General features: G+C 47.6%; 3 protein-coding genes across 5 annotated transcripts; 2 read left to right on the top strand and 1 right to left on the bottom strand.

The window, feature by feature from the left end:
• Positions 1-19,759: 19,759 nt before the first annotated feature.
• On the bottom strand, positions 19,760-38,690 carry CIAPIN1 (cytokine induced apoptosis inhibitor 1). Its single transcript, XM_077830682.1, has 9 exons — positions 38,581-38,690; positions 27,134-27,300; positions 26,137-26,289; positions 25,058-25,134; positions 24,447-24,615; positions 23,537-23,610; positions 23,140-23,255; positions 22,006-22,078; positions 19,760-21,208 (listed from the first exon to the last, which is right to left on the bottom strand). The coding sequence occupies exons 2-9, from the start codon at positions 27,288-27,290 to the stop codon at positions 21,098-21,100; spliced, it is 930 nt and encodes a 309-aa protein (XP_077686808.1). The 5' UTR covers positions 27,291-27,300; positions 38,581-38,690; the 3' UTR covers positions 19,760-21,097.
• On the top strand, positions 38,649-52,153 carry COQ9 (coenzyme Q9). Of its 3 annotated transcripts, XM_077830679.1 has the most exons (10): positions 38,670-38,781; positions 39,853-39,960; positions 42,423-42,594; positions 43,203-43,338; positions 43,719-43,861; positions 44,158-44,242; positions 45,173-45,277; positions 48,497-48,652; positions 49,471-49,524; positions 51,325-52,153. In XM_077830679.1, the coding sequence occupies exons 1-10, from the start codon at positions 38,712-38,714 to the stop codon at positions 51,358-51,360; spliced, it is 1,065 nt and encodes a 354-aa protein (XP_077686805.1). In that variant the 5' UTR covers positions 38,670-38,711; the 3' UTR covers positions 51,361-52,153. The 3 variants fall into 3 exon arrangements, with proteins under 3 accessions (XP_077686806.1, XP_077686807.1, XP_077686805.1); XM_077830680.1 differs by lacking the exon at positions 39,853-39,960 and having other exon boundaries at positions 38,649-38,781; XM_077830681.1 differs by lacking the exons at positions 48,497-48,652; positions 49,471-49,524; positions 51,325-52,153 and adding an exon at positions 47,107-48,479 and having other exon boundaries at positions 38,668-38,781.
• Positions 52,154-52,524: 371 nt separating this feature from the next.
• On the top strand, positions 52,525-67,856 carry POLR2C (RNA polymerase II subunit C). Its single transcript, XM_077830938.1, has 9 exons — positions 52,525-52,655; positions 57,015-57,064; positions 57,688-57,756; positions 59,236-59,288; positions 59,423-59,551; positions 60,742-60,793; positions 61,363-61,531; positions 65,793-65,867; positions 67,214-67,856. The coding sequence occupies exons 1-9, from the start codon at positions 52,570-52,572 to the stop codon at positions 67,356-67,358; spliced, it is 828 nt and encodes a 275-aa protein (XP_077687064.1). The 5' UTR covers positions 52,525-52,569; the 3' UTR covers positions 67,359-67,856.
• The last annotated feature ends 2,686 nt before the right edge of the window (positions 67,857-70,542 follow it).

The following is a 70,542-nucleotide window of genomic DNA, read 5'->3' as shown; positions in this document are numbered from 1 at the left end:
TATTAGGCCCTGTGATGGTGTCCCCTGAATAGATATGTGGGCGCAGTTGGCAACAGGCTTTGTTGCAAGGATAAGTTCCTGGGTTAGTGGCTCTGTTGTGTGGTATGTGGTTGTTGGTGAGTATTTGCTTCAGGTTGCAGGGCTGTCTATAGGCAAGGACTGGCCTGTCTCCCAAGATTTGTGAGAGTGTTGGGTCATCCTTTAGGATAGGTTGTAGATCCTTAATAATGCGTTGGAGGGGTTTTAGTTGGGGGCTGAAGGTGACGGCTAGTGGCGTTCTGTTATTTTTTTTGTTAGGCCTGTCCTGTAGTAGGTGACTTCTGGGAACTCTTCTTGCTCTATCAATCCGTTTCTTCACTTCCGCAGGTGGGTATTGTAGTTGTAAGAAAGCTTGACAGAGATCTTGTAGGTGTTTGTCTCTGTCTGAGGGGTTGGAGCAAATGCGGTTGTATCGCAGAGCTTGGCTGTAGACGATGGATCGTGTGGTGTGGTCAGGGTGAAAGCTGGAGGCATGTAGGTAGGAATAGCAGTCAGTAGGTTTCCGGTATAGGGTGGTGTTTATGTGACCATTGTTTATTAGCACTGTAGTGTCCAGGAAGTGGATCTCTTGTGTGGACTGGACCAGGCTGAGGTTGATGGTGGGATGGAAGTTGTTGAAATCATGATGGAATTCCTCAAGGGCTTCTTTTCCATGGGTCCAGATGATGAAGATGTCATCAATATAGCGCAAGTAGAGTAGGGGCATTAGGGGATGAGAGCTGAGGAAGCGTTGTTCTAAATCAGCCATAAAAATGTTGGCATACTGTGGGGCCATGCGGGTACCCATAGCAGTGCTGCTGATCTGAAGGTATACATTGTCCCCAAATGTAAAATAGTTATGGGTAAGGACAAAGTCACAAAGTTCAGCCACCAGGTTGGCCGTGACATTATCGGGGATAGTGTTCTTGACGGCTTGTAGTCCATCTTTGTGTGGAATGTTGGTGTAGAGGGCTTCTACATCCATAGTGGCCAGGATGGTGTTATCAGGAAGATCACCGATGGATTGAAGTTTCCTCAGGAAGTCAGTGGTGTCTCGAAGGTAGCTGGGAGTGCTGGTAGCGTAGGGCCTGAGGAGGGAGTCTACATAACCAGACAATCCTGCTGTCAGGGTGCCAATGCCTGAGATGATGGGGCGCCCAGGATTTCCAGGTTTATGGCCGATCCATCGTCTACAGCCAAGCTCTGCGATACAACCGCATTTGCTCCAACCCCTCAGACAGAGACAAACACCTACAAGATCTCTGTCAAGCTTTCTTACAACTACAATACCCACCTGCAGAAGTGAAGAAACAGATTGATAGAGCCAGAAGAGTTCCCAGAAGTCACCTACTACAGGACAGGCCTAACAAAGAAAATAACAGAACGCCACTAGCCGTCACCTTCAGCCCCCAACTAAAACCCCTCCAATGCATTATTAAGGATCTACAACCTATCCTAAAGGATGACCCAACACTCTCACAAATCTTGGGAGACAGGCCAGTCCTTGCCTACAGACAGCCCCGCAACCTGAAGCAAATACTCACCAACAACCACATACCACACAACAGAACCACTAACCCAGGAACCTATCCTTGCAACAAAGTCCGATGCCAACTGTGCCCACATATCTATTCAGAGGACACCATCACAGGGCCTAATAACATCAGCCACACTATCAGAGGCTCGTTCACCTGCACATCCACCAATGTGATATATGCCATCATGTGCCAGCAATGCCCCTCTGCCATGTACATTGGTCAAACTGGACAGTCTCTACGTAAAAGAATAAATGGACAAATCAGATGTCAAGAATTATAACATTCATAAACCAGTCGGAGAACACTTCAATCTCTCTGGTCACGCAATCACAGACATGAAGGTCACTATCTTAAAACAAAAAAACTTCAAATCCAGACTCCAGTGAGAAACTGCTGAATTGGAATTCATTTGCAAATTGGATACTATTAATTTAGGCTTAAATAGAGACTGGGAGTGGCTAAGTCATTATGCAAGGTAGCCTATTTCCCCTTGTTTTTTCCTCCCTCCCCCCGCCCCCCCGCAGACGTTCTGGTTAAACTTGGATTTAAACTTGGAGAGTGGTCAGTTTGGATGAGCTATTGCCAGCAGGAGAGTGAGTGTGTGTGTGTGTGTGTCCCTGGGAAAAAAAAAAAGGGGGTGGGGGGTGGGCTGAGAAAGCCTGGATTTGTGCTGGACGTGGCCCACCTTGATTACCATGCACATTGTAGGGAGAGTGGTCACTTTGGATGAGCTATTACCAGCAGGAGAGTGAGTTTGTGTGTGTGGTTTTTGGAGGGGGGTGAGGGGGTGAGAGAACCTGGATTTGTGCAGGAAACGGCCCACCTTGATTATCATGCACATTGTGAAGAGAGTTGTCACTTTGGATGGGCTATTACCAGCAGGAGAGTGAGTTTGTGTGTGTGGTTTTTGGAGGGGGGTGAGGGGGTGAGAGAACCTGGATTTTTGCAGGAAACGGCCCACCTTGATTATCATACACATTGTGAAGAGAGTTGTCACTTTGGATGGGCTATTACCAGCAGGAGAGTGAGTTTGTGTGTGCAGGGGTGGAGGGTGAGAAAACCTGGATTTGTGCTGGAAATGGCCCAACTTGATGATCACTTTAGATAAGCTATTACCAGCAGGACAGTGGGGTGGGAGGAGGTATTGTTTCATGATCTCTGTGTGTATATAATGTCTGCTGCAGTTTCCACGGTATGCATCCAATGAAGTGAGCTGTAGCTCACGAAAGCTCATGCTCAAATAAATTGGTTAGTCTCTAAGGTGCCACAAGTACTCCTTTTCTTTTTGCAATGATAAGTAAGTGACTCAAGATCCACATGAAAGCTAAAACCAGCTCTTAATTCTTGTCAGAGCCCCCGGCAGACTGCAGACTGCCAGACATGAAACTGCCTGACTTCTGGCTCAGCCTTTCTCTCCTGGCTTTGGTGGTCTTTCACAAACCAAAGACCCAAAGTTATGTTGATTCCCTCGCACATCTCTTCTGCTAAGAGTCCATTGTAAACAAACCTTATTAAAAAGTCTCCTGCAGGGCTTGGAGTGTATCAGTGAAGCAGAGCTTGGTTCTTTGCTCTTGAGAGTGATCTCAAGGGGTTATCGATGATGACAAAGGCAGAGCGAGAGCTATGTTGGCCTAGATGATTCCCACATTCCCACAGTGATTTAAAGCTGATCTCAGAGATAATGCAGGTTTCAGAGTAACAGCCGTGTTAGTCTGTATTCGCAAAAAGAAAAGGAGGACTTGTGGCACCTTAGAGACTAACCAATTTATTTGAGCATGAGCTTTCGTGAGCTCAAATAAATTGGTTAGTCTCTAAGGTGCCACAAGTACTCCTTTTCTTTTTTAGAGATAATGCAGTGGGCTTTGTGTTCTGCCCCAAGAGCTGGGAAGGAGCCTCTAATTCAGACATTATGGCTCAGTCCTGAAGGAAAGAACCATCAGCTTTACTGAAACATATCCATCGCAGATGGCCACCTCCCTAGTGCTGGGCTGGATTCTTCCAGAGATGCTTCTGCTTCATGAAATCTGATCTCGGGGTTCCGGATCAGGAATTTGGAATGAATGGAGTCTTAACTCATTGGGGCTGGAGGAGAAGGGGTGGATAAAAAAAGCAGGTCTCAGTTATTCTTTCCTGGTTCTATAATAGTGAAGACCACCATTATCCCACCCTGTTATTCTGAGCTGCCATTTTCCTCTCCTTTATTTCTCCAGCTCCTCCCTGCTAAAATTGAGCCATCTTCATTTCAGGGCCCCATCCTGAAAAGTGCTGAGCGCCTCCTGCAAGGTGTGGAGCATCCTCAGCTCCCATTGAGGTCAATGGGTGTTCAGTGCCTCTCAAGAGGCTTTGATTTCAATTGATTCCTATTGACTTCCCTGGGAGTCAGGTGTCTAAATACCTTTCAGGAGCTGGGCCTGAGCGCGCCGCAGTACTGGGCTCTCCACGTCCAACCTGCTTTGGGGCTCAGCTCTTTTTTAAAAGGCCAAGTCCCGAGAAACTGCTTTGATCTTTCTAATGCAATACCTAGCCTTTTAAAAAGCCATGGCCTGCTTTTGTGTTGAAGACAGCGTCACAAAACTACACACGCAGGCATGCTGCTTTAGGCACCAGGTAAACCAGCATCTGCAGGGACAAAGCATCCTCTTATCGCAGCTCCTTCTCTGCGGTAGAAGCAAAGGAAAATTTGCTAAGGGGCAGATTATAAACTCAAACAGCCCTTCATCCAGGACCACAGCCTCTAACAAATCTCATGAGAAAAAGCGTTTCAAGAAGGCTTTTCCTAATGAGATCTGAGGAGACTTTGTCTGATCAGCAGCCCTTTCTAACTGACCTTTGCTTAAAGAACATTGGTGGAAGATAGACTCAGAGGCAAAGGCCAGTTCTGTATTTGGTGTCTTCATTCAATGAGATCCTCAGACCACGGTCATGTATGTGTTTTGTTCTGAATGTCCCAGACTCCCGAGAACCCAATCGAAGACGGCCTGAATTATAGCTCTCTGTACTTCAGCCAGGAATATCCAGAGGCTGCACACATGGATGAAGAGAGAACAGAACTGTATGCACCAGTGAAGAAAAAGGAAAGGTCAACCTCTGATGCAGTGTATGCCCTGTCATTAGACTAATCAGCGTGGTCCGAGTCACGCTGGATGGCTTATCCCATTGGCAGACAAGCCCCAGTTTTGTCCGGTCCGCGCTTCAGATCTCACTTGAAATAAAAGTGCTCTGCCTTCCATTAGACCCAGTCGCAATCCTCTGAGCAGAAACACGGGTTGCAACGGGACAGTTGCCTTTCTCGCTCCGATAATTCGTTGACACAGAAGCGTACCCACAGTCTAATGACTTTTGAATCTCTGTCCGTAGATGCATAACTATTTTCAAGCTTAATGTTCCTACTGTCTGAGGCTGAAGACGTGTGTGCAAGTTTTTTTATACTCGTCACAGCCACCAATAAAAAACAAGTGCCAAGATTTCACTTTAATTGGTGAGTGAAGTCCAGCTGTGTTCATATTCCATTCGCAGAACTATTAGTAGGAGGAGTGGAATTATAAGAACACCCACAGGCACTGCTGATATCAGGGCCTCATTGTGCTAGGGGCTGTACATGCACATAATTAGAGATACTCCTTGCCCCAAAGACCTTACCAGCTAAGGGGAGCAGGAAGCAAGCCATGGAAAGATTAAGGAATCTGCTCAAGCTCACAGATGTTAAGGGGACATTCGCTCACCAAACACCAAAAGGACACTGCCCAACGCACTGTGGGGTCAGGTTTGCTTATGGTCACATGCTTTTGAATAGCGTTGTGGTGTTTTCCCAGATTAATGCTGGGTTCCCTTTCCCCTTTTTGATAAAGGTCCTCTTTTGCTATACACTGACTCAGTGCTTGTGAGTGGGGGAAGTACGGCCCCCTAGAGGTGCCCAGGGGGGTGTTGGGTTTTCCCAGGTTACTGGATGGGGGCCTGAGCCGATTCTGTTTTATATTGTTAATAGGAACCCCTAAATACTGAGCCCAGCCCTTGTTGCTGCCAACTCCACCTGGCAGAAGGGTTACATTTTGGGGTTCACGGAGGTGTGTTCACCTCCCACCTTAGGGAGGGGTAGGGAGAGGCATCGAGAAATGCCTCTGCAACTAGCTCATAGCTGCCATCGCTTCTCTGCCATCTCTCTTCCACTGCTGCTTCTCTGCCGCCACCACTGGCCACCGTCTCTCTTCTACCGCTCCTCTGCCCCGGCTGGCCACTGCTGCGGCTGCTTCTGTGCAGCCACTAGCCCCTGCTGCCACCGGCCACTGTCTCTGCTGCCACCATGTCATGTTCTGCAGTTCCACTACTTCACCCAGCTTGTAACGATCTGAGCTCTGTGATTTCAGCAGGGAGTGGGGAACCTCACCGCCAGTGCAATCTCTAGGTTGTCTTTCACTGTCCCCACGCAAGGTCAAAGGCTTCGCTACTAGACCAGCTCAGCAGTGCAGTCAGCACTAGGAATCACGAACCGGAAACAATTGACTCTAATCTGCTCTGACATTGAACACTGGAGAGGGGCAAGTCAAATGGTGTCTAGGCAGAGTCCACCCCACCAGGTAAGAAGCAAAACTTACCCGTGACATCTACTTTCTGAGCAAACGCAAGAAAACAAAACATCGTGCCCAGAGCTCCGACCATCTATAACCCTCTGACCACTACATATAATTCCCAATATGCTGAAGAGCTCTGCAGAAGGACTTCAGAAAAACTGAGGAACCACTTACTGCACCTCACATACTCCAGGAGGGACCCTCTCCAACAAGAAATTATCACATGCTCCCACACACTGAAAGAAAAAAAAATAACCAGAAAAGTTACCTGGAAATCATGGAAGAAATCCAAACCAATGATAAAACATAAATCCTACTGACAGACATCCACCCCAAAAATAAAAAGGGGAACCAACTACAACTTCTTCACAACCCAGAGACCACCACCTCCAGGAGAAACCATGGCTCCTGTACCCACCACATGGTGACAACACAACACCTCATCATCATCAATTCATTAAAACTAACTGGAGATGAATTATCTGTACTCGCTAAGGGACCGTGTGACAGGATCCCTGGGGTGCAACCAGGGACTGTGGGACCACTGTGCCCCCTTAACTCGCTAATCTGGGCTGTCTCTCACAATGCCATCGGGTGAAAAGCAGCAAACCCCTCCAGACGCTGTTACCACTCGGTACAGATGCATATGGAGCCTCACACCCAGTTAGATTGTACGAATGCTCCCAGAGGCACTCACAAATCACACAGAGCAAGGCGCCAGCCAAATCCCCCTTGCTCCCAGCCTTGTACCTCAGGAATATACTGTCTTGCACTGCTCAAGACCCTTTCTTGAGCAATGCACGTTTATTAATTGGTTCAGCACTTCAGCAATGGAAAATGGACATGCCCCGGCCTTTGTGACGTGATCAGATTTACCAAGCACTTCAGTCAAACTTACCGGTAAAGATAAACCATAAAACAAGTTTATGGATTACAAAAAATAGATTTTAAGTGATTATAACTGCTAGGCAAAAAGTCAGAGTGGTTACCGAAAAAAGTAAAATATAAGCACACAGTCTAAACTCTCAACCTATAGACTGGGCAATATCTAGATTAAGCAGTTTTTCTCACCCCATGGGATATTAGTCTTTCATATGCTGGCTTTCCCTCTTAGCCTCAGGATCAGTCTCTTCAGCTCCAGCATTCTTGTTGCCTTCAGCGTAGGTGGGGGGAAGAGAAAGGACCAAGCATGGGGCCACTGGGTTCTGTTTTATACCCTTAGTCCATGTGCTTGGAGAACATAAGTCCAGGCATATCTGGTGGGCATTGCTGAGTCACCAGGTAAGCTTGAGCAATTCCCCTAGTGTGGCCTTGTCCAAGAGGTCATTTAATTGTAACTCCCTTGCTGGACAATGGCTGTTGATGGTTGTTCGACACCCGCCCAGGCATTGGTTACTTTCCTTGTTCTCGTCTCTGGGAATCGAATATCTGTGTGATTCCCCAATTCACAACATGTATTAATGACAACTATACCACACAATCTCATAACTTCATATGCACTAATGATATACACATTTAGATAAAACAATGGCTTTCGGTAGATCATAACTTTTCCCATAATACCTTACATGGCATGCTTTATATGAAATATCACAATTATATATAAATAATGAATATGGGGGTTACAGGGCCCTCCCTGAGGTATAGAGTGTCACAGACTCAACTTCTGCCCACCACAGAGCCAGGCACCATACTAACTCGTGAAGAGCTAGAAGAATTCTTCCACCAACTTTGCCTCACGTAATTATTTCACAACAAAGATGACACCACTCACAATTACCACCGAGAATCATAAAAAAGAAGAATCATCTAATTCAGGGGTGGGAAAACTACAGCCCATGGGCCACATCCGGCTCACCAGCCGATTTAATCCAGCCCTCGAGCTCCCGCTGCGGAGTGGGGTCTGGGGCTTGCTCCGCCCCCGTGTTCCAGCTGAGGAGCGGGGTCAGGGGCTGCTCTGCGTGGCTCCCGGAAGCAGCGGCATGTCCCCACTCCAGCTCCTACGTTTAGGGCCAGCCAGGGGGCTCCGTGCACTGACCCTGCCCCAAGCGCTGCCCCCGCAGCTCCCATTGGCCGGGAACCACGGCCAGTGAGAGCTGCAGGGGTGGCACCTGTGGACGGGGCAGTGCACAGAGCCGCCTGGCCATACCTCTGCACAGGAGCTGAAGGGGGACATGCCATTGCTTCTGAGAGCTGCTTGAGGTAAGCGCCGCCCAGAGCCGATACCCCTGAGCCCCTCCCATGCCCCAACCCCCTGCTCCAGCCCTGATCCCCCTCCTAACCTCCAAACCCCTCAGTCCCAGCCTGGAGCACCCTCCTGAACCCCCAGCCCCTCATCCCCAGAGCCTGCACCCCAAGCCGGAGTCCCCAATCCCCCCTCACACACACCCCAACCCCCTGCCTCAGCCTGGAGCCCCCTCGTGCACCCTGAACTTCCTATTTCTGGCCCTACCCCAGAGCCTGCACCCCCAGCCAGAGCCCTCACCCCCCCTGTGACCCAGCCCTGATCCCCCTCCTGCCCTCCAAACCCCTCGATCCCAGCCTGGAGCACCCTCCTACATCCCAAACCCCTCATCCCCAACCCACCCCAGAGCCCGCACACCTCCAGCTGGAGACCTCCGCGCCACACTCCAACCGCCCGTGAGCATTCATGGCCCACCATACAATTTCCATACCCAGATGTGGCCCTCGGGCCACAAAGTTTGACCACCCCTGATCTAATCAGACACCAAAATGAAGATGAAACCACACTCTTGAACATTACATTGATTGCTTGAGGGGAAAAAATTGACTGTGAAATCCTCAACAACAACAAAAATCACATCACCACAATCTCTCCACCGCCAAAAGGATGGTGGTACAGTCCCTGAAATCTAACCACCAGATAGTGATCAAACCAACAGACATATGGGGCACTATGATATCAACCACGATACATACGTTAACGAGGCCAATCAACAATTCTCTGACACCACCTACTATAAAGAACTCCAGTTTGTCCAAGAATTGAAGGATATCATCAAATCCTTCCCCAAACCACTCCAAGAGAAACTCTACAAACTAATCCCACACAAACCTCCCCCAGGATCTTCTACATGTTTCTCAAGCTACAAAAACAAGGGAACCCAAGGGAGACACATCATATCTGTCCACAGCACTCTTACAGAAGGAATATTGGGATTCATAGAAACCATCCTCAAACCACTCACCACACCAAGGGCCAGGTGCCTCCAGGACACAAATGACTTCCTCCACAAACTCTGCAATATTAACAGCCTCCCTCAAAACACCATCTCGCCACCATGGATGTCACGTCCCTATACACCAACATCCCTCAAAATGACAGCATTGCTGTCTGCCTCAAATATTTACATGACAATGAACAACCCTCAGATATCCACCCCAAACACATTTCTGAACTCATCCATTTCATCCTCACCCGTAACAATTTTACATTCAAACACTTTGTCCAAACCATGGGAACAACCATGGGTACTAGGATGGCTCCCCAATATGCCAGCCTCTTCATGGGCCACCTTGAAGAAGAATTTCTGGGCAAATGTACCACAAAAACAATGATATACCTGAGATACATCAATGATATTTTCATCCTCTGGACAGACGACAATCTCTCTCAGATTTTTCACCACAACTTCAACCACCATCACCAGTCCACTACATTCTCTCTGGAACACTCTCACACTAGCATCAACTTCCTGGACACCATCATCAGCTTCAGACAACCCTACAGACAACCCTAGACAACAAACCCACAGATCACCACACCTACCTTCGTAAACCCAGTAACCACCCCAAACAACCAAAGAAAATCTGTTATCTACTGTCAGGCACTCAGATACCACAGAATATGCTCTGAGGACAAAGTCCGGAATATACACCATAATACACCCAAAACCACCTTCACAAGCAAGGACACTCCACCAGAGAGGTAGCTCACATCATGGAATGGGACTCCCAAATACCCAGAGAGAACATGTTTGAATACAGAAATGAACCCCCCTGTGACAGCACACCACTAGTTGTCACCTACCACCCCACACTGGAACCCGTACAGGGTATCTTCAAACTACAACCCATACTCGACAGGGACCCCATTCTGAAAAAAATCCTTCCTAAACCCACTTCTGACCTTCAAACAAGCCCCCAACCTCTCCAAGCTCATCATCCAAAGTAATCTCCCCATAGACCAGGACACACCAATTCAAAAAGGCACCAGACCCTGCCATAACAAATGCAAAACCTGCATCCACTTCTGGACACCACACTTTAGGAAAGGTTGGACAAATGGGAGAGAGTATGGGGGAGAGCAACAACACAGATAAAAGGTTTAGAAAACTTGACCTATGAGGAAAGGTTAGAAAAACAGGGATGTTTAGCCTTGATAGAAGACTGAGGGGGAACCTGATAACTAGAGTCTATAACAGGATTCGCTCACCATTCTGATGCCTCCTGCTAGCCGTCCTGGGGATTAGCTCTGCATGTTAGCGTGCCCTCTTTGGGTGGTGCCTGGCCGCCGAAACTCCTGCTCTAGGACCCACTTCTCTCCAAGGACCGCAGCGTCCTCTTCAGCAACACAGCTCTCTGGCCATGCTCACTCTGTGCTCCCCTCTTCCAGGGGACCTGCAGTCCGCTGTTCAGCCACTTCCCTTAGTGGCTACTGCACAGAATTGTCTGGCCACTTCCTCATGTCCCCAGCATCCTCTTTGCCCTTGCCTAAGGGCCTCAGCCTGCAAATCCCAGCAGCCAGCCTGGAGCTGTCTCTTACTCCCCTGGTCCCTGCTAGCAGCACTGCTCTGTCCAGCATACTGGTAGTTCTCTCAGCCCTGCAGAGAGACAGTCCTTCATCCCTGAGCTCCCAGCAGAGAACTGAACTCCTCTGTCCTGCAGCTCCCTTTTTATATGGCTGATTGGCTGCCTCCTGAGCAGCCTCCCTAGGGCTCTATTAACTGCTTAGAGCCCAGGGTGGGGCAGGTGCTCCATCAGAGGGTCCTACCAAATTCACAGTCCATTCTGATCCATTTCATGGCCAGAGGGTTTTTTAATTGGTCAATTTCACATTTTCAGATGTTTACATCTGAAATTTCAGGATGTTGTAACCATCGGGGTCCCAACTGAAAAGGTACCCGGAGGTGGGTCTGATCTTCCCCCTGAGAGCAGCCGGGCAGGTAAAGAGGAAGTCCTGTCCCTCCCCAGCCCAGCTGGGACTAGCAGCTAGGAGCCCCCTGCTGGGGAGCTCCCAGCAGCACAGGGGAGATCAGACCCATCTTCACCCCCAACAACCTCCTCCAGCTGTAGGAAGCTCCATGCTGCTGCCTTCAGAGTCCCTTAGTCATCTCTTTTCCAAGCTGAATAGTCCCAGTCTCTTTAACCTTTCCCCATATGCTGTTCCATACCCTTAATCATTTTTGTTGCCCGTCTCTGTACCTTTTCCAATTCAAATATATCTTTTTTGAGATGGGGAACCAGACCTGCCCACAGTATGCAAGGTGTGGGCGTACCATGGATTTATATGGTGGCACTGTGATATTTATGGTCTTATTATCTATCTCTTTCCTAATGGTTCCTAACATTGTTAGCTTTGACTGCCGCTACATATTGAGCAGATGTTTTCAGAGAACTATCCACAATGACTCCAAGATCTCTTTCTTGAGTGTAGCAGCTAATTTAGATCGCATCATTCTGTATGTAGAGTTGGGATGTTTTCCAAAGTGTATTACCTTGCATTTATCAACATTGAATTTCCTCTGCCATTTTGTTGCCCAGTCACCCAGTTTGCAAGCTCCTGTTACTACTCTTCAGAGTCTGCTTTGGACTTAACTATCTTGAGAGACAAGGTGGGTGAGGTAATATCTTTCTTTGTACCAACTTTTGGTGGTGAGACATACAAGCTTTTAAGCTTACACAAAGCTCTTCTTCAGGTTGAAAGCTTCTCTCTCTCACCAACAGAAGTCGGTCCAACAAAAGATGTTACCTCACCCACCGTGTCTCTCTAAGGTCCTGGGAGCAACAGAGCTACAACACTGCATTAACTATCTTGAGTAATTTTGTACCACCTGCAAACTTTGCCACCTTACTATTTACCTCTTTTTCCAAATCATTTAACACCCCTCGAGATCCCTTCCAGCCCTACATTTCTATGATTATTGTCATCACAAAGGCATAAATGTGCTTTTGCCACTATAATTTATATCACTGGGGGAACAGATATAACCTATACCACAGCACAAAAGCACTCTTTCGGCAGAGTAAGCTGTGTCTATCCTGGCAAACCGTACTAGTGTAAACCTGGCTCAAGTCACTTTTGAAAACAACACAAGTTTCAACACAGAGGCATTTGAAAATTTTACTCCAGACCAGAAAATGCCATCAGTGCAAACAAACAATCTAGTTTGTTGTTTCTTTCTGTTTATTTACCACCCCTCTGAGCCCCATCACAATTTATTGATTTTTACCTCTCAAACTATCAACATAAATATTATTGTACACAGCTACAGATATCCTCATTCTATTAGAAAATTCAAGCCTGTTACAAACCTGTCTTCGGTCTATAGCTGAAGCCGGATGTAACCTTTTTAAAACCAGAACACATGCACAGCATGCCATTAACCAGCACATAAAAAAACCCTAGAGAGTTTTATTTGTAAACACAAGGTTTTATTTACACCAGCTTCGTCTATGTGCATTTCAGCTTTTGCTGTAGAACAGTTTAAAAAAACCAAACCAAACACACCATGACAGGGCTCTTACTCTCTCTTCAGCCCTCCAAAACCAGCTTTATTTAAATATTGCACAGACATCGTAACACGCAAACACTTGACCTGTTACTATTCACACCAGTTGCCTTTAACCAAGTATCGTTTTTTGATCATCAAGCATTCTTCCACATAAATATTTTACATGCAGCCAGTCTCCATTTTATTTCTCTGTAAGGCCCCGTTCTTGCACACACAGGCTCATGCATTGCAGCGTTGGGGTCTAACTTTGTACAGGCTCTTCGTGCCGTAGGGAGGGTGCGCATCATTTAAACAATGGCTGGGATACCATCAGTATATCAGGACATGTCCTGCCACGGGATGTTCACGTGACATGGGGTCCTGGCAGCGCATCTATACAAAATAAACCTACCATGCCCAAAATAAACCTACAGCCATTTTCAACTAATATTTGAACACCAGCTTTTACTTTTCACCTGCACCTTGGTCCTTTATCAGCCTCTAACTCAGTGATTCTCAACCTATTTACCATTGTGGGTCTCATCTGCAGCTCTCTCTTTGTTATGTGGGCCACATCCACACAATATATATACTACCTTATATATACTACCTGTGTGGCCCTGAGGATGTCACATGGGCCTTAGCTATGTGCTGATTGGGCTGCGGGTTGGGAACCACTGCTCTAGCCGAATCCTTTCAATTCTCTTACAAAACAGTGCTTTTCTGGAAGAAGGTTTAGTAATTTACTAGCAATGAAGATGGACAACATGCAGCATCGAGCATTTACATGGATTCAGTTCTTGAGTTAAACGCTTGAGTTAAACACAAACTCTGAAACGCACGTCCTATAAGGAGCAGCTGCTGTTGTGTTAGAATGTAGCATGTGACCGCGAACAAAAGGTTGTCCTCCATCGTGGAAGGTGGAGCTCCAGCCTCTAGGGGGCAGATCAGACAATGGCAGGCTCTGATTACAGTATTACTTGAATAAAAAGAATTGTTAAATACAAGTTGCCCTTGCCTCAGTAAGAACTTATACCTCAGTGCAATAAACACTGTTAAAACACTCTCTGTGCAAAACACTTGGCACAGATATTCCTGACATCATGACAGGTTTCAGAGTAACAGCCATGTTAGTTTGTATTCACAAAAAGAAAAGGAGTACTTGTGGCACCTTAGAGACTAACCAATTTATTTGAGCATAAGCTTTCGTGAGCTACAGCTCACTTCATCGGATGCTGATTCACATCATCTGAAGTCCAGCTGACAGAGTTATGGCCTGTCAATCATCAGTCCTCAATCATCTTCCCCTTTTCTCATTGTTTTATGCAGTCATATGTGGTGTGACAAAGCTCTGTCCTTGTCTCCATGGATCCTGCGTTTCCTGGTGTATTTCGCTAGCCTCAGAGGCTCACTGTGACCCTCCACGTAGCCCTTCTCTCTCTAGAGGCAAAGCTCACAGCCTACTGAGCCATTTTCATCATAAGCCAGCAAGGGAGGTGAGGAGAAGCAACCCTCCTTTGCACAGTCTCTGTTGTCTCCCAGTATCAGGGATTAATCAGGGGGACAAAGAGGGGGAGCCTGGGCCCGCCGACTACTCCGGGCTCCAGCACAGAGACTCTAATAGTATCAGCTACGATAGCTGACCTTTTAGAAACAGGATGTGTACAATTCCCTAGGCTACTTCCCCACAGCAGCCTCCACTTCACCCTTACCTCAGGGCCTCCTTCCTTGTGCCTGATGTGGTATGTACTGCTCAGTCTCTCCAACAGCACAGCTTCCTCCCACAGCTCCTGACATGCCCGCCCACCTGACTAACTGGGAGGCTTTTAACTAGTTTCAGCCAGCCCCTGATAGGCTTCAGGTGTCCCAATCAACCTAGCTGTCCTCCTGCCTTCCGGAAAGATCTTAATTGGCCCCAAGTGTCTTGATTAACCTGGAGCAACTGCCATTTGGTTACCATGGTAACAGAGATTTGTTTAGCCTGGGGCTAACATACCTGTTTCTCACTACTTTCCTATAGCCATCTGGCCTTGCTCTGTCACAGTGGAAACTCATACAGTTTTAGTTACAGACTCACACCTGGGCTCAGCTCAATGTCAAGTGCCTTCTTTAAAGTTAGATTTATCCTTCTCAGCAGAATTAGCACTGCCCTCTCTTAGACCTTGTCTACACTACCGAGGAAAGTCAACCTAAGTTACACTACTCCAGTTACATGAATAAAGGGCAACAAAAACGATTAGGGGTATGGAACGGCTTCCACATGAGGAGAGATTAATAAGACTGGGACTTTTCACTTGGAAAAGAGATGACTAAAGGGGGATACGATAGAGGTCTATAAAATCATGACTGGTGTGGAGAAAGTGAATAAGGAAGCATTATTTACTCCTCATAACATAAGAACTGGGGGTCATCAAATGAAATTAATAGAAAGCAGGTTTAAAAACAAACAAAAGGAAGTATTTCTTCACACAACGCACAGTCAACCTGTGGAATTGTTTGCCACAGGATGTTGTGAAGGCCAAGACTATAACAGGGTTCTAAAAAGAACTAGATAAGTTCATGGAGGATAAATGGCTATTAGCCAGGATGGGCAAGGACAGTGTCTCTAGCCTCTGTTTGCCAAAAGCTGGAAACGGGCGACAGGGGATGGATCACTTGATGATTCCCTGCTCTGTTCATTCCCTCTGGGGCACCTGGCATTGGCCACTGTCGGACACTGGGTTAGATGGACCTTTGGTCTGACCCAGCATGGCCGTTCTTATGTTGACTTACTGCGGTGTCTACACCAGATTGCATCAATGGGAGATGCTCTCCCATCGACTTACCTTATCCTCTCGTTCCGTTGGAGTACCGCAGTGCACTCTGTGGTTGAGTTAGGGCTCTTCACTAGACCCACTATTTTGAGCCCCGCTGCATCTATCGCAGAATTGTCGATCACCAATAAGTGTAGACATGGGCATAGCGTCTTGCTGAGGAATCAGGTCTGAGCGAAAGCCGCACAGGCCCAGTCCATTTGTGTATGCAAGACTGATGGTGTCCAGAGGGCCCAAGGCCCCTGAAGAGCTGTCATTCAGCACGGACAACGCATGGAAAGTGTGGCTATCCTCCACAAATAGAAAATCAAATAGTCACCGAATTGTGACTGCGGTGAAGTACAAACTACATGACATCACAGACAACTGCCCCATTCACACTTACGGTGGTGGCATAAGGGGGATCTGCCTCGCTATCCCAGAAGCATTAGAATGGCTTTCAAATCTCAAGATTCAATTATAACCGTAGCCTGTTGCTTTTCAAATGCCATATGAAAGAAGAAGATTCAGCTGCTAAGAGATTTAGAATAGAGAACTCTCATAAATTACATTGGTTTAGTGTTACTATGGCTGGCTGTGGTCATAGGCACCCCAAACACTTAAACACATTTTATGCGCAGATTGCCTACAGCTCAGCACCCTGCACCCTGACGTTGGGTTAGTTTAATAGCAGCTCCACATGCTCATAGGTGGTCTCCCTTTCCAACAGTTCAGGCAATGGAAGGATTTCCTCTTCCTCTGTTTCTGGGCCTGCTCCAGGAAAGAAGGCATCATTCTCATTCATGTCTCCTGATCAGGTTCTGGAATCTCAAAGGTAGGACAAGAGGTTGGCCTTTCACTCCTCCTCTGAAGAGTAGCTGATGTTGCATTTTCTTTGCAGGGCCCTAACTATCAATGGAAGTGAAGCAAACTCTACATTTCTCACAAGGCATAGAATCCATGCTGTCTCTCAGTTACTGGTTTTCAGAAATGTAGCTATCAAACAAAATTATCCCATGAGGGGCTCTACTGAACAGCCACTAGTTAAGTGGTTGGTTCACTGAGAGGTTTCCCAACTACTACCTGCCCTGGGGTGTTGTGAGGGTAAATACATTAAAGACTCTGAGGTGCTCAGTTACTATCATAATGGGGGGCCAGATAAGTACATTACATAGACTGCTTCTGAATCCTTCCCCGTAGCCATAAATAACCAACTCGCTTGGACCACTGGATGGGTCTACAAGACCCCAGATCAAAACTGATGGAGGGAGGAAAATATGGGCAGTCCACAGAGGTTGCTTTCATTTCTGTCCTAGCCTTTGGTCAGTGTGCCGAAAGGGTGGGTGTACTCCAGGGAGTACCACCCACCACGAGATTGGATTTAGGGGTCTTCAGATAAGGGATGGGATAGCCGGTGCTGACTGGTCTAGGGGCAGGGCTAAGGACAGAGCCTATGGCCTAGGACAGATGCTAATCAGTCAGGGGGTGGAACTAGGAGGCCACCATCTATGAAAACAAATCTACAGTGTAGAGTACCCCTCTTCCCTCCAGTAATGCTCCCTGGCACAGTAAACTCCCATTTCTGTGAGCCTCATACACAGCAATAATGGAAAATATGTTTTATATTAGAAATTGTGACTGTTATAAGATCAACAATGGTTATGTGAACTCAGAGGCCCCTGAAGTATCAGAAATTACATTTAGTTTTTTAAAAACTGACTAGATTCCAAATTGACTGGGCCCCTGTAACTAAAGTATCCAAACCCCGTATTTTATTTAATCCTGACTGGCTGCCATGTCCACACGGAGACCAGATGCATTTGAGAAACCATCTTTACATGTAGGACTTTTCACATGGAAACATCTAGCATCTAGGCAAATATCTAGTCTCTGAGAGGGACCAGCTAACTCTTTTAATCACCAAAAGGCATAAAACTCCCATAACACTCCCAGAAATGCAATATTACTCCATAGAGAATATTTGGTACTGCCCCAAATGCTGATCAGCTTTATGCCTAGAAGCTTGGGGGCTGAAAGCACTTGTGATTTTCAGTCACCTGTGCAAGATGAAGCAATCCAAAAGGCCATTCAAAGAGCTCCTTTCCAGTTTCAAACTATTTTTTATAAGCACTGTATTTGTTCAAAGATACTTTTAGAAACTAAACAAAAAACAGTTACCAACATCTGAAAGAGCCCCCGTTATGGATCCCCCATGAAAAGGAACTCTGTTCTCCTTTAAACTCGGAGGATACGACAAGCCGCAATGGACTTAAATTGCAGCAAAGGTGGTTTAGGTTGGACATTAGGAAAAATTTCCTGTCAGGGTAGTTAAGTACTGGAATAAATTACCTATGGAGGTTGTGGAATCACCATCACTGGGGATTTTTAAGAGCAGGTTAGACAAACACTTGTCAGGGATGGTCTAGATAATACTTAGTCCTGCCATGAGTGCAGGGGACTGAACTAGATGACCTTGCGAGGTCCCTTCAAGTCCTACGATTCTAGGAGGAAAAGCCCAGGAGATGCTCCTGCTGAAACACTGTCACGTAAAAAAATACTACTGTCTAGATGAGCAGCACAGAGGAGAGTAACCAACCTTTCGCTCTACAAACTGCTTCAAAAATAAACCTCTTGGCTTTGCCAGGACATTTCTCTGCGGCAGCAGGCCAATTCACAGTCACTTCACACGAAAGCCTCACGAGTAGCTCTACCACTTCTATATTTGAAAAGGAAGCAAGACTAAGATATACGGAACCATTACGTGGTGACCTAAACAGATGACTCTTTAAATGGGTCTAGTGGGCTATTCTCCACGTAGTTACTGAAGGAGTTTTAAGAAGATGTTTTAAATCAACCTACAGCCATTTTTGAAAAGTAAGAGCCAGATTCCCCCGTGTTGAGTTCGTCTTGTGGGAGGACTACCCCAACACAGAGGGATCCTCTGGCAGCATGAAGCGGATATCATAGCTCCTAATGCACCCGCACCCCCTTCCCTAGTCAGTATAGTGGGCACTTGCCTTGCAGTTTGTGTAAGTTAGCTCACATCTCACTTCAGGGAACCAGCTCAGCACACAGCCACAGCATATCAGGGTTGGAAGGGACCACAGGAGGTCATCTAATCCAACCCCCTACTCGCAGCAGGACGAATCCCCAATTTTTGCCCCAGATCCCTAAATGGCCCCCTCAAGGATTGAACTCACAACCCTGGGTTTAGCAGGCCAATGCTCAAACCCCTGAGCTATCCCTCCCCGACAAGATCAGGGATGCCTCAAAGCACTGTTTGTGTCTTGGCCACACAGGCTCTAACCCCCACAAAACTATAAAGCACTATCACTTTAAAAGAAAATACCTTGTGGAATATGGGGGGATAGAGGCTTTTCTCTCCTTTCCTCAGACTATGAAGACCTAGGAGAGTTTTTAGGTTGTTGCGATTTTCCTTGCGTTTACCTAACTTGCCTGGAGTTGCTATAGTGCTCGTGACAGAACCATTTCTTCAGCAGTAGAGCTTGGAAACTGTTCCAGGAAGCCCCTTAGAGTCCACATGCCCTTTGCCAGCTGGCAGCCTAGGCAACTGTCATGGTGTTTAGTCACTTGAGAGGCTGTTGTATTACCTCAATCTTTCGTATTTACCTCTGGCATCTAGCTGGGACCCACACTGAATAGCACATAGCTCACATCATGGCCTATACTCACAAATCAAGTGTAGGGACGCTTCCCTTATCACCAGGGTTCACATCCTCTCATGCTTCCTGCTGATAGGTGACTAATTCTCTATCTGTATTCCTCCAGCTGCAAACCTGACTTCACTCTTTCTCCTACCCCAAAATTATGAGACAGCCTCCTTTTGAAATGCATGAATAGATGTTCAGTGAAGAAAATTTTGTATTTCTTCTTGAAGTCTTGATTCTATTCTTTCCTGCATTGAGTATAATGAAATATGTGCATGTGTAATTTTTGCTGGAACAGTTACTGTAGGAGGATGACTACCAAGGTGTGCTCAGTGTTTCTGCTTACAAGTAGCTCAAGCAGGCAGAACAGAGCCAAGCCAACAAGAATCAGCTGAGAGTCAATGAACAGATTTAAACCATATTTAAAGCTCCACTAAGACCAATTTTTAACAAATGCTTTATTTGTGGTCACAGCCTTTAAAAACAGAACAGCCCTTAATCCTAACCCGCTACATGAGTTTATTTCAAGTCAGTGCAGGGTAATGACAAGAAGGTGAAGTTGGATCCTGCACTTAAGTGGCTCTAAATAGGATGATATCTTTATACACAAAAGAGCTGAATTGAGTGTGTGAGGTGGGAAACGAAGGAAAATAAACGTGGTGAACAACACGGAAGTTCTCAGGAATGGCTCCCTTGTCCTGAAGCTGCAGGGAGGGGAGGTTAGCTACAGCCCTGAAAATCTTTCCCACTGTAACACTGGGTAGGTAAATAAATACTAAAGCACTGTCAAAGGTCAACTTCTCTCAGGGATGGGAAGGAGGTGGTGGCACATAGCGCCCCAACATTAGGATAATTCAGTAGTTATTGCTATAGACCTTTGTAGGTAACAATCTTCTCTTTAATTAGTATAAGATATTCACTAGCATTAACCCTTATGTTCCCAGTGCTTATTGGATGGAAGAAGGGGCAGCAAGGCAGAGACTCCCTATATAATCCACTTTCTACCTAACACGCTGGACTATTCTCAAACTGCTTGAACAAAGCTGTTACCTTTTCATGGAAGGCAAGAGGGCAGGAAAAGGAGAGAAAGTTTATCACTAGCAGCTTCCCAGGATACTTGGAAATGTTTGCTACTATCCTGTTTGCTAAACTCTTCAAGGGACTTTCACAGGATTCTCTTTGCTAACAGTTCCTACAAATTCCTTTTTGTACATCACATGGAATGACAAACCAGCTCCACGTTTTAATAAACTAAGCCCCCAAAAAGAGCAGGAAATAGGTGTCATCTCAAGAGACTTGAACAAAAACTAAGCTAACTCCCCAGGAATAAATATGGCAAAGAGTGGTCTGAACTGAGCTCAGAGGCATTGGCTGGGGTTCCAGGTACACTCAGACAAGATCAGCCTGGCATCTGATTCCCATTGTACATACCCCTTCTGCCAACAGCACATACTCTGACGGCCAGCGCCTCTCAGTCTTCAGCCAATAAATCTGAAAAACCTAACATTCCATTAACAAGTCTGTATTATGTACATGATAGGAGACCAGACATCACTGCAAATGATCAATTACCCAAAAGTTAATTAAGTCTATTGAGATCACATTTTTAGTTCACATCAGCTCCACGTGCCCTCAACATCCCAACCCACCCCCATAAAGAAGCATTTCCTGGAGAGGGAAATTTAAGGAGATGGGAGGGGAGAGGGGCTCATGTAAGCTCTGAAGCCAGTGTGCTATGGAACTGCTGTGCACCAATGGTGTCTCTGTAACATCCTCCTCTTAGGCATCATGAAGATTGTTCTCAGCCAGGAGTATCTTCTCTCCGGGTTTAAAGGCTGGCATCCCCATGTAGGGGCAGCTGGCACAGCGGAATGCATCCCCCAGGTAACACTGCCAAGACAGAGAGGCGACAAAAGCATCAGCTTGTTACCAAGGGCAGACAAAAACAAAGGGCAGGGTTTCCTGGTTTAAGTTCTCTTCCCAATGGGAAGTATTTTGCCCTACACAGAGGTACAATCTGCCCACCAGAGAATAAACCAGCATCGAAAGAATCTGCTTTCAGCCTCTAGCAATCGGCACAAACCTGGTTAGGTCAGGACTGAAGTCTGAAGTAGTCCGGGATTGAACAAACAAAGAATGAGTTTTTCCTGACCACACAAGAATGCAGTCTCCTCAGATTAGGGCTAAAGCCTAGCTGCTGTAACATCCAACTCTTGGGGCTCTCAGTTTCTCCAAACCATTCAGAAAATCCTGTTTCACTTTGAACACAGGTGGCTTCAGGGAGAGGAGATATCTTAGTAAATACTGAGCAGCTCAATGGATTCAAATTCAGCTCAGGTAGGTCATGAATGAGAATCATAACTATATGGAATGGGGAGACTTCAGTCTAGCTCTTCCTAGAGAGGTATCCATATCATAACAAGACGTGAATGTGCGCAGAGCAAGAAGTGGCTGCAAATACAATGGAAGTTACCACAGACCCATCAAAGCCAAATATTACAAAAGCTGATAGCCCTGCAGAGACAGAACGATTGCTTCTAGGCCACAAATACTGGTGAGTAAAGTCAACCCATAGGGAACAATCAGTAACTCAATAGAAAGTACTGTTTTTTTAAACTAGTTCTCAGATAAGAATACACTCTTTCCCTGTCTGTCTATACCACAGGATAGCTGGGAAGGATATTTACATTTCCACAAGCAGATCTGGGCTGCAGGCTCTCTCTCTTCTCCTGCTCCAGGTCCTCCGCAAGGCCACACGTGCTGCAGAAGAAATAGGATTCATCCTAAACCAGTTTGCAATGGCGTTAGCCACTGACTCTACCCACTCCACCCTCTGACATTTCTTCCTCAGTCCTCCACCCACGAGATTACAGCCGCAACATATCATTCCACCCAACGGGCTTTAGAGCATGTGCAGTTACTTACACATCCACACACGCACCCCCGCTTTATTATCCTCTCTAATATCATAGCCCTTAGCCGTGGTTCTCAACTTATTCACCACTGTGGGCCACATATGCAGCTCTGTGTGTGTTATATTTACTGTGAGGATGCGGCCCACATACTACCTGTATGGCCCTGAGAATGTCACATGGGCTGTAGCTGTGTGCCGATTCGGCTGAAAGTGGCCCGTGGGCCGCTGGCTGAGAACCGAACCACTGGCCCATGGGACCATGTCGAGTGTCCCAGTTGCTTGAACTTCCCTCTCTCCACCTAGCACATGCGGAAATGCTATCAAATACCAAGCTCTTATTTTAAAATCTACATACAGTATTTCTCTGGAAGAAAACTGAGGAAGAGTCGTGGTTTTAAAAAGAGCCTGCATGAATCCTGTGGTTGCCCCCAAGTGAGTCCGTGTGTTGGGGGAGAACTATTCATCTCACAGGGGAACATTTACGCCTGGGATATAAGTAAACGGATTTTAAAACACTCTAGTTACACCAGCATACACCCTTAATGTAGATTCACTTAAAAACAGTTTAAATCTTCTTTAAAAATCAAGTTAGCTTATTTTTAAAAAAATTATCTAGTTATACTATTGCAATTTTAATACACAGAAGCCCTTGACAAAATTTAGGAGATTTATGCACTAGAATCTAATTTTTGAAAAATTCTACAAAAGGAAATTCACTTGGCTAACAGATTTCTGAATGTGTTTCTTAAACTAAATACCAAAATACACTAAGGGTTAAAAAGAAGTAGAGATACCAATGAATAATTCTTTGGAAAAACAGCACCATACCCTGCTCTTTTTTAAAGGGCAATGGTTAAATCTGATTTGAAGTCAGCACATTCACCAACACATCAAGTCTTGTACTCACCAGTTCTTGCAGGCTTTCTTTTTACCCAATTCCTTACAGGATGGAGCTTTGAGGGAAGATGGATCTGGCTTCTTCAGATCCTCAGAATCTAGCAACTCATCTGAGTCCAGGAGATCCTGAAAGAGACAACATGGAGGAAGAAACAAACAAACGAAGGAAACTGGCTTAACAGAGACACTGCCAATGTTAGATTCAAAGAAATGACAACACCTGGCATAGCTTGTACCTATGCGTCAGCATTATGCTCCATGCAATAAACCTCTCACCATGTAATATTAGAGGAATTTTTCCATATGGCTCTCACTCCACCCTCTCCTCTGTAAAGCCCTACTGAGTACTGTGGGTTAAAGTTCATGAAACTTCTAAGTTTTGTGTGGAAAACTAAAACAGAACTTACCATTCCCTCATCATCCATATCATTAGCAGAGAGAGTCCACAGCTTTGCAGCAGCGGGGTCCACAGCAGGCTTGCCTGGAGCCAAAACAAGAGAGACATAGACAATGATCACACATAGCATGAATCAGACCTGCTCCCAGCAAGGAAATGGTTCCAATATCACTCTTGAAAAACTCACTCCCTGCGCAGTAGTGCCTTTTATCATACTGCACCCTACCTGTGGAACACTCTCACTGTTCTCAGAAGCCAACCACCGGCTCTCTCGCTCAAATCCGTCTTCAAACCTGATTTGTGCAAGGAATCCTCTGTCCACTTCTCCTCATCCTTCATCAAAGGTCAGTTATGAAAAAAAGAAGTGACAATATCCTCCCCGGTCCACCCATTTTTGACACCAAAACGAAATGTCATTTATAGACACTGCATCTCTTCATAATATGATCACCCCTTTTATTTCTTGTTTTGTTTGAAATGCAGTGAAATAGTTAGCTGACATTAGAGCAGGCATTGATGCTGGGAGCCAAGACAGCTCCAGTAATCTAATCACCATTCATATCCTTCAAAGATCTTGCATAGACCCATTTGCACAAAGGAAGGAAGGAAGGAAGGGACTGGGTAGTAATGGTGTTTCTAATAAGGTTAAAAACAAAACAAAACCTATAGAAAATCCTTTATGCAGCTCTCTGTATGCATTACAAAGCAACAGGAAAGGGCACAGGTTTCCCTCCTCCTTTGCTTTGCAGTTAACCTTTGAAACAGAAATGGAAGCTTCCAACAGATACAAAATGGTTGTTAACCAAGATTATAGAGAACCATGTTTTCATTAAGCATTCAAAATTATTATGCTCTCCATTGTACAACGTAAGGAGTTCATACGCTCCCAGCACATATACCAGCCTTCTCTTCGCTCTTACCTGATGAAGCAGACTTCTTAGCAAAGGAAAGTTTGAGCTGACTTGAGGATCCCACTTCAAAGTTGGGTTTCTTGCCTTCCATTTGAACAGACAAAAGGTCATTGCCTTGGTAACTCAGATGCTCTTGGACTGACTGGGTCTCCTCAGGGGTCAAAGGCTCCTTCTGCAGCTGGAATGCAAGACACAGTGAGTGTTAATCCTTGTACAGAACTGCCATATTCCAATGCCCTGTGTGGTAACATCAGACCATACAGAGAAGGGTTTCGCCTCTATCCCATGATGTTGAATTATACCTCAAACTGGCTCATTCTCCCAGCTTGCACAAAGTGGATCATGGTTCTGGCGCTTGCTCAGATGGTGATATTACACAGCTTACTGCCACTATTCATTTGAAGATAAACGGATTTTTTTTTTTTAAATTGCAAAGAAAACTCTTATTCATGCAGTACTAAAAGCACAGTTTTCATTGCTGGTTGTGCTGTTGCATATTTAAAGGCACGCTAACATGGCAATACGGTGAATAACTAGCATCCCTTTTGGAAGCCTCTACTCTACATTATACAGTCCTGAAATGGGTGCTCTCAGGAGGTAGTTAGTGCATATACACATACCTCCTTGACTTCCACCAGTCCAGAAAGCGTCAGAGCCGTGGGGAGCCTGGCTGCTGTCTTGATTCTGCTGTTGTTACCTGGGAAACATGACAGGGAAGGCAAAACAAAGCTCATTATTAAGAACTAGATGTGTTGCTTCTAATGTGAAAGGACTGACAGTGCTTTAGAAGGCAGCATTCCAGCTAATCCCTTTGTTTACATGTTTCTTTCCTAATCACTCTGGGCACATCTGGGAAATCAGCCATTCAAACAGGCTCTTCAACTCTGAGACTATTAATTAGTTCAAAATTATGCTCTTGACAAATACATTAAGATCACGAAGGATTCTCCAGCATCCAAGAAAAAAAATCATCTCCACCTACTAAAGAGAAAAATGGGAGCTCCCACTTTGCCAGGCTCATGGAAGTCCTCAAAAATATAAAATCCTAAAAAATATGAAGTTCAGAAATATACATTAAAGAGCTCATTCCAGAAGGCATCAGGTCTTACACCGACTGATTTAATTAACAGCTTTGGTCCATCTGTTCTCCATTGGGTAGCTGGCATTACCTACTAGAAAGGCTCTATTCACATTTTTCGTAAATTGTGATAGTACAAGATGCACCGTCTCTCTCCTAAACTTCACTTTATCTTTTTTAGATTATGCAAGTACCTAACGGCCCCAGTCAAGATCCAAGCCCTGTTGTGCTACAGGGTAAAAGATGGTCCCAGTCACTAACAGCTCATGATCTAATTTTACTTTCACAGAGGCCCAGAAACCTGACTTAAGTCACTACAAACTCTAGCATCAGCTCTGTGCATCAGCTAATCATAGCGGTATGCTTACAAGAGTAAGTCTTTCTCTGCTCTTACATTTTTGATACAAGATGGTCACCATCAGAGATTCCACCATGACAGTGATAAGCTCAGACACAAGATCACGCCTTGCTGCTTACGTTAATGAATCACAGTCACAGAACTACTCTTTATGTTGACTACCATCCACAGCTCTTGGCCCTTTAGCTTTGGCCTAATCCTCCATGAAAGTATGTTTGGTTGCCTCAGATCCAGGGGCAAGAACATAGCAGACTCGCTCTTACCTATTTGTGCAGCCACTGGTTCTTTCAGAAGGACACGACCCCCTGGCTTGAGTATCCGAGCTATTTCTGCCAGCACCTCTGCACTGTGCAGTGTCATACTGCCTGGTACCATGCCTGACAGAACCACATCAAAGCTGGACTCCGCATGAGCCGCTGAAAAGAAGGAAAGATGAAGAGAGAAAAAACAGACAAGTGTATCTTACCAGCTAGCCCCTCTCTGATCTCCTTCGTACACATGCACGTGACAATCATACCACATGGCGTCCATTAATAAGGCTACGATTTTGTCATGGAGGTCATGGAAGTCACGGAATCCATGACTTCCAAAGACTTCCGTGACTTCAGGCCTGGCGGCTGGGAGCTGCAGGGTCTTGCTGCCTCCCGCAGTGGTAGGGAGCTGTGAGGTATGTCTGCTGCCCTCAAGCTCTCAACTGCTGTGGGCAGGAGAACCCCTACAGTTCCCAGCTGCCGCAAGGGGGAGGGGGTTCAGGGGGATCCCCGCAGCTTCCCAGCCCCCATGGCAGGGCAGGGGGATGCCACAGCTCCCTGCTGCTGGGGAGGGAGCAGGGGGACCCTGTAGCTCCCCTCCGCCATGGGTGGTGGGGGCCCTGGAGCTCCCAGCCAGCCCGCAGCTGCCCAGTCCCTTCACATTTTATCATGGATATTTTTAGTAAAAGTCAGGGACAGGTCACAGGCTTCAGTGAATTTTTCATTCTTGCCCATGACCTGCCCCTGACTTTTACTAAAAATATCCATGGCAAAATCGTAGCCTTATCCATTAACAATCATCAGTGATGAAACAAACATGACTAGGGTGTATAGCTTTCTTGTATACTACTAGCAGTAGAAGTCACAAAAGGATTTCTACCTTTATACTTAAAGATGCCCTAGGTTACAAATCAAGGAAAATGCTAGCTCACATCCATTAACATACCCACAGAGCATGACACTGCCCTTACACCAAAATGTGTGGTAAAAATTATATCCCCATTCTTACAATGGGACAGTTGGTCAATATTTTCCACGGATACGCGGCTCTCAGGTCCCACCAATGCCTGAATCTTAGCCACCAGATTCTTCAGTCCTTCAACAGGCGAGGAGCTATCCCAGATCACTGCCACACGCTGGCCAACTGAGATTCCATATGCTGCCATATCGCTGGACCTGAAAGTGCCAGATTGAGAAAGGAAGAAATCAGTGCCAAGGCCACCATGAAGAAAGTGGATTTTCACTTAATCCAGAGGGTTACCCTCTTAAGAATTAGGATAATTCCTTGGGCACTGAAAACAGAGTTCCCATATCTGCATGTTTACATAGCATGAAGAAATACCATCTCTCTGTCTAAGAGTATAATTCAGTTTCTCTCAAGTTGTGATGCTTGCTTCCTCCAGGAGGATCTGCCAGGCGCAGTGCAAACCAAGTTAAAGGGAAGTGGGAAAGATGGGATTATATAATCCCAAAATAGAAATGAACAGGCAATATTAAGCGCTCAACAGCCACTTCTGCTTGTGACAGTGACCCAGCAAAGAAGTAGTTAATATATCCCCCTTGTACATGAGGAGAACATACATCTTAGTTTCAGCATCCCCAATCATCCAAATTAAGGCCCTTTGCTCTCCTCCTGACATTTCTTTTTTGAAGAAGTGCTCACATTTGGGGAAACTCAAGTATGGTGAGGGCAGCAATAGTGAAAGTTTGAGAAATCCTGTCCTGCGGCCCACAATGTGTAACAACTTGACAACCACTTCTCTAGTTGTTTTCATCAGGTGGAACTATTACTAATTAGGAACTGCTTTACTACACTCAGAGATTGCTTAACTCACCATATTTTCTTCTCATTCCTTAAATATCTCCAATTTTAAAATTAGTTTTACATTATCCTTGCCTATTGTACCACTGTGACACACTGTACCCCATTTAACATCCTGTAAACCCATAGTCACCACTTTTATACGGTCATATGTTGTACAAAGTATGCCTTGTGAGGTACCATTTGAAAATTCATAATCTACTGAGCATCACTATCCTGTGGAAATATGTGTAGTGACACTATGTGTAAAGTTTCAGAGTAGCAGCCGTGTTAGTCTGTATTCGCAAAAAGAAAAGGAGTGCTTGTGGCACCTGAGAGACTAACCAATTTATTTGAGCATAAGTTTTTGTCAGCTACAGCTCACTTCATCGGATGCATCTTATGCTCAAATAAATTTTAGTCTCTAAGGTGCTCACTATGTGTAAAGTTATAAGTAGGGCTGTCCAGTGGTTAAAAAATTAATCGCAATTAATCGCATTGTTAAACAATAATAGAATAGTATTTATATAAATATTTTTGGATGTTTTCTACATTTTCAAATATATTGATTTCAATTACAACACAGAATACAAAGAATAAGAATACAGAATACAACACAGAATACAAAGTATACAGTGCTCACTATATTTATTTTTGATTACAAATATTTGCACTGTAAAAACAAAATAGTATTTTTCAATTCACCTAATACAAGTACTGTACTGCAATCTCTTTATCATGAAAGTTGAGCTTACAAATGTAGAATTATGTGGTAAAGATTCATATGTCCCTTCATGCTTCAACCACCGTTCTAGAGGACATGCATCCATGCCGATTGACAGGTTCTACTTGATAACTATCCAAAGAAGAGCGGACTAACACATGTTCATTTTCATCATCTGGGTCAGATGCCACCAGCAGAAAGCTGATTTTCTTTTTTGGTGGTTTGGGTTCTGTAGTTTCCGCATCTGAGTGTTCCTCTTTTAAGACTTCTGAAAGCATGCTCCACACCTGTCCCTCTCAGATTCTGGACAACACTTCAGATTCTTAAACCTTGAGTTGAGTGCTGTAGCTATTTTTAGAAATCTCACATTGGTACCTTCTTTGTGTTTTGTCAAATCTGCTGTGAAAGCGTTCTTAAAATAAACGTGCGGGGTCGTCATCCGAGACTGCTAGAACATGAAATAGATGGCAGAATGTGGGTAAAACAGAACAGGAGACATGCAATTCTCCCCCAAGGAATTTAGTCACAAATTTAATTAATGCTTTTTTTTTTTAAAACTAGCATCATCAGCATGGAAGCATGTCCTCTGGAACGGTGGCCTAAGCATGAAGGGGCATACGAAGGTTTAGCATATCTGGCAGTTAAATACCTTGTACTGTCAGCTACAAAAGTGCCAAGCGAATGCCTGTTCTCACTTTCAGGTGACATTATAAATAAGAAGCAGGCAGCAGTATCTTCCGTAAATGTAAACAAACTTGTTTTGTCTTAGCGATTGCCTGAACAAGAAGTAGGACTGAGTGGACGTGTAGGCTCTAAAGTTTTACATTGTTTTGCTTTTGAGTACAGTTATGTAACAAAAAAAACCTCTACATTTGTAAGTTACACTTTCAGGATAAAGAAATCACACGACAGTACTTGTATGAGGTGAATTGAAAAATACTGTTTCTTTTGTTTATCATTTTTACAGTGCAAATATTTGTAAGAAGAAATAATAATATAAAGTGAGCACTGTACACTTTGTATTCTGTGTTGTAAAAGAAATCAATATATTTGAAAATGTAGAAAAATATCCAAAATATTTAATAAATTTCAATTGGTATTCTATTGTTTAACAGGATGATTAATCGCGATTACTTTTTTTAATTGCAATTAATTTTTTTGAGTTAATCGCGCAAGTTAACTGCAATTAATCAACAGCCCTAGTTATAAGTTTTACTGTATGATGTTACTGAAGTATGTTATAACTCTGGAGAATGCCCACAGGCGAGCTCTTCAGACACAAAGGAGTGTCTAACACCCAGCCAGGTGTTAAAGAGACATTGTCCAGCAGGGAGAAAGGAAACAAGAAATATACGTTGCATAGAGGGACAATTCAAATCTCAAGTACACAACAGACTGTTGGTCACCTGCACCCCAGCTTGGGGTCAACATGAAAGAGAGGAGGCGGGTATAAAATAAGACAATGACTTCCTCATTACCTCTCCATTCTCCCATCTCTACTCACAGAGCAAGATTGTTTGAAAGACAAAGAAGTAGAGACCTGCAAATCTGCAGATATCTGTGGACCATTTTTGTGGATTGGATGCCAATACAAATTTTGTATCCATGCAGGGCTCTACAAAGAAGCATCACTGAACTAGACGAGTGGTCCCAGGCTGTAGGGGGATCCAGCCTGCAAACTAAGAACTGTGAACTATGAACTACCTGCAGCATTTGGTGGGGTAAGAAAGTTCCTTGCTTCAAATTTTATTTAGCTTGGTAAAGTTTAAGAATTAGACTGCGATTTTATCATTTTATTTCTTTTTGTAACCAATTCTGACTTTTTACCACTCTATCATTTATAATCACTTAAAATCTATCTTTCTATACTTAATAAACTTGTTTTAATATTTTATCTAAACCATTGAGCTTCGACTGGTGTGGCTGGGGAATCTGCTCAGGTTAACAAGGGCTGGTGCATATACATTTCTTTGATAAAATGATGGACTTATGAGCTTGCACTGTCCAAGGGGGTCTTGAGCTGTGTAAGATGCACATTTCTGGGGTGCAAGGCTGGGGGGATTTGCGGGTGTTTCCCTGTATACAGTTCATGAATGCTCTCCCATCCACTCATGTAACTTTGTTGGGTGTGTTTTCACATGCTAATGGCTGTGCGTGAGCAATGCCTGGAGGGGCTACTTTTCACTAGCAGAGCAGTGTGAGAGGTATCCTGAGCTAGAGAGTTAAGGGGGCACAGATTCCACAGTCCAGCTTGTACCCTGGGGGATGTGACAACCAAACATTTGACTATGTCAAAACGAGTAAAAGTACAAAAGATGGCTGGTCATTTGCCTTTACAACAAAAATGGAAGGTTCTTTTCAGTTACAATAAGGTTTCTGTTGCGCTACACCAGGCATCTCAGATAGGCGGCCACAGGACTACAATTCAGGGTGGAAAGCACTCTACCCTACTTCTTGGGTCTTATCTCAGTCTCACATACATTTTAATCAACTGGTCTCTGAACTCAAGATTGTTCCCTCCCAAAAATGGGCAAGAAAAGAATCCTGAATTTAAAGAGCAGCAAAGCTACAAACCTCCAACAACTCAGGAATTCTTCAGCAGTCAGTGAAAGCTGGACACACAGGTGCACTGCTCACCTTCCCTGAGTCAAGGCAGCTGAGTTACACATATTGAAATATGCAACACATTTATGAACCTTCCCTCTTTACGGAGAAGAGTTCAAAGCAGTTTCCCTAGATTTCTACATAAAACTTCTGGAGGAGAATCATTTTTCCATCTTCCCAAAATTCATTGCATTGTTGTCCTCATTCAACTGAGCCTGAGCATGTATGCGAGTAATGCACTTTAACTTTCATCTCATAGGCTTGAGCCACTTGTATGTGTTCAAATTGGAGGCCTGCCCTTTCTTTTTTTCCTGGAAAAATAAGTTGAAACATTTAGATGTAACTAAAATCAGGTGAAAATTAAAGGTCCACTTTTTGTTAATATTTTCATATATGGGTTCTAATCCATCCAACTTTGAAAAAGTTTCTATTACTGAAGCTTGTTAAAATCACTTAGGGAGGTTACTATAAAATTATATCAGAATTCATTATTTCAAGAATTACAGAAGCTTGGGACTTATAATTGAGGTGAAAGATTTCTTATTCTAAAGGCATGGTCTACATTTAAAAACAATTATACTGGCATAACTGGCAGTCAGGGGTGTGAATCCCCAGAGTAGGTGCCTTGTTGTTCGCAGAGGTGGTGTTCCCACACCGGCACAAAAACTCTGCCGTGTACACTGCGTCTATACTAGGGGGTTATGCTGACATAGGCACTGGAGTACAGTAGAATTAGCCTCAGGCTACATCTGTAAGAGATGGGTGTGATTCCCAAACTCGTGCTAGCTCTCATCTCAAGTAGCGTGCTAAGTAGCGTGGTGCAGCTGCGATGACATGGGCAGTAGCAGCTCACGCTAGCCCCCCAGAGTCTGTACCACCCATGGGGTTTGGGCAGATTTGTACTCAGGGCAGCTAGCACATGTCATTGCGCCTACCACAGTCACCCCTCCTATTTTTAGCGTGCTAGGTCAGATAAGAGCTAACACAAGTATGTTTACATGAGCACGGGATCACACCCCTAGCTGGTAATGTAGACGCAGCCGTATTCTCTGTGGATCAAACCCAGCTCAGGTAAGTAGTGAGCAAAGTCACTGCTAAGTAGTGACTCTTTGGTAACCTTTGTGAAATCAATTAGTAGTCTCAGTTCAATTCCTAGCAGACATGTATATGCAACACCAAAACCACTGCCACAATGGTCACCATTTTAAGCAACCTCAGAAGAGAGGCCAAGGATGGACGGACACTAGACGGTGTTCTCATCCCTTCTGGGGGGCTCTCTAAACTAGGAAGAAGCATATTAGCAGAGCAAAGCAGAGTGTTCTGGACTGCTTTTGCCCATGCTGCAGATAGAGGATTTCACTTTAAATACTATCATTTTGCATCAGTCACAACCTAAACAAAGTTCCATTTTTCACAAACCCTTACACATACACTACAGAATTCCAAATTAAATTTCCTAGAGTACAAAAACGTGGAGTATCAAACCATGGAGCTCTCACTGGCCTAGAACTAAGCATCACTGCAGTGCTCCAAGCTATTACTGCTGTTGGTGAGCATTTTAAGTACGTTCCCTCATGCAGATCTTGTTAACAAGAACACAGGAAAGGGAGGATTAAACCTCTTGGAGGAGCAGAGCTAGGCAAGTGCTTACAGGGATTAGGAAACAGCCACATGGAGCAGTTTCACAGCTGGGATGCAAAAGCCGGTATTAATGTAATTGGGAACAAAACCATTTTCTTGAGGGATGCTGGAAATTTTCCAGTTCACTCAGAAAACCGGGAAGATCTGGTCGGTGGAGAAGTTACTGGCGTTATTCCTTCTCTGAGAGTCTGATGAGCAAATAACATGTATAGGAGTCACACATGCACATCAACAGGACAGACACTACAGGGAGACTCTGTATTTTGTGGCATTAGCCACAGAAATTCCGTGCCAGAAAACAGGTCTTGGGACACCACTCTTCCCAAAAAGCTCCTTTATTCACCGAGTCTCTGTTCAGTTTTTACCTCTACTTCAGACAGATGCACAAAACCTTTGATCCTACGCTACTTTTTCTTACCAACCTAAGACTTACTGTCTGACTACACATCAGAAGGACTGCTGAAAGAAATCCACTGGGAACAGCACAGCTTTCTTTGAAGCTTTCTTTTTACTATCCACATTACACAATACTAAACTTAAAGTTTTATTACATGAATGCCGGTTATGTCAGCAATTAGCAAGAGGCGAACACACCTCTCGCTCCTGTGCTTCTCTTTCAAACTAAGGAGGCAACATTACGCTCAGGGAAAGAGAGATGATTAATAAAGATTACAGCACCTGAGAAAGTGGGACATGCCCACAGTTCACCAGACAAAATTGTTTCAAGTTGGTAATAGATCTGGCACTTGGAAACGTTCAAACAAAACACAGAAAAACTCCTTCCCGCAACAATAAAATAGCCCCCATCAGCAATTAAGTTGCCCAAGCCACACTTCTTTCTACAAATACAGACAGAGTGGGAGGAGGCCTTTAATAAGGCTTCCAGATATCTGGGGGTGGAGGGGAGAGATGGGAGAAGCATGCTGGCAAATCAAAGGAACATGATTTCTTAGGTGCTTCAGAGCAATTCAGACAGTCAACAGCAGTAGAGGTAGCAAGTCAAAAAATACCCAAGAATCAGATCTCCAATGCCAACTGCAATAAGGTTTTCAGAAGGGCTGTCGATTAACTGCAGTTAACTCATGCAATTAACTCAAAAAATTGAGTTAATGATTAATTTTTTATCGTGATTAATCGTACTGTTAAACAACATAATATCAATTGAAATTTATTAAATATTTTAAGAATTTTTTCTACATTTTCAAATATGTTGATTTCTATTACAACACAGAATACAAAGTGTACAGTTCCCACTTTACATTATTTTTATTACAAATATTTGCACTGTAAAAATGATAAAAGAAACAGTATTTTTCAATTGACCTCATACAAGTATTGTAGTGCAATCTCTTTATCATGACAGTGTAACTTACAAATGTAGATTTTTTTTTGTTACATAACCACTCAAAAACAAAACAATGTAAAACTTCAAAGCCTACAAGTCCACTCAGTCCTACTTCTTGTTCAGCCAATTGCTAAGACAAACAAGTTTGTTTACATTTACGGAAGATAATACTGCCCAATTATTACAAGGTCACCTGAAAGTGAGAACAGGCATTCGCATGGCACTTTTGTAGCCAGCACTGCGAAGTATTTACACTTCAGATATGTTAAACATTTGCATGCCCCTTTATGCTTTGGCCACCATTCCAGAGGACATGCTTCCATGTTGATGATGCTCATTAAAAAACAAACAAACATTAATTAAATTTGTGACTGAACTCCTTGGGGGAGAATTCTACGTCTCCTGCTCTGTTTTACCCACATTCTGCCATATATTTCATGTTATAGCAGTCTCGGATGATGACCCAGCACATGTTCATTTTAAGAACACTTTCACAGCAGATTTTACAAAACGCAAAGAAGGTACCAATGTAAGATTTCTAAAAATAGCTACAGCACTTGACTCAAGGTTTAAGAATCTGAAATGTTGTCCAAAATCTGTGGGACAAGGTGTGGAGCATGCTTTCAGAAGTCTTAAAAGAGCAACATTCAGATGCAGAAACTACAGAACCTGAACCACCAAAAAAGAAAATCAACCTTCTGCTAGTGGCATCTGACTCAGGTGATGAAAATGAACACGTATCGGTCCGCTCTGCTTTCGATCATTATCGAGCAGAACCCATCATCAGCAAGGACGCATGTCCTCCGGAATGGTGGTTGAAGCCTGAAGGGACATATGCATTTTTATCGCTTCTAGCATGTAAATATCTTGCGATGCCGGCTACCAAGAGTGCCATGCAAACGTCTTTTCTCACTATCAGGTGACATTGTAAACAAGAAGCAGGCAGCATTACCTCCTGCAAATTGTAACCAAACTTGTTTGTCTGAGTGATTGGCTGAAGTAGGACTGAGTGAACAGGTAGGCTCTAAAGCAGGGGTCGGCAACCGATGGCACGCGAGCCGATTTTTAATGGTACGCTGCTGCCTGCCGGTCCCAGACACCGGCCCCGCTCAGCCCACTGCCGAACCAGGCAGGGACCCCGGCAGGCAGCAGCGTGCCATTAAAAATCCCCGCCAGCCCCCCCGGCCCACTCTTCGCCGCCCCCCCAGGCGGGATGAAGAAGCTTGATCCTGCTGGCTGCTGCAGGGCAGGCAAGCTCCCCCCTCCCCCGCCTCTTCCCCCAGTGTGCTGAGTTCCTGCCCCTCCTCCTCTCCCTGCCCCCGATCAGCTGATCTGCACGGGAGGGGGAGAAGTGGAGCCGCAGCAAACCGCTGCTCCAGGGAGGAGGCGGAAAAGAGGTGGGGACAGGGCCTTGGGAAAGGGGGCTGGAATCAGGGCATATCCCCTCCAGCCCCCTGCGGTGAGCCGCTCTGAGCAAGGGGCTGGGAGCACCCCCCACGACTCCAGCCCCCTGCCCTGACCCTTACACCCCCCCCCACACCCCAGCCCCCTGCCCTGAGCCCTGCACCCCCCCTCACACACACCCAGCCCTCTGCCCTGACTCCTGCACTCCCCCCACACCCCAGCCTCCTGCCCTGACCCCTGCACCCCCCACACACTCCATGTCCTGACTCTTGCACCCCCCACACATACCCAGCCCCACCCTGAGCACCAAACAGGAGCTCCTACACCCTCCCACATTCCCACCTGCACCCCTCGCACCAAATGGGAGCTGCCCAGGTAAGCACTCCACACCCAAACTTCTTGCCCCAACCCTGACCCCCCTCCCTCATTCTAGCTACTGGCCAGACCTGCACCCCCAACCCCCAGCCTGCTTCTTCACCCCCAGCCCTGTGCTCAGTGCACTCCCACCCTCAGCTCAGTGCAGAGAGAGAGGAAGAGAATGGGCTAGAACCAGGGAGAAGGTAGGTACCCACTCTATATGGGCAGGGCTGGGATCCCAGACCGGCAGTGGGCTGAGCAGGGCTGGCAGCCGGGACCCTGGTTGGCAGGAGCCGGCGGACTGAACCCCAGGCCAGCAGCGGGCTGAATGGCAGCAGACTGAGCCGCTCAGCACACTGCCAGTCTGGGGTCCCGGCCGCCAGCCCCTTGCCAGTCGGGGTCCCGGCCGCAGGCCCCGCTCAGCCTGCTGCTGGCCAAGGTGAACGAACCCCAGGCTGGCAGTGGGCTGAGCAGGCCAGTGGTGTAAGATCTGCATTTTAATTTAATTTTAAATGAAGCTTCTTATACATTTTGAAAACCTTGTCAATAGTTTAGTTATATAATATATAGACTTATAGAGAGAGACCTTCTAAAAAACATTAACATGTATTACTGGCACGCGAAACCTTAAATTAAAGTGAATAAATGAAGACTCGGCACACCACTTCTGAAAGGTTGCCGAACCCTGCTCTAAAGCTTTACACTGTTTTATTTTTGAATGCAGTTATTTAGTGTACATAATTCTACATTTGTAAGTTCAACTTTCATGATAAAGAGATTGCACCCTATTTGTAATGGGGAATTGAAAAATACTATTTCTCTTGCTTTTACAGTGCAAATATTTTTAATAAAAAAATATAAAGTGAGCACTGTACACTTTGTATTCTGTGTTGTAATTGAAATCAATATATTTGAAAATGTAGAAAATGTCCAAAAAAATTTAAATAAATGTATTCTATTATTGTTTAACAGTGTGATTATCACCATTAATTTTTAATCGCGTGATTAATCACAATTTTCCAAATTGTTTGACAGCCTTAGTTTTTAGCTTTTGTTGTCCTAGGCAGTCATCCAGCCTCTGCCTACATGACCAGGGCATGGCAGCTGTTAATCATGATGTTATACAATGGGGGTAAAGAAGGGGGCATTGGCCTAGGAGCATATTAAGGTGGAGATGCTGCAGTGAGAGCAGGCGTGGTATGCTGGTATCCTACAGACACACACCAGGAGAAGAAACAGATGGGAAGCAGCATCAAACTAATACCAGTGTAATGCCGGTGGCAGAACAATGGAGGAGAAATAAGAATAAAAAGGGTCTCTCCCCAAAGATAATTACGTTGGAGAGGCCAAGATCACACTGAAGGCCCTGCGCCAGCAAGCAAGATATGACTAAGGAAGATCAGCCTAGCACCAGGCAATGACTTACGCCAGGCTGCTAGCTGAGGGGAGGGGGAAAGCCCTCATGCCAGGCAGTGCCCAGGTAAGAAGGTGCCCTCATGCAAGAGAAGAGGGACAAGGAATCTCGCTCCCCCTGACTCTGGGGGTGGCAGGGTGCCATAGCCATCCATTGCCCCTGAATGAAGGTATTCGCAGCCCAGCAGGGCTCATGGGGGGAGGGCCCCAAAGGCATCACTGGGGCAGGGGACAGAGAGAGGGAACAGGGAGAAGGTGCCCAAAGGAGTCACTGTTGGGAAAGGACAAAGAGAGGGAATGGGGGAGAGGAGGGGACCCCCAAAGGAGTCACTGGGGGAAGGGGAACAGAGAGGGGGAATGGGGGAGGGGAGGGGACCCCCAAAGGAGTCACTGGGGGAGAAAGGACAGGGGGGAGGGGAACAGAGAGGGAAGGGGGGAGGGGACAGAGGGGTAAGGGGGCCCCCAAAGGAGTCGCTGGGGGGAGGGGAAGAGAGAGGGGGCCCCCAAAGGAGTCGCTGGGGGGAGGGGAAGAGAGAGGGGGCCCCCAAAGGAGTCGCTGGGGGGAGGGGAAGAGAGAGGGGGCCCCCAAAGGAGTCGCTGGGGGGAGGGGAACAGAACAGGGAAGGGGGACCCCAAAGGGGTCACTGGTGGGGAGGGGAACAGAGGGGGGGAAGGGGGCCCCCAAAGGAGTCACTGGGGGGAGAGGAAATAGGGGGAGGGGAGGGGACCCCCAAAGGAGTCACTGGGGGGGGGGGAAAGGACGGGGGGAGGGGAACAGAGAGGGAATAGGGGGAGGGGACAGAGGGGTAAGGGGGCCCCCAAAGGAGTCACTGGGGGAAGGGGAACAGAGAGAGGGAATAGGGGGAGGGGAGGGGACCCCCAAAGGAGTCACTGGGGGGGAAAGGACGGGGGGAGGGGAACAGAGAGGGAATAGGGGGAGGGGACAGAGGGGTAAGGGGGCCCCCAAAGGAGTCACTGGGGGGATGGGAAGAGAGAGGGAATAGGGGGAGGGGACAGAGGGGGCCCCCAAAGGACTCACTGGGGGGGAGGGGAACGGAGGGGGGTCCCAAAGGACTCACTGGGGGGAGGGATAGGCCCCCCCAAGCTATCTCCGAGCGAAGGGGGAGACCCACAGGGGCTGCCCCGGCTCCGCACCGCCCCTCTTACCTCTCCGCCGCGGCCGCGCCGCCCGCCTACGCCGCCCGGCCCGGCCTTCCCCGCCCCGTCATCGGCCCGCGCCCGCCGCCCCCACGGGGCGCCACGCTGACGGCTCCGGCCCGGCCTTGCCCGCTTCCAAGATGGCGGCGGTGGCGGCGGCTGCGGGGAGCCTGCGGCGCGCGGGCTGGGGGCTGCTGCGCTGCCGGCCGGGTGAGGGGCCAGCGCGGGGCCCGCCCGAGGGCGGGGAGACGAAGGGCACTGAGGGGGCCCGCCTGGCTCCGGGCCTGGTGACCGGGGGGCTGGGGCCGGCTGGGCCGCTGTTCTCAGCTGTGTGTCCCGGCGGGCTGGGCCAGGCGGGCCGGGGGAGAGCGGGGCGGGTGTCGGGTGCCAGCGGGGGGGAGGGCGCTGGAGGGGGCGGGGCGGGGGGCAGGTGGGTGCAGGGTGGCGCTGGGGAGAGTGGGGTGGGTGCTGGGTGGCTGCAGGGTGGCGCTGGGGAGAGTGGGGTGGGTGCTGAGTGGCTGCAAGGTGGCGCTGGGGAGAGTGGGGTGGGTGCTGGGTGCCAGCGTGGTGGGTGCGGGGTGGCTGCAGGGTGGCGCTGGGGAGAGTGGGGTGGGTGCGGGGTGGCTGCAGGGTGGCGCTGGGGAGAGTGGGGTGGGTGTGGGGTGGCTGCAGGGTGGCGCTGGGGAGAGTGGGGTGGGTGCTGGGTGCCAGCGTGGTGGGTGCTGGGTGGCTGCAGGGTGGCGCTGGGGAGAGTGGGGTGGGTGCGGGGTGGCTGCAGGGTGGCGCTGGGGAGAGTGGGGTGGGTGTGGGGTGGCTGCAGGGTGGCGCTGGGGAGAGTGGGGTGGGTGCTGGGTGCCAGCGGGGTGGGTGCTGGGTGGCTGCAGGGTGGCGCTGGGGAGAGTGGGGTGGGTGCAGGGTGCCAGCGTGGTGGGTGCTGGGTGGGTGCAGGGTGGCGCTGGGGAGAGTGGGGTGGGTGCTGGGTGCCAGCGGGGTGGCGCTGGGGAGAGCGTGGTGGGTGCTGGGTGGCTGCAGGGTGGCGCTGGGGAGAGTGGGGTGGGTGCCGGTTGTTGCTGGGGAGAGTGGGGTGGCTGCAGGGTGGCGCTGGGGAGAGTGGGGTGAGGATGCTGGGTGCCAGCGGGGTGGCATTGTGGAGACCCATTTACAGACACATCTGGCTGGCATTGGTGCCCTGCAGTGTGCCCGGGGGGGGGTGCTGCCAGCTGCGTGGTTAAGGCTGCGTAGCAGTTTTCCATTTAACTAGACTCCTATTTATTTACCAAGCACCAAGATGGCCCGTGACGCTGCACCGATTAAAAGCGATGGCTTCTGCCCCTAGCAGCTTGCAAACCAAATCACAGGCTGCCAGTAGAGCTCAGACGCATCAGCTAGGTAGGCGGAAGCTCTGATGTAGTTGTGTTTAAGTGGTTATCTGTGAGTGCTAGTGGCACAGTGCTAGAATTTGGGTCCATTTGGTACTGGGCCAGGAGCCGGACATTCACTTGGCTTTGGTATATTCTGGGTATCAGGGCAGAGTAGGGGGTCAGATGGCATTGAGAGGTTATGAGTGTTAAGGAGAAGCAGATGCATGACTGACAAGGCGCTACTCCACATGCTAGAGTTCTCAAACTGGGGGGGGTCGCGAGGTTATTAGTTGGGGGTTGTGAGCTGTCAGCCGCCACCCCAGCCCCCGCTTTGCCTCCAGCATTTATAATGGTGTTAAATATATAATAAAGGGTTTTTAATTTATAGGGGGGGGAGTCACACTCAGAGGCTTGCTGTGTAAAAGGGGTCACCAGTATAAAAGTTTGAGAACCTCTGGGCTAGAGTGAATTAGATGTTTAACTGGTATTCCGGTATCCTGAGCCCTGCCTGTGTCATTTGTAACCGAACCACTAAGAGGAGCACAGCAAGATTAGCACTGTGTCTGTGGAGTGGCATAGAGGCCTCACTGCAGTGTCTCATGCTGACACCAGAAGTCTTACGCGCCGTGTACCCTTCGTGTTGGCTTTAGTGTTAGGGTGCAAGATCCTCTCAGCTTTACTCGAACCGTAGTATGCGCGGCTGGCGGTGTCATTGGGACACAGGGCACAGTAAGGGTGAAGAACACCAGCAGGTCACATGCTGTAAGGAAGAGAAATTGGTGTCTCTAATACAATGAAGCCAGACCTATTGCAAGTTTTGGGTTAACTGGAGTCGAGTGGCTCAGACAGTGGTGATGAAGTGGTATGAACAATAAGGAAGCCCTGTTTGACTGCAGTTTATGTACAACTGTTTGCCAGTTCTAGACATAACAAGTCGTACAGCGTGAGACTGGGAGGTGTGGGGGGTGGAAATGATGGTTGATAAGAGCCTGTTATGGAAGAGGAAGTGCTGGGTGAAGGATATTGAAAGGAGTATTCTGCTATTAAAACTTCTTGGCTCTTGGGACATAAAGAAAATCTCCTTTAGAGTTATCAGATCATCCCATTAATCTCTTTCTGCCCCTCCCCCCAAAAAACGGAATGGGTAAAATTGTCCCAGATTGTGTATTTTCACTTAAGGGAGAGCTTAGAGGGTGTCTGAACTATGCAGCCAGTGGCTTGTCTATGCACGTACTTTACAGCAACTTGGGTTTAAATCTACCCCACGCTAGCCTGCTGCGTACCAAGTGTCCATGCAGACCCTGCTGACACACACTAACAGCTCCTTATTGTCCTTTGATTCATTCCCATTTCAAAATGAGGAAGATAAGAGCACACTAGGGAACTGTTAGTGCATGTCAGCAGGATCCACAGGGACAGTTAGTGCGCAGCTGGCGACTGTGTGGTAGATTTACACCCCAGCTTGCTGCAAACTAATGATTTGTGTAGACAAGCCCTATGGAATTGGTTCTTTCTAAGCCAAAGACGGGCAACTGTGTTAATGTACTAACCTGTAAACCCCATTCTGGTCAAGACAAAATTTAATTAGTGTCCAGTGGAAAAGCCTTAAATAAAAGCCTGCACTTAAATATCTTGGTAGTGAGGCTGAAAATGAAAACTAGTCTCCTTAATAACTTTCCTTGACCAGTTCCTCCCCAGGCATATACATAATAAGCCATCCACATTCTTTCCAAAGTGCAATTTGGGGCATGACTATGATCAGACCCAGAAAGGAATTTAGCAAAGTAGCTGGCCAACTCATTCATATCATCTGTCACTGGGTGACATTTACCGGGGGGGGAAGCCAGTTTTTATTTACAATCTCAAGTCAGATGAGCTGCTTAGTCAATGAACCCAGATTTTTTAAAGTGCAGTCTGTGTCAGATCAGCAGCATGCCCCTTTGGGAAGGACACAGAATATACATATACACGCATTACATTTTTAAAAAATAACTCTGTTTGGCTAAAGAAAAACAATTATTATGTGATAGCCAAATTACAGTAGCATTTTGTCTTTGAACAGGTCACTTTAAAATTAAATGCCCTAGTCTAAGTGTAGCATTGTTAGGATTTGGTTAGTCTGTCGGTCATAAGCACTACCCAGTCAAGCTCTTTATTGTAAGTTCACTGGCTCTTTACTTTCTTTTCCTTACTGGTTTCAGCATGGAAAGAAAGAGGAGGCAAGTCATGCTGTGGTGGCCTCCAGTCAGTGTTTGTTTGGCTTCCAGTGCAAGGTTGTGAAATCCTCTGCTGTTTGGAAGAAGATCACAAACTGCAGGATTTTTTTCCTACAACAGAACATCTTCCCTTTATTTCAAGCGCACAAATATGGACACTTTTTCTGGAGGAAAAAACTAGTTGCTCCAATCTCTGTTTCTGTTCTCATTCACCCCTGGTTCCTCCTCACTCTCCTTTAACGGAGACCAATGACTCTTGTGGTTTCCATTTCAGTGGTCACATGCCCATTGTACCCAGCCCAGCGTGCCTTCCATGCCTCAGCTCTGCTGAGGAGAGTCTCAGATGAACAGAAACAGGAGCCGCCACCATCTTCCTCCCAGCAACGTTTTGAATCACACCCACCAGGTGACCAGCCTGACCAGGAGCCCCAGCGCTCACACCACAGGTAACCTACATAGCCAGTACCAGTACCTGCTGATAAAGGGATTAGAGAAATGGAGAACCCATTCAAAAATCATGAATTCCAGGTTTAATCCAGAACTTGATACTTCTGAGTTTGGCGTTCTGTTTTGCTCTGACAAAATGCAAGTTCTCTTGGCCATCAGAGAGGCAGAATAGGAACTGCTTCCAAGCAGGAATTTCTCTTGTTTGCATAGCACATGCGTCAGTTTTAGATTTTTGTAAACTTGGCAGTTATGGTTGCCTTATATGCTAAATACAAGGCCTGTGACAAAACAATTTACAGTTACACAAGCAATATTCAAAACTGGGCAGTCACCAGGTACCCATCTAGGTCCAGCCCTCCTTTTCTCCTCTTGCCCCTACATGAACTGTGGTTAATTTTAAGGATCATTTTCCCCAGAGACAGGAAGGATTTTAGAGAGACGGGGGGGGATTTGTATTAAAAGAGCAGAACCATAAAGCAAAGGACAACCCAGTGTGTATCTGACTCAAGAGAGCACCTGCCAGTGGTGAAACAAGAATAGGATGATGTGTCCTGGTTTGTGGTATGTGAGGGTAGAATTCCCTCACTATAATGACACCTTCTTTTAGTTACACTGATCAGGGTGGTGCGGAATCTGAGGACTATGAGAGTGAAGAGCAGCTGCAGCACCGAATCCTGACAGCGTCGCTGGAGTTTGTGCCTACTCACGGGTGGACAGCAGATGCCATTGCAGAGGGAGCCAAGGTATGTGGCAGGAGAGACCGAGAGCATGTAAGAAATTAGAGAGAGATGCAGTTCAAAGAGACCCAGAGCCAAACTCTTCCCTTACACTTGAGCAACCTTATGGAAATCCATAGGGTTGGTCCTGTCTATAAAGCAGGGCAGAACTGACCCACTTTATACACTCACTAGAAGGTAATGTCAACGTTAGATGCAGTGTGGAGCAACAGGGGCACAGAAGGGTCTGGGAAGAGGTTGGTACAGGAAGAGCTTTATAAAGTAACTTCATTCTGTTTTGAATTCATGTGATGTCTTGTACCAAATCAAATATCAAACGGCATTCCCTACGTGGTGGCTGTTCAGCAATTAGTGACCGACTGAGTCTTTCTCCTTCCGTCCCACAGTCTCTGGGCCTCTCTGTTGCTGCAGCAGGGATGTTTCACAATGACGGCAGTGAGCTGATACTACACTTTGTGTCCCAGTGCAACTCTGAGCTCTCTAATTTGTTGGAGGAACAGCAAAAACTGGTGCATCTGGGCCAGGCAGAGTGAGTATCATGTGTTGTAGTTACTAACTATATGCGGAAACATGTGTCTTCCTAGGTGCACAGGCACCAGGGGATAGGACAAAAGTACTGTCCAGTGACATAGGTGCTTCAGAAGAAAAATTATTCATGTACAAATGAATCCAGCCATACAGACATGTGCTTGTATAGATGAGCCAGAGTTAGGAGACGGGAAGGATGCACCTCATCTGCTAAGTTTGGATGGAGGTTAAAATTTTAAAAATGAAAATTCAAAGTTGAATCTTTAGCAGATAGGTGTATGGTTTTTCTTCTTCCAGGAAGAAGAAGACAGACCAGTTCCTGAGAGATGCTGTGGAAGCCAGACTGAGGATGCTTATCCCATACATTGAGAAATGGCCCCAGGTACAAAATGGACCTGCAGATTCTCTTTTTAAATATGTCCCTGAAGCCTCTGGATTCCCTAGCATATGTGAAACCCACACTAGATAGTTCCTTCAGGACCTAGGGGTATGTCCTTGGAGGGTAACAGCTGGCAGCAGAGATTGATGGTGTTTTTTCTTGCAATCCCAAAATGGCAAACATCTCATGATGCACCCCTTCCATTCTGGAGCTCCAAGGGGAGTTCAGTCTCTGTGCTGGATTGCTCCTGCACTCAAATTGCAAGATAGGTTCCCTGTAGCACTGGTCCTGGGGTCTGTTGCATTCTGCTCATCTGATGCTTGGAAATGGTGAAGTGGTGCTTATTTCACTATATTGCATCTCCAGCATGCTAACGATAAACCTTCAAAAACACAAACTAAGGTAGATTGATGAGCTTGTTGGAACTTGATGCTGCTTTGCTGAACATCCAAGCTTAATTCTTGGATTTAGCCTCTTCCCTCCTTGGGCTAGAAAACTAGGAGGTGTTTTAAGGTGAGGTGCTCACTTCCAGTGGGGGTGAGCATAGCTTCAGTAGCTACCAGCTGATCTAGAGGCATCACTGCTGGATTGGATAGCTTCATCCAGTTTTTCCCAACAGAGAGAAGGCAGATAATAGTGTTAATATATTAGTTGTGTTGTGAAGGAAGATGGAGGCCTCCCACAGGAGGGTGGAAGTGTTTCTTTCTTGCAAGAAAGAGAGCACCAATAGGATTCATAATGGCCCTGTTACTCAAGGAGGGGGACATAAAAGAGACCATTGCTAGCTGAATGGGACTGGGAATGCCTCTTGCTCGAGGTGGAGACAGAACCATAGCAACATGGGGAAAAAAATCAATGCATGCAAAAGATTGTGTGTTGGTTTGTTTTAATGCTGTGTGCTTCTCTCCACTTGTCTGTCTCCTTCCTTTTCAGGCTGTAAGCGTTCTGCTGCTTCCACACAACATCCCTTCCAGCCTAAACCTCCTCACTAGCATGGTGGACGATATGTGGCACTATGCAGGAGATCAGTCCACCGATGTAAGTCCTGGCGCCATGCAAACAGACTAGTCATACCTTTTAGCATTGCATAGCAACATGAAGGATTGAAGTGTGCATTGCAATCATGTCTGTTTCAGAGCAAAGTCTTTATCCTTGTTGTAGAATTGAGTAAGGACAAAATTTTCAGAACGCTTAAGTTCCCATTTTCAACAGTGACTTAGGAGCCTAAGTTCTGTTGAAAGTCTGTGGGACTTAGGCACCTAGTGGGATTTTTCAAAAGCCTACCTGCATCTCAAGGTTCATAGAATCATAGAATAGAATATCAGGGTTGGAAGGGACCTCAGGAGGTCATCTAGTCCAACTCCCTGCTCAAAGCAGGACCAATCTCCCATTTTTGTCCCAGATCCCTAAATGGCCCCCTCAAGGATTGAACTCTCAACCCTGGGTTTAGCAGGCCAATGCTCAAACCACTGAGCTATCCCTCCCCCAGGTTCCTAAATACCTTTACAATCTGGCTCTTCAGCCCATTGACTTTCAATGAAACTTAGGCTTTTAAGTCACTGTTGAAAATGGAACATCATCTACTCCTGGAGGCATTCTGCACCAAAACTTAAAAATTGTGCACACAATATTTAAAAGTTCTGCAAAATTCTGCAAATTTTATTTGTCAAAACAACGCTACTTAATCACACCAATTTCAAGTTATTTTGGTAACTTATTTCAAAATACCTGCCAGCAAGTATGTCTGTAATAATACAGACACACACACACATTCCCCCAGGAGTAGAGTTAAAGAAACCCCTATGACAACCCACTTCCTGTTTCTCTACCCTCTTCCCCTCCAGAGCCCAGCTGGGGGGCCAGACACACACAAGCTCTCCCCCACTCTCCCTGTGGAGCTCCTCCCCTAGCCAATACACCCTCCTCTTTTCCCCTGCAGTGTCTTCTGTGTGTGAGCTGGGCTCTGCTGGGTCCAGTGGCCCCTAGTGGTGGCCAGAAGCACTGCAGCCCATTTCTGTGGGGGAAAGGAAATTCTGTGCGCACAACATTAATTTCTGCAAAATTCTGCATTGCGCAGTGGCGCAGAATTCTCCCAGGAGTAATCGTCTCTTATGTAACTTATGTGCTTTTGAAAATTGTACCCTGTGTCTTTATAACTGGCTGTAATTAGGTATAGACTAAAAGGTGTCGCTCTCTTAGACTTTGTTATAACAATGTTCTTTTTTTTTTTTAAGACCCAAACACAATTTGAGATTTTATATGAGTGTAACTCAGGGACAGAAAAGTTGATCCAAATGTTCACCATTAAAAGAAATGTTTCTGTTCAGGCTACTGTCTCCACCATTGATGATAGCATGTGCAGATTCTCCTCAAAACCCTTCAAAGCAGCTAAACATAAAATACCAGTAGCTTATTAAAGCCTTCATCTTTCTGGCAGGAAATAAAAGCAAAGTAAATTATAGCTTTAATTAAAGCAATTAATAAATTATTTTAATTCATGTAGACATCAGTGGGGAAAGCTAAATGAGCCATCTTAACAAACTACTTTAATAAACTTCAGTTATGTATAAAATAGCTACTGCAATGGAAAATAAATAAGATGACAGAAAAATTAAAGAAATAAACCAGAAAGCAGCTGAAAGGAGTTGATCACACCCAGAAATCTAAGTGCCTTATGGAGTCTGAAAGTCATTGATGATATTTCAGAGGCTGGGCCTAAACTGAGCTGTTTCTGAAAGTCTCCCCGGCACCTTTGAAATGGAAGAACCTCTCTTTCACATTCTTTATCTATTCATCACTACTTCTGAGGGAGTCACCAAGTTGTCTGTGGGGACCTGGGAAGCTGATCCCATTCCCTGTTTCCCTAGGAAGGCGTTAGCTCAGTCACTTGCAGTAAGGCCATCTTGAACATGGAGCTCTCCGTCACCTACCTTTGCACAGAGGACTCCTGTGTTGCATGCTTTGACGCAGCAGAGGAACAAGGGCAAAGAATGGGATGCGTCTGAGACAAACTGGTTTGCAAGTGGCTATGTGGAGAGTAAAGGTTTGCAAGTTTCTGGTGTAGCTGATAGAAGGACATTCTATCCAACCAATATTTTGCCAATTTCTAACCATGTTTTTGCAACTCAAGTCCGCTGTTTTCTCTTGTGCTTTTAAGTGTGAATGGAGCAACCATCACTGCTCTTATCTCTGCTGCAACTTGGGGTTTTTAATCACGAAAGCAAACAAAGTTGAAAAGTAAGAGTCCCTTTACAATTTTTTTTTGCTTGGCATGGGAATTATTCAAGTGCGGTTGGACAAACTGGAGAGTTTCAGGTATAGCCCATTGTAATGCATCTTATGGCATTGCTAGCGCAATGTAATGATTCAGCGTGTGGTATCAGTACTCTTTATACATGTCTGAATCCCTAGCAGCTCACAGCTGGGGATTGGTTCTGAATATAGGATTTGTTGTGCTGCATCAGGCTATTAACTTCACATTGGCTGATACAAATGCCTTACGGAAAGGTGAAGTCTTCCACAATGCATCTTGCTGACTGGGCAGCGCAGAATAGGGTGAGGCTGGATTCCTTCCTAACCCCTGCAGCAACCTATTTGCACTCTGAAGCGGGTAGTGGTGGTGTAACTTTTGGTCAGCAATTTTCTACACGCTGCTTTTTCTCCCTCTCTCTTGCTCAGAACCAGGTGGTCACTGTAATTGTGATATCAGTTTGGTGCCAGGAGAGCAGCTGCCGTGTCAGAGGGTGGTGGCCTACTGCATAAGCACAATTTGTGCATTCATAATAGTTTAAGGCCCAGAGCCACAAAGGTATTTAGGGTTCTAACTTCCATTGATTTCAATCTGTCTTGTCTGCTAAGCTGTCCCTTCACCCTGGATCAATCACTGCCCAGCTGATAACTTGGGAGAGATTACCTCTATTCTACCTCTCCCCTTCCCAGGTCAGCTTATGAGATCTGCATTTTACTGGACAGTGCTTAACCTTGTGTCTCATGATTAAAGCTATGATTATGTCATGGAGATCACGGAATCCGTGACTTCCAGAGATCTCCGTGACATTTTCTGCCCTGGGGCTGGAACTCCCAGCCAGCCCCCTTGCAGCTCCCAGCCCCCGCCCTGGTGGGGGGACCCCTCCAAAAGTCATGGACAGGTCACAAGCTTCTGTGAATTTTTGTTTATTGCCTGTGACCTGTCCATGACTTTTACTAAAAATATCTCTGACAAAACCTTAGCCTTACTCATGATTCATGTCCTTGCAGATTAATTGGTACACTCGTCGGACAGTGCTAGCTGGCATCTACAACACCACTGAGGTGGTGATGATGCAGGACTCGTCTCCTGACTTTGAAGAGACTTGGCGCTTCCTGGAAAACAGAATAGCTGATGCCATGAAGATGGGTCATACAGCTAAACAGGTAACACTATATAGTTTAGGGAACATAGGGCCTGTCGATACTGCAATCATGGGTTTGTTGCAGCTTGAGCAGACATACCCAAGCTATCTGTACTCTAGCTAGCTTGGGTAGTGGACCGTGAAGCTGCAGCAGCATGGGTTTAAGTGCACACTAGCTGCCTGAGTAAATACCCAGGGTTCCACACAGGCTTGTATAGCCCATGCTGCCTCGGCCTCTCAAGCTGTAATCACACCCCATGATTTCAGTGCAGACGTACACATAGCCTTACGTAGGTGATGTGTGTGCAGCTGGACATGGTTCAGTGCTAATGCACAACAAGCACCTAGGCACAAACCAGCCAGTACACACACACAGAAAATATACTGACGGGCGAGCCATGTGCACTGTTAGTACAATAACAATAAATGTGTATAAATCACATAGACAGTGAATTACATGTGTATGCCTCTCCATGTAAATCCAGCAAAATAGTTACATTTAGTCACTTTGATGCTAGACTGGCCCACTTAGATAACGTTACTGGGAGAATTCCAGGCGAGTCCCTCCTCTGCTTTGGAACCATTCCTGTGTTATGGTTTTAGTATATTAGTCCGTGTGTGTCACCACTTGGCCTATGTACTGGATGTGCATGTCGGCTCCCTTGTGCTCCACTCTGAACCTGTGCTTGGATGTCACTTTTCTGCATCACTGGGTGCATACAAACACCTCCATCACGGCAACACATGCTTGCAAAGAGCTACGTGTGTGTAAACCTCTCCTATGAGCCTATACAAGTTTAAAATCAGCAGAAAGCAACAGTGTGTTCTTGTATTGCCTAGGTACAGTCAACAGGAGAAGCACTCGTCCAGGGCTTAATGGGAGCTGCAGTCACTGTAAGTAGTGTTGAAAGCAGAGCATCTAAAGAGGGTTGTTTCTATTCCTCATCCAGACTTCATACTAGTTTCTTCTTCATCCCAAGTTTAGAACCCAGCTGAGAGAGTGTCTCTTGTGGTATTTCTATCAAGGAGATAGTAGCTTCTTTACTGGTGGAGCTTCAAGTCACGAGCATCTTGAAATGTTTTTTCTGGGGAAGAAGTATTTGAATGGTCTGCTCATTTCCCTATGAAAGAACTCACAATACAGTGCCAAAATACACGTTGGATGTTTGAGGATTAGGGGCCAGGAAGTAGGAGAGAAAGAGGTGTCAGAATAAAGAATTTATCAGTCTTTTTCCCTTGTAATGTCTTTCCTGGTCAGTGACCAAATTAGGGACTTTTAGGAAAACCCAGGTGCTGCCTGTAATAGTATTTGGTTAAACAGTAAGGGGTGCATTTCCCTCTGAATCAGTCCTGAACCCCTGCTCCAGTTTTATGGTAGGAGATACTGTGCTGCTGAAGAGGTCTGTGCTCAGCTGAGATGTAAAACCAAGTTCCTGACCACTTGTGATGACTAAATAGCCGATGGTGCACTTATTATGAGAATCAAGGTGCTTGTGCCAGGGTCCTGACCAAACTGCTAGTCGGGGGTTTATGTTCTGGATTAAATGACTTCCACAATTTCATTTGGATACAGTATCCTCTTCTTTCACTAAAAAGAAGCTGTGTTCCACCACAGAGGTGGTAGCCGGTCTGTGACATATGAAGTGTTTCCCCTGTGCCTGTTTATAACTGATAAACTGCTTTGATTTCCTTTGGGATGAAAGGGTGCTAAATAAATAGATAGTATACCGTTATTTTAGCAAGCAAATCCTGTCAGCACTGTGTTTCTGTACTGAATTTCTCTACAACACAGATTACACATGCAACAAAACTACCTTCCCACTAATAGAAATAAGCTTTTCTTCATGTTTAAGACTGGAGCATTACTTGGGAACAATTTTTACTGTTGTTGCAGTTAAGGATTAATCCCACCCTCCTAGACTGGTCACCTGTCGCCTCAGACCGTTAGGGTTTTTCCTGCCATTTGTTGAAAGGACTCTAGGATCCTAGGCCACAAGAAATCTGCATGCTATATGAGAGTTACTGCTGCCACACTGCGAATCTCATCACTGTAGATTAATCCTGCTGGCACCAGCTGTCAAGGCACATCCCATTGTTGAAGATTTAGTGTATCGGGGCATCATTTTACCGTCCGTTACATTAGTCACAGAGGGAGAGATCAAAGGAGGTTAAAGGGGTCATTTAAAAGGAAAAGGACAAGTTCAGTAGTTCAAAAGCAGCACATGTCAACGATGGGAGGAGTCCAAGTCCAGGTGCTGCGATTGTTCGTCCCAAGGCTGGAATTGCTACACAGGGGCACTAAGACCCTGGAGAGTTAGGAAAAGGGGTTTGTATTGCTTTCCAAGGACACCTCTAGCCAATTCAGGAAGTGATGTTGATTGTGCTGTAGAGGGAGCCACACGCAGCCCTCATTGGCTGGAGAGAAGGCTGACACCAGGGCAAGAGAGGAGACGATGGATGTAATTCCAGAGAACAGTTAGGTTAGATTGCTCTGGTGGTGAGCATGCAATATCTGGGAGTTTTTTCTGTAATCCCGGTCTGCCTGATATCTGCCTAGTCCCTTCCCACAGAGACAGATTCCCAAACACTTGGAAGGAACAGCTACATGTAGCCACACTGAACATTCATGTACCACTGGTGTTAATTACTTTCATCTTCTTGTCATTTCTGTTCCATTCACGTGGTGTGCAACAGATAAAGAATCTGGCGGGACTGAACCAGCGGCGGTGAAGAGGAAGAGACGGAACTGAAAGTCTGTGCCATGCCTTTTGCCTGTAAGAAGATTGAAGGCAGAATCCCAGTGCGCACAGGAACATGGAGCCATCACAACAATGAACATCCCCAGCACTGTTAAAATTTTCCCCACCGCAGAAGCCTGTCTAGCAGAATGGCACAAGCATCTGTATTTACTGGGATTTGTAAATAACTTAAGACCAGGCTTCCTGTTTGTGTTCCCTATTTTGATTAGACTTTCCTAGTAACCCTGGTGTAGTAAAAACACAGATTAGTGCATTATTAGACAATTGTGACGAAAGGTTGATTGAACTGAATTAGGCCAGACCCCAATGACATCTTTCACTTGCACTGCCCCAGTCCTCCATAACACATAGACCATGTGTGCCTTGAACCCCGAGTGGACATCATGTTTTCACGTCACTGCTGGAAATGACACTTTCAGGAAGAGACCTCACAGCAGGGGCCAGTTGGCGTTATTAGATGGTGCTCTTTGGAAGGCTGTCACTGGGATAGCCTTTCACGGTTTTTACCTGTGTGAATGCATTCCTGGATTGATTTCTTAGGGGAGTAATGCAATCAAACACGGTAATAAGGGGTTTGGAGGTTGGGCATACCGACAGCCCCCCAACCAGCCATTTGCGGATACCCGCTAGTGCCTGTAGCCGTAAAGCCTGTTTCTGAATGTGTGATCCACCCTGCTGCTGGGCTCCGGCCATGGCAGCCGGCTGACTCGCTTGTAAATTAGTTAGAAACGAGTCTGTAAAGAATTAAAAAAGTCCTATTTAAAGTGGGTTCCTGTGTGGTGTTACTCTAGGGCTCCTTCACTGCGCGCCCGGCTTGGCCAGCTCCAGCACCGGGGGCTGGGTCCCAGGATCCCAGGGGCGGGGGTGAGCAGCAGGGAGGGGGAGGTGTTTGTACAGCGCCTAGCACGGCGGGGAGGGGGGCCCAGATGCTGTGATCACAGGCGGGGGGGGGAGCGGGGGTTGGGTGCCTGGTGCAGCCTCCTGCTCCCCGTCGGGCACTGCGGGGGGGGGGGGGGTGGCGGAGCGGGGGGGCGGCGGCTCCGCACAGCCGCGGAGCGGGGCGTGTCTGCTGGCGCGGGTCCTCCCGGGGCGCAGGGCGGCGGGCGGCCGCCGGGGGGCAGGCGCGGGCCGGGGACGGGGACGGGGAGGGAGCGGAGCAGGCCGCGGCCCGGGGCCCGCCATGCCGTACGCCAACCAGCCCACGGTGCGCATCACCGAGCTCAGCGACGAGAACGTCAAGTTCATCATCGAGAACACGGACCTGGCGTGAGCGGGGGGGCTCGGCGGATGGCTGGGGGGGCTGCGGGGAGCGGGGGGCTGCGGGGAGCGGGGGGGCTCGGCGGATGGCTGGGGGGGCTGCGGGGAGCGGGGGGGCTCGGCAGATGGTTGGGGGGGCTGCGGGGAGCGGGGGGGCTCGGCGGATGGCTGGGGGGGCTGCGGGGAGCGGGGGGGCTCGGCGGATGGCTGGGGGGGCTGCGGGGAGCGGGGGGGCTCGGCGGATGGCTGGGGGGGCTGCGGGGAGCGGGGGGGCTCGGCGGATGGCTGGGGGGGCTACGGGGAGTGGGGGGTTGCGGGGAGCGGGGGGGCTCGGCAGATGGTTGGGGGGGCTGCGGGGAGCGGGGGGGCTCGGCGGATGGTTGGGGGGCTGCGGGGAGCGGGGGGCTACGGGGAGTGGGGCACTCAGGGAATGGTTGGGGGGCTGCAGGGAGTGGGGGGGCGGCTGCAGGGAATGGTTGGGGAGTTGCAGGGAGTGGGGGGCTCAGGGAATGATTGGGGGCTGCAGGGAGCAGGGGGGCTGCGGGGAGCAGGGAGGCTCAGGGAATGGTTGGGGGGGCTGCGGGGAGTGGGGGGGCGGCTGCAGGGAATGGTTGGGGAGTTGCAGGGAGCGGGGGGGCTATGGGGAGTGGGGCACTCAGGGAATGGTTGGGCGACTGCGGGGAGCAGGGGGGCTCGGAATGGTGGGGGGGCTGCAGGGAGTGGGGGGCTCGGAATGGTGGGGGGGCTGCAGGGAGTGGGGGGCTCAGGGAATGATTGGGGGCTGCAGGGAGCAAGGGGGGGCTGCGGGGAGCAGGGAGGCTCAGGGAATGGTTGGGGGGCTGCGGGGAGTGGGGGGGCGGATGCAGGGAATGGTTGGGGAGTTGCAGGGAGCGGGGGACTACGGGGAGTGGGACACTCAGGGAATGGTGGGGGGGTTGCAGGGAGCAGGGGGGCTTGGAATGGTGGGGGGGTTGTAGGGAGTGGGGGGCTCAGGGAATGATTGGGGGGTTGCAGGGAGCAGGGGGCTCAGGGAATGATTGGGGGGCTGCAGGGAGCAGGGGGGCTACGGGGAGGGGGGCTCAGGGAATGGTTGGGGGGCTGCGGGGAGCAGGGGGGCTCGGAATGATTGGGGGGCTGCAGGGAGTGGGGGGCGGCTGCAGGGAATGGTTGGGGAGTTGCAGGGAGCGGGGGGACTACGGGGAGTGGGGCACTCAGGGAATGGTTGGGGGGGCTGCGGGGAGCAGGGGAGCTTGGAATGGTGGGGGGGTTGCAGGGAGTGGGGGGCTCAGGGAATGGTTGGGGGCTGCGGGGAGCAGGGGGGCTCGAAATCATGGGGGGTTGTGGGGAGTAGGGGGCTCAGGGAATGATTGGGGGGCTGCAGGGAGTGGGGGCGGCTGCGGGAAATGGTTGGGGAGCTGCAGGGAGCTGGGAGGAGCTCTGCTGCACAGAGTTGCCAGGCTCTTGGGGGAGGGGGGGGCACACTCCTCCCTTGGGGAGGATCCTGCTCCCCTTGCCCCACAGCTGTGAGGGGCCTGGGCCACATCCCACACTTTGCCCCCCTCCATTCCTCCTGGGGCGAACAGGGCAAAGGGCTTCACTGCACCTTGAGGCTCCATCTCTTTTTCCTCTCCCCCCCCATTCCCCTCACCGAGCTTTTCTTTGCCCACCTTCAAGCCTTGGGATTCTGTCCTCCCCTGGCTCTAAGATGCCTGAGGGGTGCCCCACTGAGTGGGAAAAGGAGACCCCTAGTGCATGGTGCCCTCTTCCCCTCAGTGCGTTGCGGGGTGGTAGGATGGTGCCGGGGCACAGACGGGGCTGCTGGGGTCCTGGGGGCAGGTGATCAGGCTGAAGGACTGGTGGAGGCTGGGGGGGAACGCAACAAGGAGAAATGCCACCCACACTGGGATGATCCAGGCATCACAATTCCCACTCTCCAACTCCATAGATTGGCCCCGCTACTTTGGTCTTGACCTTTATGTCCCTTGGCTGGGGGAAGACAAATTTCTCCCCGTAAACAAACCCTGTCCCCCCCAGCTATCTGTGTCCTGGCTCTAAAGGTTCGTTCACAAGTATGTTTCGTCTTTACATTGTTGTGTTTAGCATGATCCTTGGCTAAGTATATTCAGGGCTCTGTGCACTCCTCATTTTTGCCACAGAATTGTACTCCAGAGTCTGTTTTCCTTTTAAAAAATAACATTTCTAGTTTTGTTTGTGAAAAATCCCTTAAAAACATGAACAAAATGTGACCCAAGCCCTTACTGTGTGCGTGAATCTGCAAACAGCCTGAAATCATACCCCTGAGAGGTGGGAACTGCCCTATTTATTTCAGTGGAGCTGGTAATCCACAGTTCAGAATTTAAGTGTCAGCATTGTCTACCATTTGCTGCTGATTGTTTTAGCAGAAACAGATAATGTGCTTATCCTGCAAACCCAGACAACCTCCCAGGATCCCAAAAGGGCCAACTATCCTTACCTGGCTGCCAAAACCTCTAGCCTCTCTCCCCTCCAGATAAAGAAAAGTCTGTGGTAGGGTGAAAACATAGGGAAAAGGTAAAATAAATGGCCTCCACACATAAATAGGAGCTAGGATGCAGATTATATTTTCATATTGAATTTATTACTCTCCATTTTCAATTTAAAATTAAACTAATCTTCAGCCTGCCACACTAGAGTCCCACGCAATCCAGGGACCTTGCTGCAGAATCAGGGGCCAATGTTCTGCCGAGCACAAGGGGCCGTGACTGTATTACTGTGGACACTTTAGTTTATGGCATTGTGACCTCTGTAAGAATTTCACAGATAATCATTGGCAAGTCTTGCTTTTCCACTAGGGCCTCTCTCCTCAGCAGGAATTGCCAGTCATTAACCTGGGGGTGGCTTGTTATGGGGAGACTGTAGAGAGTATGATTGACCCTCTTATCATGAGTGGTCAGATCAGGGATGAAGGCTCAGGGCTCTGTTTATAGACTGCCCGCTATTAACGAAGGGCAGTAGCATTAGGAGCAGGGTGCTGAAAGCTGCAGAGAGCCCCATTGGGTTTACTCTATCAATAAAGCTTTGCTGGGAGTGCAAACAAATAGAGCTGTGGTTAAATGAGGAATGAAGAGGATCCAGGAAGCAGGTATTGGCAGGCTGCACTTTGGCCATGTCTGTTTGGAGCAAACCTTGTACCTTAAGACACTCGGGCCTGGTCTATGCGTAAAAGTTAAGTCAGTATAGCCCACGCCCCTTACCGGTGTAGCTATGCCAACCTAACTCTTAGTGTAGATGCAGGTAGGCCATCAAATACATCAACGTGACTACCATCGTTCAGAGAAGTGGCGGAGCTGTGTAGACCACAGTGTTCCCTCCACAGTGTAGACCAGGGGCGGGCAAACTTTTTGGCCTGAGGGCCGCATCGGGTTTTTGAAATTGTATGGAGGGCCGGTTAGGGGAGGGGGTCGTGCCCCTGCCCCCTTGGCCCCCCGGGACTCCTGCCCCATCCACACACCCCTGTCCCCTGACTGCCCCCGGACCCCCGCCGCCACATCCAACCCCTCTTCTCATTCCTGACTCCCCCGCCCCAGGACCCCTGCCCCATCCAACCACCCCTTCTCCCTGACCACCCGGGAACCCCTGCCCCTGACTGTCCCCTGCCACCCCACCCAACCCCTCCTCTCCTTCCTGAATGCACCCCCCCGGGACCCCTGCCTCATCCAACCACCCCTTCTCCCTGTCCCCTGACTGCCCCCCACTGCACCATCCAACCCCCCTCCTTCCTGACTGCCCCCCCAGGACCCCTACCCCCATTCAACCCCCCTGTTCCCCGCCCTCTGACTGCCCGACCCCTATCCACACCCCCGAACTCCCCTGCCCTCTATCCAACCCCCCTCTCCCTGCCCCCTTACCGCACTGCCTGGAGCACCAGTGGCCGGCGGCACTACAGCCATGCCACCCGGGTGGAGCCGGGCCATGCGGCCGCCACCCTGCTGCACAGAGCACCGGGTCAGGCCAGGCGCTCTGCAGCCGCGCCGCCCCGAGCATGGTGCCGGCGGCGAGGTGAGGCTGTGGGGGAGGGGCTGGGGACTAGCCTCCCGGGCCAGGAGCTCAGGGGCCGGGCAGGAGGGTCCCGCGGGCCGTAGTTTGCCCACCTCTGGTGTAGACAGTACAGCCTCCCTCGGATACTATGATGGTGGATGTGGTATCGGACTAGAGAGAGAGAGACGCCCTGAATGTCCCTGTCCTCATACTGAGCTCTGCTTTGTGTAGAGTTCATGTTAGCTGAGGTCAGGGTAACTCCTCATGTCTGTCTCTCTCTCACATGGGATAAAATGCATTTTGAAGTTCATTACTTGTGTTTCTCAGTGCTGGTTTTCTCCTCTGTTACAGGGTAGCGAATTCCATCCGAAGAGTGTTTATAGCTGAAGTTCCCATAATAGGTATTTTCTCCACCTTTAGTCTTGTCTTGTCTGTTCATGAAGAAGATCCCGTAGGGGTACATCTGCACAGCAGTTAAGAGGGGGGATTCCCAGCTTGGGTGCACAGGCCTGTGCTAGGTCTGCTTGAGTGATCACACTGAAGATAGCAGCGGGGACACAGTGGCACAGGCCGTGGCTTGGGCTAGCCAGCTGCGTGCAGTCCCGTGCACCCTCTTGGGCAGCTAGCCTGGGTGGTCACCTGGACTGCCGTGACCACACTGTGATTTTTAGCCCAGTAGCTCAAGCACGGCTAGAACGTGTACTACCTGAGCTGGGAATCACCCACCAAACTGCCATGTAGGCATCTGCTGCCATTGTCACTGGTCCTTCGATTCCCAGCCGTCCTCTCACCTGTGCCAGACTTCCCTCTGCCCCTCGTCTTTGGGGAAAGGTATGCAAATGGTGTTAAGGTTCCTGAGCCTTTAACATTTAGTTAGTCATTAGGTTTTGCGCATGGGAGCTAAGACCATCTAAACTTTTCAGCCTCTGTGAAACCATGTATCATCCTGGGGGTACATGCCCCAGGAACTCAGTGTCTTTCCGCCTCCAAGAGATTTCATTACTTGTTTCTGTTCTGTTTACAGCCATAGACTGGGTCCAGATAGATGCTAACTCCTCTGTGCTCCATGACGAGTTCATTGCACACAGATTGGGTGAGTAACCAACATCTTAAAGAAAGGAGGAAAATTATTCTGGACCTAAGTATGTCTAGAATGTATTGTAGGGAACAATCCTAGAATCATAGGGCTGAAAGGGACCTCATGAGGTCATTTAGTCCAGCCCCTTGTGCAGAGGCAGGGCCAAGTAAACCTAGACCATCCCTGACAAGTGTTTGTGAGCCTGTTCTTAAAAACTTCCTTTGGTAACCTATTCCAGTCCTTAGACTTTCTAACTAGAAGGATAGTTAATATTTAATCTAAATCTCCCTTGCTGCAAACTGAGCTGATTACCTCTTATCCTACCCTCTGTAGTTATGGAGAACAGTAGATTGCCATCTTCTTAATAACAGTCCTTGACATATTGGAAGACTTATGTCCCCCACCCCCTTAGTCTTCTCTTGACTGATCATGCCCAGTTCTTTCAACCTCTCCTCACAGGTCAGGTTTTCTAAATCTGTTTTTTCATTGTTGTTGCTCTTGTCTGGACCCACTCCAATTTGTCCACAACGTTCTTGAAGTGTAGAGCCCCAAACTGGACACAGTGCTGAGCAGAGCGGAGCCGTTACCTCCCGTGTCTCACATTCAATTCTCTGTGAATACATCCCCGTATGACATTTGCCTTTTTTGCAGCAGCACCACATTGTTGACTCATTCATGATCTACTGACAGGTTTCAGAGTAGCAGCCGGGTTAGTCTGTATCCGCAAAAAGAAGAGGAGGTCTTGTGGCACCTTAGAGACTAACAAATTTATTTGAGCATAAGCTGAAGTGAGCTGTAGCTCACGAAAGCTTATGCTCAAATAAATTTGTTAGTCTCTAAGGTGCCACAAGTCCTCCTGTTCATGATCTACTATAACCCCCAGATCCTTTTGTGCAGTACTGCTGCCTAGCCAGTTAGCCTCCATTTTGTGTTTGTACATTTGATTTTTTCCTTCTGCGTGCAGAGCACTGCACTGATCTGTGTTGAATTTCTCATGGTGATTTCAGTGCAGATCTCCAATTTATGAAGATCATTCTGAATTCTAATCCTGTCTCCCAAAGTACTTGCAACAAGCAGATTTTATAAGTATGCTCTCTGCTCCATTAAAGACATGAATGAAAATATTGACTAGTACTGGACCCAGGACAAACACCCAGGGGGCCCCTCCATCCCCTTGATAGGTCCTCCCAGTTTGACATTGAACCACTGATAACTATTCTGAGTACAGTCTTTCAACCAGTCATGCACCCACCTTACAGCAATTTTATCTACACCGTATTTTACACTCTTACACTGGCCCACAAGATGTGTGGAAACTGACCCTATTGGTCTTTTCTGTCTCTAACTGCTGATGGGACCTTCTGTGATGGTGAGATGCCAGGAGCTTTGTCCCTCTCTGATGGTCCCACCTGGAGGGATGTTAGGTCCCTTGGTATCACTTAGACGTATTTCATGGTGTTTTCTGCACTCTCCCTAACTATCATCTCTCCTCAGGTCTGATCCCACTCACCAGCGATGACATTGTGGATAAGCTGCAGTACTCCAGGGTGAGTTCAGAGATATGCCAATCTCTCGTTGAGAGGGCTGTGGGGGGAGAATGGCCTGATCTGACATGGGATGCTATACATTCTCATTGGCAGAGAATAGTGGTCCTGACCTGTTTCTTACCCCCTCTCCCTAGGATTGTACATGTGATGAGTTCTGTCCAGAGTGTTCTGTGGAGTTTACCCTTGATGTCCGGTGCAATGAAGACCAGACTCGTCACGTGACATCCCGTGATCTCATCTCCAACAACCCCCGGGTCATACCGGTCAGTATAAGATCAAGTCAGTCAGTAAGGTCTCTTCCCTACCCTTTCTCTAAGCAGAAACAGCAAGGCTCCTGTTTGATAGCTATGACGTCCTTACATTTTAGGCATCCTAGCTAGGCATTCTGTCTGTCTTCCCCTCCACAGTCCAAGTATGCACTCTTAGATCATCCATCGCCAAGTTCTTCCTAGACAGCCTCAGTGTTACATCACCTAGACTTGTGTTCTAAATCATGATGGCTGGGGGGCTCTTTGGAAGAGCTCTCAGAACCTTCAAAGGCCTGGCAGAAATTCTGCTGCCTGCAAGTTTGCTTGTTGGCCCTCAGCAGTGCTAGGTGGCAGTGGTATCTCAAATGAGGCATCGGAACCATGTGGCTCTTGACAGGCCTCGGAGAAGGATGTTAAGAGAGCCCCAGGAGAATGGATTCAAAGGGATTCAAAGGGCAAATCTTTAAAATACCGCTAAATCAGGGATACCTAGCCACAGGTGAGTAGTCTGAAGGCTGCCCCTCGTTTTCGCAAAGTGGAGTAGATCGCAGATGGTTTTCTTTTTAAAAAATACTGTGCCGAACATTCCTTGGAGTAGCCAGACCACTTTGATTATGGTGGGGCCCTGCGTGCTGGGTCTGTTACCTGCAGGCCAAGCCTCCATATTAAAGATAGAGCCGCTCTGTGCAGCGGCATGGAACCACAGGGGTCACATTCGCCCCACAGACTGCACCACTCGGTCACCCTATAATATGGGAACGCTGGTTGGAAAGATGTATAGGCTGGCTCTTCCTCCCTATACAATCACCAGCCCAGGTGTGTGGGGCTGGAAGGGACCAAGAGAAGTCAGCTAATCAACCCCCCTGTGCTGAGGCAGGACCAAGTAAACCTAGACCAACCCTGACAGGTTTTTGTCCAACCTGTTCTAAATATCCTCCAACGATGGGAGCTTCACAACCTCCTTTGGAAGCCAATTCAAGAGTTTCAACTATCCCTATAGTTAGAAAGTTTTTCCTGAGATCTAGGTTAGATATTCCTTGCTACAGATTAAGCCCATTATTTCTTGTCCTGCCTTCAATAATTCGCTACGGGCTAAGTCTGTTTGCAATGACGGTCCTCTTAGTTTAGTGGGTGAGTCAGGGTTCAAAGTCGGGAGAAAGGGGTTGGTCCCCCCAGTGACCTCATCTGTGGCTCGTTCTGTGCAGGTGACTTCCCGGAGCAGAGACAATGACCCCAATGACTACGTGGAGCAGGATGGTAAGTGAGTCACTGTATAAAAGAGCTGCAGAGAGAAACAGATTTTCCTCTTGGGCTCTTTGCCCCACACCCCAAATTACTAGTCAGTTAACCCTGGGGCACTTGCAGATGTGATGCTGACAGCCAAAGCTGGCACTGTGGAAATGCCAGTGTGCACAGGGTTAACTTTTTGCTCCAGTAAACAGATGTGACCCCTGCATTTACTGCTACTTCGGAGTTAGAGTGTTTGGGAGGTAAAGGAGATCATCTCTCTTTCTGTTATAACTGGATGTTACAGCAAAGATGCAAAACCAGCTTTTCCTCATCTGCTGTGGTCTAAGGGCCAAATCATGCCCTCATCCACATGTACAGCTCCCATTTTTCCATCAGTGGGAGCTGCATGGCTGATATCAGGGAATGAATAAGCCCTTCTAAGACTGTAAATGAGCTCTGCTTTCTAAGGAGATTTCCCTATGCACGAATAGTTCCCCACTCACTCATCACTCAAATGCAAGTATGCTACCATGCGAGGATTTCTCCTTTGCAGCCACTCTCCCACCCCGATTTGACTCAGTGTTTGTGCTTCTCAGACATCCTCATTGTCAAGTTACGGAAAGGCCAAGAGCTGAGATTGCGAGCCTATGCCAAGAAGGGGTTTGGCAAGGAGCATGCCAAGTGGAACCCTACAGCAGGAGTAGCCTTTGAGTATGATCCAGACAATGCGTTGAGGCACACAGTCTACCCCAAGCCGGAGGAATGGTATGTTCTGGGTTGCAAATAGCATTGGTTGAGTGGCACGTGTGATCACAACCAAGAGAAAATATTCTGTATTCAGTACAAGAGACTACATTAATGCAACACTAGCTGAGAAATTAAAACCACAAGTTATGAGATTACTTAAAGTTAGGGTTCCCATAGCATCTGTATTGTTCCTCCAGTAAAGGTGGTCATCTGGGTGGTTAATGCTACTTTCAGCTTGAGATATTCCTGTAGTATTAGGCATGGGTGATCCTTACTTTGACAGCCTTAGTGTCTCCCATTCTAAATATTCTTAGTCAAACGTGTTCACTACAAACTCAATTTAATTTCCTTTCACATCATTTCCAATAGCTGGTCAAGTTCTAACCCCAGAAGTAATTTGTTAAGCAACTGAAAATAGGGGGTTTGGAATGAAAATGCCACCTCGCCCTTAGGCAGAGCGACTCATGTGTGTGTGCATTTGAGTGTATTTGACTATAACAGTGGTTCCCAGTTATTTTCTTGGAGCTTCCCATGGTGTGAATTGGGCAATCCATCCCCCCTTCCCTCCCCCCCCGCCCCCCCACCTCTCTCCTGGTTCTAACGCCATGTGCTGACACAGTTGCTGCTGTCTCTCCATTTTTCTGTTGCTTTTATCTTAGTATTCCGCGCCCCCCCCACATATTCTTTGCTGACATTTTCCCCTGCTCCCCTTCCTGACGCCCTCCTACACACCCCCACACCAGAAGGCTACCTGCTCCTGCAGGTGAGGAGTGACCATTGGGGCCATCCAAGGCTCAGCTGAGTGCCAGGGGAGCAGAGAAGAGGCACTTGAGCTGGCAGGCTGCTGCCGGCAGCCCTGTACTTGTAAGCTGCCCCCACGGATGCGCAGGGAAGATTGGGTGGCTTTTAATGAGACGTCTGTTAGTTCACTTGCAAACATGGTAGCTTGTTTGCAGCCTGAGTGTCGGAGGCAGGAGGTGGAACTGGGTCCTTTCCCCATCCTCTTTGATTCTCTCCTGTGCCAAGCCCTGAACTAGCCTGGCATGCCCTTCTCCAACAGCGGGCCTGTCCCTCGGTTGGGAAACACGCATACGTCTTTAGCTAAGATCAAGTATAGCAGTGGTTCTCAACCAGGGGTACGTGTACTCCTGGGGATATGCAGAGATCTTACAGGGGATACGTCAGCTCATCTAGAGATTTGCCTAGTTTTACAACAGGCTACATAAAAAGCACTAGCGAAGTCAGTACCAACTAAAATTTCATACAGACAGTGAATTGTCTATACTGCACATTGAAATGTAAGTACAGTATTTATATTCCAATTGATTTTATAATAGTAAAAATAAAAGTAAGTAATTTTTCAGTAGTCACGTGCTATGACACTTGTATTTTTATGTCTGATTTTGTGAGCAAGTAGATTCATAGATATTTAGGTCAGAAGGGACCATTATGATCATCTAGTCTGACCTCCTGCACAACGCAGGCCACAGAATTTCACCCACCACTCCTGCAAAAAACCTCACACCTATATCTGTGCTATTAAAGTCCTCAAATCGTAGTTTAAAGACTTCAAGGAGCAGAGAATCCTCCAGCAAGTGACCCGTGCCCATGCTACAGAGGAAGGCGAAAAACCTCCAGGGCCTCTTCCAGTCTGCCCTGGAGGAAAATTCCTTCCCGACCCCAAATATGGCAATCAGCTAAACCCTGAGCATATGGGCAAGATTCATCAGCCAGATACTACAGAAAATTCTTTCCTGGGTAACTCGGATCCCACCCCATCTAATATCCCATCACAGGCCATTGGGCCTATTTACCATGAATATTTAATTACCAAAACCATGTTATCCCATCATACCATCTCCTCCATAAACTTATCGAGTTTAATCTTAAAGCCAGATAAATCTTTTGCCCCCACTGCTTCCCTTGGAAAACTATTCCAAAACTTCACTCCTCTGATGGTTAGAAACCTTCGTCTAATTTCTAGTCTAAATTTCCTGGTGGCCAGTTTATATCCATTTGTTCTTGTGTCCACATTGGTACTGAGCTTAAATAATGCCTCTCCCTCTCCGGTATTTATCCCTCTGATATATTTATAGAGAGGAATCATATCTCCCCTCAACCTTCTTTTAGTTAAGCTAAACAAGCCAAGCTCCTTGAGTCTCCTTTCATAAGACAAGTTTTCCATTCCTCGGATCATCCTAGTAGCCCTTCTCTGTACCTATTCCAGTTTGAATTCATCCTTCTTAAACATGGAAAACCAGAACTGCACTCAGTATTCCAGGTGAGGTCTAACCAATGACTTGTATAACGGTACTAAAACCTCCTTATCCCTACTGGAAATACCTCTCCTGATGCATCCCAAGACTGCATTAGCTTTTTTCACGGCCATATCACATTGGTGGCTCATAGTCATCCTATGATCAACCAATACTCCAAGGTCCTTTTCCTCCTCCGTTATTTCTAATTGATGCGTCCCTAGTTTATAACTAAAATTCTTGTTATTAATTCCTAAATGCATGACCTTACACTTCTCACTATTAAACTTCATCCTATTACTATTACTCCAGTTTACAAGGTCATCCAGATCCTCCTGTAGGGTATCCCAGTCCTTCTCTAAATTGGCAATGCCTCCCAGCTTTGTATGATCCGCAGACTTTATTAGCACACTCCCACTTTTTGTGCCAAGGTCAGTAATAAAAAGATTAAATAAGACTGGTCCCAAAACAGATCCTTGAGGAACTCCACTGGTAACCTCCCTCCAGCCTGAGAGTTCACCTTTCAGTAGGACCCGTTGTAGTCTCCCCGTTAACCAATTCCTTATCCACCTTTCAATTTTCCTATTGATCCCCATCTTATCCAATTTAACTAATAATTCCCCATGTGGCACGGTATCAAATGCCTTACTAAAATCTAGGTAAATTAGATCTACTGCGTTTCCTTTGTCTAAAACATCTGTTACTTTCTCAAAGGAGGAGGTCAGGTTGGTTTGGCACGATCTACCTTTTGTAAAACCATGTTGTATTTTGTCCCATTTACCATTGACTTCAATGTCATTAACTACCTTCTCCTTCAAAATTTTTTTCCAAGACCTTGCATACTACAGATGTCAAACTAACAGGCCTATAATTACCCGGATCACTTTTTTTCCCTTTCTTAAAAATAGGAACTATGTTAGAATTCTCCAATCATACGGTACAACCCCTAAGTTTACAGATTCATTAAAAATTCTTGCTAATGGGCTTGCAATTTCATGTGCCAATTCCTTTAATATTCTTGGATGAAGATTATCTGGGCCCCCCGATTTAGTCCCATTAAGCTGTTTGAGTTTCGCTTCTACCTCAAATATGGTAATGTCTACCTCCATATCCTCATTCCCATTTGTCATGCTACCATTATCCCTAAGATCCTCTTTAGTCTTATTAAAGACTGAGGCAAAGTATTTGTTTAGATATTGGGCCATGCCTAGATTATCCTTGACCTCCACTCCATCCTCAGTGTTTAGCGGTCCCACTTCTTCTTTCTTTGTTCTTATTTATATGGCTATAGAACCTTTTACTATTGGTTTTAATTCCCTTTGCAAGGTCCAACTCTACTTGACTTTTAGCCTGTCTCACTTTATCCCTACATGTTCTGACCTCAGTAAGGTAGCTTTCCTTGCTGATCCCTCCCGTCCTCCACTCCCTGTATGCTTTCTGCTTTTTCTTTATCACCTCTCTGAGATGCTTGCTCATCCTGCTTGGTCTACAACTCCTGCCTATGAATTTTTTCCCCTTTCTTGGGATGCAGGCTTCTGATAGCTTCTGCAGCTTTGATTTAAAATAATCCCAGGCCTCCTCTACCTTTAGATCTATAAATTCTTCAGTCCAATATACTTCCCTAACTAATTTCCTTAATTTTTGAAAGTCAGCCCTTTTGAAATCAAAAATCCTAGTTGCAGATTTATTTTTGTTAATCCTTCCGTTCAGTTTGAACTGAATTAGCTCATGATCACTTGAGTAGTTTTGAAGTGAGGTGAAACTTGGGGATACGCAAGACACATCAGACTTCTGAAAGGGGTACAGTCGTGCTGGCTAATGTCTGTTGGCAGACTGTATCGTGCTTTGGCCATTGGACTCTTCCATCTCTGTAATCTTAAATACACGAATGCTATCCTCCTGCCCCAGTTCATTCATATGCTGAATGTTGGCCACTCGTGGGACCAAACTGCTGCCCAGGGTGAGAAGGAGCCAGTGGGGAGGTGGGTTCCAGCACTAACCTTAATTGCTGTGTTTGATCCTAGGCCAAAGAGCGAATACTCCGAAATTGACGAGGATGAGGCCCAGGCTCCCTATGATCCCAATGGAAAGCCAGAGCGGTAAGGAGCAGTGCATGGGGAAGGAGGGCATTTCCCAACGCCACCTGGAAGCGCCTCAGCCCATTGTCTGGGCCTTTAGTGGTGGGGTTCAGTGACTTTGCAGAACGATTTGCCAGCCTCAGGAGCTGGTGTTTCCTGGGGCCCACTGGTGGCGCAGTGAAATGGGAACCAGGACTGGCTGGCTGCTCCCTCCAAGAGAACTTGCCCTATCAGAGAATGGGAATCCATTCAGTGGGGCAGTGCAGGACTCAGGGTGCCTCTCCTCTCAGATAAGAGTGCTTCTTCCACGCTGCAGCTGGTTGGGACCACCAAGCTTTGGGGCTCATGACAAATCACTGCATGGTCTCCAAGAGGGGGCAAACCAGCAGAGGTTTGTTGAGGGCTCTCATCTCCTAGGGGAGGAGGAGTATCACTGCAGTAATCCCCTTCAGACCACAAGCCTGTCCCAGGTAGAACAACAAACACAGTAGCTCCAGGTAACAAAGTAAACACACTAGTCCTGCCCCAGGCCTACCTTCCCACAGAGAGGCTCCAGTGTGTGGTTGTATCCTGGTCCTCAGCTGGGCTGTCTTTCAGGAGCTAGCGCTAGAGATCTGCCTCTTTCCTAACCTCCTCTGAGCTGAGCTGACTCTCCTTTTAACTGCCCCCTCCATGTCTGACTGCTCCTGCAGAGAGGGCAGGGCAGGGCAGATTAAGCCTACAGAAGCTCATTAACCCTTCCCCAGACAGGGCGGGGTGCACGAAGCCTCATTTACACTGTGCTGGGTTATACACATCTAATGGCTGACCCTGATGTCATCAAAGGCTTGCTGGGGAGTTGTGTGAGTGGTACAGAGATGTCTCATTCATGACATTTGTTCCTCTTGCTCTGGCTTCTCTGCACTGGCACGTGCGTACCATGCTGCATCTTTGTCTACGATGAATATGTTTGAAGCTGGGCAGGTGAGCTGAGATTCTGGGACATACTGGTATCCCCATTCCAGTGCTGAAATGACTGTTAACAATTTGTATTGCAGTAGTGGCCAAAGCGGCCACCCAGTCAGATCCAAGCCCGTTGTGCTCGGCGCTGCGTGGTGGGTTGCATGGCAATTGTGAGCAGAGACAGAAATTCCTCGAGAAAGCTTTCTGAGCAATATGCAGTAGCCTGTAAACTTACAAACCGTCATTTTGGATCTACGGCTGCTGGTGGAAAGATGGGTGGAAAGGAGGGGCTAACGAGGTTCCCAGGAGCTGGGAATGAGATCTCCTTGCAGTGAAATACAATAGGGTGGAAACACATTGCAGAGAGAAATCTCCAGTTCTTTGCATTCCTGTATAAGAATTTTAATTTCCTCCAATACCCTCAGGTTTTATTACAACGTGGAGTCCTGCGGCTCCCTGCGGCCGGAGACCATCGTTCTATCGGCACTGTCCGGTCTGAAGAAGAAACTGAGCGACCTCCAGACCCAGCTAAGTCACGAGATCCAGAGTGATGTCCTGACTATAAACTGAGCCCTGCCCCTTCCTGCAGAATCTCCCGTTGTGACCAAGTCTCACTGATGTGCCACACTGTTCATGGAGCCACCTGCTTTTTACCTGGGGTGCGGCTAATCGGAGCCAAGTGAACATAGAGCCCTGCTTCCTGTGTGCTGAACCTTCAGTCTCAGCGCCTTCAGGCCTTTCTGCCACTGAACTGGTGGGGATGTGATGTGTATTGAGACGGCTTCCAATCAGTCACCCTTCAGAGCATGGAAGCTGTTCTGGGGGAGCAGGGGTGAGATTTCCAGAATAGTGCGGGGATGCTCCCAGCTGTCGCCAGTGAGACCCAGGTGTGGTATATTATTATTGTTGTGTGGGAATGTGAATCTGTGTAAACGACCCTAGCTCTTGCCTGTTGACACTGGACTCTGGCCATCGGTCGGCTGGGCTTTGGAAGCATGTATCTCAGCTCAGTTGCACAACCATATCCTGTTTGTTACCATGCTGAATAAAGCCTTTTTCCTATGTTCAGCCATCCCAGAAAGCTTGTCTGAGGCTGCAGGAGGAGGGTCCCAGCCATCCGTTCTCTCCTCCAGACATGCACGGAATGAGGTCTGCTTTGCAGGGCTGGCTGCTCTCTTTGCTTTTTGCTGCTCCAGACATTCTCTCCTACAGAAACCAGCCCCCAGCCCTGGCACTTGTATATAGTGTGGCATCTCTGGCTAAGGTGAGTCTGTCTGAAGCTGGGCCAGGGAGCTGAGCTGCTGCAGAAGGCAGTGCTCCAAGAAGGACCCTATGTGCCAAGGAGGCTTAGCTGGATTTAGACGCCTCGGGGGTACTCTGTATGGGGAACAGGGTAGCTGGGTGCCTGTCACTGATAACCCCTCTGATTCAGTCAGCGTCAGACCCGTACAGTGCCGGGAGTTCAGCACCTATCAAACCGTCACCGCAATTGCGGTGGCTGAAATTCCCCCAGACACTCCTGGCCTCCCCCCACCACTGTCACCCAGCAGGACTTTAAAGATGAGCTCCTAAAGAAATGCCAATAGCTTTCTGTGGGCAGCCTGGAGCGAGGCAGTGATCTGGGTTCGTAATTACTCCAGTCACGGAGGAGGGGCATTCCCAGTGCAGCATCCATGATAAATGGAGAAGGAAAAAAGGCAGAGAGCGACTTGCTCTGGTCACACCACAAATGTGTGGTGCAGGGGTCTTGGCTGGGCAACACTGCCTCCATGTCCAGGGCTGAAATGTAGCTTTCCCCTGATGCTTTGCTGCTTCTGATCTGCTGTGGCATGCCCTGGATAACCAAGTCATGGTGGGGGATACTTAGGAGCTGTTTTCCCAGTATAGTGGGGTGTGGGGAGTTCTGGACCCAGCCTGTAGGGTTCAGAGCCTACAAGGTGCTTGAAAATCCATCCATTGCCTTAACCATGCTGGGATTCCGCTCCTTTCCTTGCTTGCGAACAGCCCAGCCTGGGCGCTTGCCAGACTGTTTGATGAAGTGAGCTCCTAACGGGTTTAGGAACATAAGTACCGACACCTTTCTGTGGGACTTGTGCTCTTGAGTCCCTCAAGTACTTCTGAAAACTTCCCCCATGGTGTCTGTTCTGAAGAGCCATGAGGGCCTCAGCCGGTTTTGGAGAGATCATGGCTTTGCAGGCCGCAGAACACCTGGGAGCAGTATTCACCCTGTTTGGGTCAGGCTGGGGAGGGGCTGAGAATCACTCCAGTGGTGGACAGAGGATTACAGAGCTCCTTTTTCTTTAACCTTTATGTGCAGATCACTCAATCTGGAAAAGACTCACACACACACCCCCCATACTGCTTTAAAGCTTCATTGAAGCTCCCGTGAAATAGCCTGTGTAATGACCCTTTACGCACTGCAGCCTTGGATCTAATTCAGTCTTGAGCATTTCAGATGTTCGGAAGCCTTCCCTGATAATCAGGACACTTAGTCTATCACTCTGTATCCCTTGCACCCTGTACCGTGTTTGGAGTTAGTAGGCAAACAGAAAGGGTGAGTAAAGTTTATTGATTGAGCAGTTCCTTTAAAAAACACAACATTTTTGGCAATAACTGCTATGTCCTGTCTTGCCTGGCTTAACGCATCTGTGCATCAAATTCCTGAGGCAGCCTAGCTCCTGCTAGAGCTTTCACCTGTCCCAGCATTTAGCAGCTCCATGCCTCCAAACCTCAGGGCAGGGCCTGTCATCATGGGATGGCCCAGCACTTGGGCTCCAGCCTTACAAACCCTTTTCAAAGTTGACAGTGTCTCTGCAGCGATGTTTTAAAGGCATGGGGCCAGAGACTCAGCTGGTACAACTCTGTGTACTTCCATTAGAACCACAGCTGAGGACTTGGTCCGCTCCTGTAGCCTGAACCAAAGCATTTTACCCTAGTGCCTAAAACAAGAGTGAATAGCCAGGGCACCCAGATAGGCATTTAGGCTAGGAAATGACAGCAGCTTACACCTCATCTGTGAGGCTGTACATCCATTAAGCTCCTCTGATCCACAGAGTTATGTGGTCTAGACTTGAACCTGGCTGGTTCGTGTCACTCCAGATAAGTGTTGTGGGGAAAGGGCACTGAATTTAGTGGGCCTTGCAACAGGGCAGTTTGGACAGTCGCTGGTCTTGTGTGCCAGGACTTCTCCAGCAGATCTGTCTGAAAGGTCTTCATCGTCTTACACATCACCTACACACACACACACAACCAGAAAACAAGAGTATTTACAGGTGATAGTCCACAGGGTCTCCCCATCCCCAAGAGACAGTACCTTATGCTTTAAAAACAAACCAACCAACCCAAAGTGAGGAAACCCCAACGTTGGTACTGCAATAAAAAGATAGCCCTTCTGAAAGGTATTCAATAAATAGCAGAACTAGAAAATCAATTGCTTTGATTTGATTTCAGCATATTAAAACCAACTTCCACCTGCCCAGGGGTTCACTAATTATTCTCAGGAAGTGACCCACGGGGGGAGGGAAGAGCTACAAAGGAGATTGAAAAGGGCCTGGGGCTGCACACCAACCCTCTGGCAGCATTGGCTCCTTGAGACTGCGGGGCATCTAGTGGAAATGAAACCTGGGTCCCCCACCATCAGCTAGAAGCACAATGTCCCTTACAAGGAGGAAGCAGGGAAGAGGTTGTGTGACCAACTGATTGTCTCTGGCTAGCCTCCTGTCAATGGGCTTTGCTGCAGGTGAGAGCACCCCAG

Source organism: Eretmochelys imbricata, chromosome 12, assembly GCF_965152235.1.
Source record: "Eretmochelys imbricata isolate rEreImb1 chromosome 12, rEreImb1.hap1, whole genome shotgun sequence".
Taxonomy (NCBI): domain Eukaryota; kingdom Metazoa; phylum Chordata; order Testudines; family Cheloniidae; genus Eretmochelys; species Eretmochelys imbricata.
This window is presented reverse-complemented; position numbering and strand designations above follow the sequence as displayed.

Coding starts and splice junctions, on each gene's coding strand:
- CIAPIN1 (XM_077830682.1), bottom strand. CDS start 27,290: ATGGCAGCATATGGAATCTCAGTTGGCCAGCGTGTGGCAGTGATCTGG. Junction 23,256..23,536: donor ATATGGATGATGAGGGAATG/GTAAGTTCTGTT, acceptor TGTCTCTTTCAG/GATCTCCTGGACTCAGATGA. Junction 21,209..22,005: donor CCAGATCTGCTTGTGGAAAT/GTAAATATCCTT, acceptor CTGTCTTGGCAG/TGTTACCTGGGGGATGCATT.
- COQ9 (XM_077830679.1), top strand. CDS start 38,712: ATGGCGGCGGTGGCGGCGGCTGCGGGGAGCCTGCGGCGCGCGGGCTGG. Junction 43,339..43,718: donor CCATTGCAGAGGGAGCCAAG/GTATGTGGCAGG, acceptor TCCGTCCCACAG/TCTCTGGGCCTCTCTGTTGC. Junction 49,525..51,324: donor TAATGGGAGCTGCAGTCACT/GTAAGTAGTGTT, acceptor GGTGTGCAACAG/ATAAAGAATCTGGCGGGACT.
- POLR2C (XM_077830938.1), top strand. CDS start 52,570: ATGCCGTACGCCAACCAGCCCACGGTGCGCATCACCGAGCTCAGCGAC. Junction 60,794..61,362: donor TGACTACGTGGAGCAGGATG/GTAAGTGAGTCA, acceptor TGTGCTTCTCAG/ACATCCTCATTGTCAAGTTA. Junction 61,532..65,792: donor TACCCCAAGCCGGAGGAATG/GTATGTTCTGGG, acceptor GTTTGATCCTAG/GCCAAAGAGCGAATACTCCG.